General features: G+C 45.4%; 2 protein-coding genes across 2 annotated transcripts; one reads left to right on the top strand and one right to left on the bottom strand.

Annotated features, from left to right (window-relative positions):
• Nucleotides 1-25,694: 25,694 nt before the first annotated feature.
• Nucleotides 25,695-26,816, bottom strand: LOC147957233 (uncharacterized). The gene has a single exon (XM_087531614.1). The coding sequence runs from the start codon at nt 26,814-26,816 to the stop codon at nt 25,695-25,697; it is 1,122 nt and encodes a 373-aa protein (XP_087387740.1).
• A 19,890-nt stretch (nt 26,817-46,706) lies between these two features.
• LOC147957234 (uncharacterized) lies at nt 46,707-47,594 on the top strand. Its single transcript, XM_087535657.1, has one exon. It carries the CDS (start codon nt 46,816-46,818, stop codon nt 47,470-47,472), a length of 657 nt encoding a protein of 218 aa, XP_087391783.1. The 5' UTR covers nt 46,707-46,815; the 3' UTR covers nt 47,473-47,594.
• Nucleotides 47,595-72,089: the final 24,495 nt, after the last annotated feature.

Below are 72,089 nucleotides of genomic sequence, written 5' to 3' on the forward strand. Positions count from 1 at the left end.
AAGGAATGTCATAATCCCATCTTACCTTCACTGCCGTCTGGATGTGTTTTGCTTCCATATCTTTCTTCTGCACTATCTCAGTATACATGAGATGCGGAATGAGAGTTGAAGTTAGGTTTGGATGACGAACCAACAGATTTCTACTCACACAATTATGTGGGACGGCATCGGTTACAACCCAGTAGATGTTATACTTCAGCACATGCCCGCGCACCTTGCTAGGACAATCTGTTTCAACACACTTCACGGTATAGTTTGTTGGACCTGATATGTGTGTCCGAAAAACCCTCTACGTAGACATAGCCCACTTTATCACCGCATACTTCAGTTTTTTCTTTGTATCAAACATAGCCCCCTATCTGGACTTGGTTCGGATTATACTGCCATGGACTCTCATGGCCATCGTTGACCGTAAGGCCGGTGGATATGTCGTGATCCCATGCAGAAGGAATCGGTACCTCCATATCATCCTCAAAATTTTCTGAATCCAGATCCTCCGCGAATCCATCCTTGTCCACTTCCTCCATCACCATCTGCATATCCTCCCCTTCCTCATCCCCATCAGGAAAACCAGAACCAACTAATATTATCGACTGGCTACTCTACCCAGTATCATGACCACAAACATTCTGTGGCACGTAGTTTGACTCTTTCTCGGGTTGGCTAGCATCCACATCTGGTGGTTCTGACCCAGATAAATAAATCTCGTTAGCCACTTGACTGCCCGGGCCGGGTTCATACCCCTGTGGAGTTGTACGGTATTCTCCTCCTTCGACACAGGTTGCACTAGGGCATATGGGTTGATTCTTCGGTCTCGGCAACGACTTAACATGGTCAACCAATGCTGGCTCCTATCTATCGGCGTCAAGTCCCACCTGACATTTTACAGAATTTGGTCCGCAATGCATGAATACTGATGGAACATACTTTGGGATGCAGCCCAAAACTAGTAGTCAATCAGTACTTCAAATGTCTAATATCCAGTCTGTCCGGGTCTAGAAGTGTCATCACGCAATTTTTATACTCGCTAAGATCAACCACCAACTCATTATATCGAAGACTACCAGGGCCATAGTAAATAGTCAAATTTACTGATTCAGACATTTTCACCTGTCAGAAATTTCCATCTTCTCATTAATCAATAAAATGACACCATAGACAAATTAAGACTAACTAAACAAAACTCTAAAACTTAGATAAAAAATATGACGACCTGGTTATACCTTCGACGGAGATCTCTCCTGCTTCTTGCTCCTCTATTCAATACAGCGGCACCGGCCACGTCACGGAGTACTTGCACCACCGGACAACACCACCGCACCTCCTCCTCACCACCACCTCCTCCCCAGCCGCACCTCCTCCTCACCACCACCTCCTCCCCAATCGCACCTTCTCCACGCCACCACCCCTTGCCCAGCTGCACCTGCTCCACCCCACCATGGCTCCTCCAAACTTAAGCACAAATAACTACCCCACAACAAAAAAATGACCGTAGGTTGTCGAGGATTGCTACGATCTATTGATTCTGCCGCTTGGATGATGGGTGGAACAGGGAGGAGGTCGACGCGGTGGTGGCGAGTACGGGGAGAGAGAGAGAGAGAGAGAGAGAGAGATGAGGAGCTCGCGAGACAGAGATGCTTCGGCCTTATCCACATGTCTTCGTTCGCATGGTGGCCGAAGACCTTTTCGATCGCGCGCGGGCCGAAGACAGCCTTCTTCGGTCGCTGCTGGGCCGACGGGCCCCTCTTCGGTCAGCAAGCCACCAACAACGCCTCTTCGGCCCAGCTAGGCCTCTCTTTGGCCAACAGGTGGCCGACGAGCCCATTTCGGCCAACCTATGGCCCAAAACAATGTCTTCGGCCTTCTAGTGGCCGACGGGGTCATACTTCTGTGAAGTATGCGTTCAGTCCTATAGTTTTCAAATTTTCTATAAAAAACATGTTAGTTTCATAAAAAGATCGTTGAAGCTCATGAAAATAGGATCGAGTTGATCAACTCATCGAGTGTGTCATCTAGGCGAGGGAATCAGGTGTAGCAATCATTAGAAAGTGGGCTATACCTCTCAATCATCTATTTAACAACAAAGAGAAGTTGGCGTTGTTAAGCAACGCATGTTTGCCTAGTCGTGACAGGTTGATTACTTGGACTCCAAGGGCAGTCGGACATAGATAGGCTAGGTTGTTGGCATATGGTTTATCTATGTAATTAACAACTCTCTCTATATCTCTCTATCTTGTTATGCCTTGGCATAAAAGTTGTAATCCTAACCATGTATGTGATCTGGTGAGTTGCGCCCCAGTATATTAACACGAAGCTGTCGACCAGAAATAGGTACAACGTTAACGCTAGTTTTCACATGGTGTCAGCCTAACTCTTCCACATCGCATCTGCTATCCCCATCCACTCCCGCTTCCGCCATGGCCGTGTCCTCCAGCGACGCGCACGCTGGCCATTCTGGTCAGATCACCGAGAAGCTGACCCGCACCAACTACATCCTCTGGCGGACTCAGATCACATCGAAGCTCCATGGTGCGGGCTTCTTCAGCTAAGTCGACGGCTCCATGCCCGAGCCGACCAAACTCGTCGCCACCAAGAACAAGGACGGGAAGGAGGAAGCTTCACTAAATCCCCTTCATCCGATCTGGATCCGTGAGGATCAGCAGGTACATGGATACACTATGGGAAATAGCTAATTTGCCGTCAGCGGGTGTCCTTGCCGTCAGCTTTTCGTCAGGCAGACGGCAAAGAAAGGGTTTGCTGTTATCAGTAGACGGCAAAGAAAACCTAACGGCAAAATAGACTTTGCCGTCTGAAAAAAATAGATAGACGGCAAAGAGTTCGCTTTGCCGTCTGCCAACAAAAGCATAGACGGCAAATATTCTTTGCCGTCTGTATTTGTTTTGGCACACGACAAAGAATCTTTGCCGTTGATAACCCACAAGTATAGGGGATCGCAACAGTTTTCGAGGGTAGAGTATTCAACCCAAATTTAATGATTCAACACAAGGGGAGCCAAAGAATATTTTCAAGTACTACCAGCTGAGTTGTCAATTCAACCACACCTGGAAACTTAGTATCTGCAGCAAAGTGTTTAGTAGCAAAGTAATATGATAGTGGTGGTAACGGTAACAAAAGACTAGTGCGAGCAATAGTAAATATTTTTGTTATTTTATAGTGATTGTAACAGTAGCAACGGGAAAGTAAATAAGCGAGAACCAGTATATGGAAAACTCGTAGGCACCAGATCAGTGATGGATAATTATGCCGGATGCGGTTCATCATGTAACAGTCATAACATTGGGTGACACAGAACTAGCTCCAATTCATCAATGTAATGTAGGCATGTATTCCGAATATAGTCATACGTGCTTATGGAAAAGAACTTGCATGACATCTTTTGTCCTACCCTCCCGTGGCAGCGGGGTCCTAGTGGAAACTAAGGGATATTAAGGCTTCCTTTTAATAGAGAACCGGAACAAAGCATTAGCACATAGTAAATACATGAACTCCTCAAACTATGGTGATCACCGAGAAGTATCCCGATTATTGTCACTTCGGGGTTGTCGGATCATAACACATAATAGGTGACTATAGACTTGCAAGATAGGATCAAGAACACACATATATTCATGAAAACATAATAGGTTCAGATCTGAAATCATGGCACTCAGGGCCTAGTGACAAGCATTAAGCATAGAAAAGTCATACAAACATCAATCTCAGAACATAGTGGATACTAGGAATCAATCCCTAACAAAACTAACTCGATTACATGATAAATCTCATCCAACCCATCGCCGTCCAGCAAGCCTACGATGGAATTACTCACGCACGTCGGTGAGCATCATGAAATTGGTGATGGAGGATGGTTGATGATGACGACGGCGACGAATCCCCCTCTCCGGAGCCCCAAACAGACTCCAGATCAGCCCTCCCGAGAGGTTTTAGGGCTTGGCGGCGGCTCCGTATCGTAAAACGCGATGATTTCTTCTCTCTGATTTTTTTCTCTACGAAAGCAAATATATAGAGTTGGAGTTGGCATCGGAGGGTGTCCAGGGGGCCCACGAGGTAGGGGGGCGCGCCCTAGGGGGGGCCCCACCCTCGTGGACAGGGTGTGGGCCCCTGGTCTTCATCTTTGGCGAAGATTTTTTATTATTTTTTATAAGACATCCCGTGGAGTTTCGGGTCATTCCGAGAACTTTTGTTTTCTGCACATAAAACAACATCATGGCAATTCTGCTGAAAACAGTGTCAGTCCGGGTTCGTTCCATTGAAATCATACAAGTTAGAGTCCAAAACAAGGGCAAAAGTGTTTGGAAAAGTAGATACGATGGAGACGTATCAGCCGTCTGTGTTTGTTTTGGTAAACGGGAAGTGAGATCTTTGCCGTCTGTCTTTCTTTTTTAGACGGCAAAGAGAAAGCACACCACACGTATCAATGACACGGATCGATGACTTGGCTAAATCTCACACGCACATCCCACGACCATCGGAGGCACGCCCGCACCCACCCACTGGCCCACAACGCACGCGCCCCGACGACCCAACCTGCCCCCACCCACGACTGTACCTGCTACCACCCACAACTCCCATCTCCTCTCTCCTTCTCCCCCGAGCTCCCTCTCTCTCGTACGCATCTCTCTCTCTCTCTCTCTCTCTCTCTCTCTCTCTCTTAGTCTCTCAGGAACCTGTTGCTCGTGCTCCCAATCTAGAGCACCCCGGTGCCCGTGACTCGACCTCCACCCACTTCGCCCCCAGCCCCGGCGGCCTCGGCCCCACGCCCCTGCAGGCCTCCTCGCCCCGGAGGCCCCGCACGCAGGCGTCTGCGCCCCGTCGCCCCCCGGCGCCGCCAGGCCCGGCCCTGGCTCCGTCGCCCCCGCAGGCCTCTACCGTCCCCGCGCTGTTCGGATTCGCTTTTGCAGGCCTCCGCCGGCCCCTGCCCAGCCCGTCCCCGCCCCTCGCCTCGCTGGACCCGACCTCGTCCCCTGTCGGCCACGCGCGCGGCGCATCGTGCCTCAACGGCCTCCGCAGTCCATGCTGCACCGGACACCGCTGGCTGCGCCGTGCCGCGCCGGCCACCGCTGGCCGCACCGTGCCGCGCCGGCCACCCACTGTTAGTCGTGCCGGCAATGGCGTGGCTCCGCCGTGCCGCGCGTGCACCCGCTGCAATATTTTTTTTGTTTGACCCCCTCCGTAATCTCTCTGTAATGAAACCTATTTTATGTAAGAGGATTGTAAGACTACTAAACCGCGGCATAAACGAACGAATATCAGAAAAAAAAACCTCGCAAGTGATGATTTTGTCTAAGCGTTTGACCGTCTGGCATCTGCAATTGGACTGTTTGTACAGTATTTTATAAATAAAAAATATATGCTATGCCGTCTGTGATCTCTCTAGCTCACGGCAAAGATGCATTTTTGGCCGACAACAAAGACGATTTTCTTCTCCGTCTGTTATTTTTTTGGCTGATGGCAAAGACAGATTGGCTGACGGCAAAATCTTTGCCGTTTGCCCCATAAAAAGCTGACGGCAAAGTACTCTTTGCCGACTTAGCTTTGCCGTCTGACTTTTCCGTCAGCTTGCAGACTGCAAACTCTTTGTCGTCTGTTTTTTGGGCATTGCCGTCTGTAGGGCATAGACGGCAAATTACTTGATTCCTGTAGTGATACCTCCAGAATAACCACTCCAAGGAGGCACTTGTGCAGGTCACGACGATCAAACCATGCGCAAGATCTCTGGACATCACTATCGAACATGTTTTCATCACAGTACCTATCCCGCATCAACAACATCTGTGTCGTCCTCGCCAATGTGCAAAAGGGGATGCAGCCCGTGGCAAGCTTCTTCGGGCACATGCGCTCACTTTCAGATGAGCTCGCGGCGGCCGGCAAGCCACTCGGAGATGGTGAACTGGTCTCCGACATCATCGCCGGCCTCGACATGAAGTACCAGCCCCTCGTCTCCGCGCTCGATTCCCGCACCATGCCAGTCTCGCTCGACGATCTGTTCGCTATGATCAGCAACTTCGACTAGAGAGTTGCCCTCTACCAAGGGGGCCACCCTGGCGGTGGCTTCAAGTCCTCCGCTAATGCGGCCATGCGCGGTCGTGGTGGTGGATCTCGCTACCGGGGGCGCGACAAGGGCAGGCATACGGGCGGCTCCAACACCGGCAATAGCAACCACCGCGACAACAATGGCGGTAGCGGACGGCCCTCATCCAACAACAATCAGGGCCGCCGCACCAGCTCCTCCAACCGGTTGCACCCAGATGCCATCCGGCGCCAGATCTACGGCAAACCTGGCCGCTCGGCCAAGGATTGCTGGTATAGATTCGACGATGATGATGACTCCTATCAAGATGAGAAAGTGGATGGCATTGCTGACGGGTCGTATGGCGTGGACACGAACTGGTACGTGGATAGTGGTGCCACAAACCACATCACTGGTGAACTCGAGAAGGTGACCATGCAGGAGAAGTACCACGGCCAAGACCACAGCCACACTGCCAACGGAGAAGGTATGAAGATTTGTCATGTTCGTCACTCAAGTATTAGAACCCCTCATCGAAAAATTCATCTTCGAAATTTTTTGCATGTCCCTAGTGCATCCAAAAATCTTCTCTCTGTTTGTCGCATTGCCATTGATAACCAGGTCTTCCTTGAGTTTCACCCTTTCTTACTATTGACCAAGCATCAGGTAATGACGAAGATACTGTATCGAGCTAGATGCATTCGTGGGCCTTATCGTTTGATTCCGGAGCTTCGAAGATTCAATAAACAAGTTTGTAGTTCCACCAAGTTGTCCTGTACATGGAGGCACGATCGATTAGAACATGCAGCTTTTTCTTTAGTTGAACAAGTGCTTAGTAAACAATTTGTGATTTGTGCCAAAGAGCAAAAAGTCATCAGTTGCCTTGTCCAATTTCTACTAGTGTTTCTACTGAACCATTGCAACTTATTTTTTCTGATGTGTGGGGGCCATCCCCGTCCTCTGTTGGTAGACATATGTAATATGTAAGCATCATAGATGCCTACAGCAAATACTCGTGGATCTATCTTCTCAAGAAATGATCCGAAATATTCCAAGTTTTTTGTAATCTTCAAGCACTCATTGAATGAAAGTTTGATAGTAAAATCATTGCCTTTCAATCTGATTGGGGGGTGGTGAGTATGAGAAGCTCAATTCATTCTTTCAAGAACTTGGCATCTCTTATCATGTGTCTTGGCCTCTGGCTCATCAAGAAAATGGGTCAGCAGAACGCAAACATCATCACATTGTAGAAGTTAGTCTAGCCCTTCTTGCTGGCGCCTCCACGCCCTTAAAGTTTTGGGATGAGGCTTTTCTCACTGCCATTCACATCATTAATATGCTTCCCAGCCGTGTCATCAACAATGAAACACCCACAGAAAAAGCTCCTTCATACCAAACCAGACTACATTTCTCTCCGTGTGTTTGGATGCACTTGTTGGCCTGATCATAGACCATACAACAACCGCAAGCTTATGTTTCGATCTAAGCAGTGTGTTTTCATTGGCTACAGTGCTATGCACAAAGGTTTCAAAAGCCTAGATGTGTCTGATGTGGCTTGAAGCTACGTCGGTATTTCCCCAAAGAGGAAGGGATGATGAAGCACAACGGCGGTAGGTATTTCCCTCAGTTATGAGGCCAAGGTTATCGAACCAGTAGGAGAACCAAGCAACACAACGTAAACAGCCCCTACACACAGATATCAAATCCTCTCAACCCGACGTGTAAAAGGGGTTGTCAATCCCTTCCGGGTAGCGGCGCCCCAAGATGGGCAAACAGACGTGCATAAAATTGTAGTAGATTGATAGATCAAACGCCAAACAAAATAAATAAAAATAAATTTCAGCAAGGTATTTTCGTATTTTTGGTTTAATAGATCTGAAAATAAATGCAAAAGAAAAGTAGATCGCAAAGGCAAATACGTGAGAAAGAGACCTGGGGGCCATAGGTTTCACTAGTGGCTTCTCTCGAGAAAAATAGCAAACGGTGGGTAAACAATTATTGCTGGGCAATTGATAGAACTTCAAATAATCATGATGATATCCACACAATGATCATTATATAGGCATCACGTCCAAGATTAGTTGACCGACTCCTGCCTGGATCAACTACTATTACTCCACACATGGACCGCTATCCAGCATGCATCTAGTGTATTAAGTTCATGGAGAAACGGAGTAATGCAATAAGAACGATGACATGATGTAGACAAGATCTATCTATGTCGAGATAGATGTCGGTGTCAAAACCGGCGGATCTCGGGTAGGGGGTCCCGAACTGTGCGTCTAAGGCGGATGGTAACAGGAGGCGGGGGAGACAATGTTTACCCAGGTTTGGGCCCTCTCCATGGAGGTAATACCCTGCTTCCTGCTTGATTGATCTTGATGATATGAGTATTACAAGAGTTGATCTACCATGAGATCGTAGAGGCTAAACCCTAGAAGCTAGCCTATGATTATGATCGTTGTTGTCCTATGGACTAAACCCTCCGGTTTATATGGACAACGAAGGGGGCTAGGGTTACACAGAGTCGGTTACAAGGGAGGAGATCTACATATCCGAATTGCCAAGCCTGCCTTCCACGCAAAGGAGAGTCCCACCCGGATACGGGACGAAGTCTTCAATCTTGTATCTTCATAGTCCAACAGTCCGGCCAAGGTATATAGTCCAGCTGTCCGAGGACCCCCTAATCCAGGACTCCCTCAGTAGCCCCTGAACCATTCTTCAATGATGATGAGTCCGGCGCGTAGATTGTCTTCGGCATTGCAAGGCGGGTTCCTCCTCTGAATACTCCATAGAAGATTTTGAACACAATGATCGTGTCCAGCTCTGCAAAACAAATTCCACATACCACCATAGAGAGTATAATATTCCACGAATCTAATCTGCTGACAAATTTCATAGTGTGATATCACGCCACGGCCCGGTCATTATTCGAACCGTTTTTCTCAACCAACTACTGCACATATTGCGAGGCGGTTCTCTTGGCACGTCTTGCCGAAGTAGAGATTGTGTCCCCTTATCACGGGATTCTCATCATTACGGGTGTGGGTAACCCAACTGCACCATCAATCATAGTGCCTGGGGAATAAACGAGTTTACCAGGCAATTGGGGAGGCGCAGAATTCCCGCTACCTTTATAAGGGGATAATGGCTCCCTTTTGCACCCATGCTTTCTTCTTCCTGATCCCTTCCCCTTCGCTCGAGCTCCAGTGCCTGAGCGTTCGTCTTCTCCGCCCACAAAGGTCTTACGAAAATGTCTGGATCCGGAGCAGGAGGCAAGTGGATGGCCTCTACCGTCCGGGAGAATGATATCAAAAAGCTTCGGGAGGCCGGGTATCCGGCCAAGAAAATCAGCCACCGTCTCCCGACGACGGGACAGATCGTTCCTACTCCGGAACCCCACGAGAGGGTTGTATTCCTCCCTCATTTTGTCCGCGGGCTAGGGTTTCCCCTCCACCCGTTCGTTCGCTGCATCATGTATTATTATGGGATCGATTTTCACGATCTATCCCCCAATTGCTTTCTCAACATCTCCACATTCATCGTCGTGTGTGAGGCCTTTCTCCGCATCTCGCCACACTTCGGCTTATGGCTGAAGATCTTTAATGTGAAGCCCAGGGTAGTGAGCGGCGAGCACGCCGAGTGCGGGGGCGCTATGGTGAGCAAGATGCCCAACGTCACATGGCCAACAGGTACTTCTAATGATTCCGTCAAAGAGTGGCAACAGCAGTGGTTTTACAGAGCCGCGCGGTAGGGTATGGGCCGCTACTCCCGAGTTCCGATCCGGAGCCCCTCTGCGGCTTACGTCCTGGCCTAAGAAGGGCCTGAACTGGTCTTCGTCCGACGAACTGTCGGTGCTCCAGACGCGCATTAAGGATATGGAAGACAAGAATATCGAGCTTGTCAATGTAGTCTAGGTGATGTTAGTTCACTGGATCACGCCTTGTCAACATTGGACTTGCAATTTATGGGAATTTGATCTGGCCAAGCACCAAACCCTACGAGAGCTCTTTGGCTCCTCGCGCAAAGACATCTGGAAGGTGCTTTTCAAGTCCGAAAAATCATGGCCGGACTCGGCCGAGGACCACGGGTACCAACTGTCCCGCCCTGCAAGCTCGGTAAGTCATTATACGTTTTATCCGCATAACCCAAGGGAAATGCTTAATGTGTTTTCCACAACTCTCCTAGGGCTGGACGAAGAAGGCGGGGCGGATTCACTGTCTGGCCCCGCTGCCCGAAGAACTGGCCGGCCAACTTCTTACGAAGATGCTGGTCCTGGCGCCTTACAAGGCGCCGAAGAAGAAGGCCGAGAAGGAGGCCAAAAAGACCCGGGGTGGCCTTCGTCGCCGCGGCACTTCGGACACAATATCCGAAGGCTCCAATGCCCGTTCTGCCTCCGAAGAGGACGAGGACGAGGAGGAATACGAATCCCCAGTGGGGGAAGAAAGAAGAGGACGGCCTCCATACACTTGGAGGCCGAGTCGCCTAAAAGGGGGAAAACTCCTCTTCCGGAAGAGTCCACTGCCACCGCCGACAGCAGCCCGGAGTGGGATCCCAAGACCCAGCCCCTGGTGAACTCGTGAGTATATAAAATCCGAACACATTTCTGCGCCCAGACTCATCATGGCATAATATTTTAACCTGAGCCATATTTTTTGTAGTCCGGCGAGGTCCCGCACCGAACAATCCTCGTCAGAGGATTTGCTAAGCTCGGATGCTATGGAGAGCGGGACGCCCCCGAAGGCCCCTTCCCCCAAATATGTGAATAACACCGAGGCTTCGTCCCAGAAGGACCCCGGCCAAGGAGGGGGGAGATCGTGAAGGCGGCGCCTGGAGGTCAAACTTCAGGGGGCGGAGACATGGGGGAGAAGATTCCCATGGGAGTCGACGACGGGAGCCATCTTGAATTCGGCCCCCAGCCGGACGCAGTTCCAGAGACCAATACGGCTACCCTCGGCTGGAGGGGGCGTGCCTATTCCACCGGCAACCTCTGTCCAACCAGAGGTGCCGGAAGCTTTGTTGGCGGGGCTGAAGAGCGCCTCCATCGTCGATGAACACCGTGTCCTTATGGGTGCGGTGATTGAGAAGATTCAGTCTGCTGAGAGTGGACTGAATGAAGCCTGTATCAGCCTTATAAGAGGCTTTGAGGTATATTTTATGAGGTTTCGAAGAGTGTCATAGTATGGATAGTAGCCCCTGATACACTGCTCGGTGAAAGAAAGAACCGGACAGAGGATCGAATTTAAGTTCGCAGGAAGACTCACTTGATGACATCTATCTCTCTTCTTTTATAAGCAGGCGTCTGTACCGGCTGCTGCCTCTCATACTGCAGAGGTCTCCGGACTGAATCAAATTTTGGAGCGGGCCAAAAAAGAACTTGGCCAGTTGAAAAGGTAGTTGGAAGATAAACAAGGTATGCGCAAGCCTTGTTCACGTTGAGTGCGAGCGAATTTCCAGTATGATAAAATATGTTTCATGATTTGCGCCAGGGGCGATGACTGAAGTCGAGGCTCTGAAGAAGGCTGTTGCCGAGGCCGAGGAAAAGGCAGCCGCAGAGCAGGCTCTTCGTGAGAAGCACGAGGCCAGGGTTATTGAAGCTGAGCAAGAGCTTCAAGAGGCCGTGAAGAAATGCGAGACCTTGGAGTAGAGTTTAACGGAGAAAGAATCCGAACTCACCAGGCGCTCATCAGGCCGCGCGCGATGCCCGGGGGGAAACCCAAGGCGCCCTGCAGGAGATCCAAGAGGCGAGGAAGATCGCGGCGGGTAAGGCTTTTTTCCATGTAAAGCAAGTATTTGTGGAGAAAATCATGTTTCTAATTTTGAGCTCGGATTTCTCCATGGGTATTTACGGAACTTCCCCACAGCATATCGGATGCCGCCCAATTCTACCGAGCCGAAGAAAGGAACACTGCGGATAAGCTCTTCTGGTCGCAGTATCTGGCACCGAATTATCCGGTGCCTTTTGCTGATCAACTGAAACAGCTGATCGAACTGCATAGGGCGACCGAACTAGCCATGAAGGATTTGATTATCCGGCTATGGCCCGCCGAGCCGATTCCAAGCAGCTACTTTGGGCTCCTGAAGCGGCTTGTGAGTGCCTGCCCTCGACTTGACGTCATCAAGCGGTTGGTCTATATAGAGGGTGCACGAATGGCCTTCGCCCGCGCAAAGGTGCACTGGGGGAAGATGGATGCTGAAAAGCTGATGACCGAGGGTCCGCCAGAGGGAAAGGAGCACCACAAGCCCGAATTGTATTATGAAAGTGTCCTGAAAGGATCCTGCCTTGCGGCGGAGCAATGCACCAAGGACATTATGTTTCCATGAATACAATCATGTCGTCCTTTGTAATGTTGAACAAGGTCATTTATTTATTGCCTGTTATATAAAAGTTTATCCTCCTGCACGGCCGTTTTATATATTAATCCTGAGAGTTGGCCAGTCATCGGCTTCTGCCCCCACGTAGGAAGTACGGGGGTGTTCGGGATAAACCTGATCACTCTTTATACCAGTTTTGGGTCCTTCGAAGGAGGTGTTCAGCACAACGAACCAGGCAATCGGACTATAGGACTTTATCACTCTCACTTAGCCATAGGAGCTTTAGAAAAGGAAGGTGGGCGCAGCCCTTGGTGTTCGGAAGACCGCACGAGGGGCTCTATAAGCACCTTATCGGAAGAAAAACCGATCCATCGCATGCTGCATTGGTTATGGCATTATGCGGGAGAAATCCTTAAAGATTTTACAACCTCGCCGTATCATGACAGTCAGTTTTCGGCTTTCTCTACTGAGGTGCTCGTCTGGAAGAACCGGAACACAATGCAGTAGTTCTCCCTGTGCCGCCTTAGCCGATATAGCGGAACGTAAGGCAGCAAAACATGGGAGCCGGGCAAATCCAACATTTGACCCAAGACATGATTCGGAGCTAATGCATATAATGCTATAAGTTCGGGGTGCTGAACTTACATGAAGGTGTTCGGACTTTATTGCCGTATTATGGGTAAAAAGAAGCCCCTGGCATATTTAAGGCATATCACGGTGTACGGATGCCACTTGAAAAAAGAATTTCAATAAGAAATAACATCAGATAAGCGTCATATAAATCCACATGTTGTATTTGAATAGTACGTCGATGCGTATGAGTACAGGTAATGTGATAAAAAAGAGATATGACTGTGGAACCTGCTAGTACAATCCTTATTGTTGGGGAACGTAGTAATTTCAAAAAAATTCCTACACACACGCAAGATCATGGTGATGTATAGCAACGAGAGAGGAGAGTGTTGTCTACGTACCCTTGTAGACCGAAGCGGAAGCGTTGACGCAACATAGAGGAAGTAGTCGTACGTCTTCCCGGTCCAACCGATCCAAGCACCGTTACTCCGGCACCTCCGAGTTCTTAGCACACGTTCAGCTCGATGACGCTCCCCGGGCTCCGATCCAGCAAAGCTTCGGGGATGGGTTCCGTCAGCACGACGACGTGGTGACGATCTTGATGTTCTACCATCGCAGGGCTTCGCCTAAGCGTTGCTACAATATGACCGAGGTGGAATATGGCGGAGGGGGGCACCGCACACGGCTAAGGAACGATCACGATGATCAACTTGTGTGTCTATGGGGTGCCCCCTGCCCCCGTATATAAAGGAGTGGAGGAGGGGAGGGCCGGCCCTCTCTATGGCGCGCCCTAGGGGAGTCCAACTCCCACCGGGAGTAGGATTCCCCCTTTCCTAGTCCAACTAGGAGTCCTTCCATGTATTAGGAGTAGGAGACAAGGAAGGGGAAGGGAGAAGGGAAGGAAGGAGGGGGCGCAGCCCCTCCCCGTAGTCCAATTCGGACTAGGCCTTGGGGGGGCGCGCGGCCTGCCCTAGGCAGCCCCTCTCTCTTTCCCGTATGGCCCAATAAGGCCCAATACTTCTCCCGGCGAATTCCTGTAACTCTCCGGTACTCCGAAAAATACCCGAATCACTCAGAACCTTTCCGAAGTCCGAATATAGTCTTCCAATATATCGATCTTTACGTCTCGATCATTTTGAGACTCCTCGTCATATCCCCGATCTCATCCGGGACTCCGAACTCTTTCGGTACATCAAAACTCATAAACTCATAATAAAACTGTCGTCGAAACCTTAAGCGTGCGGACCCTACGGTTCGAGAACAATGTAGACATGACCGAGACACGTCTCCGGTCAATAACAAATAGAGGGACCTGGATGCCCATATTGGTTCCTACATATTCTACGAAGATCTTTATCGGTCAGACCGCATAACAACATACGTTGTTCCCTTTGTCATCGGTATGTTACTTGCCCGAGATTCGATCGTCGGTATCTCAATACCTAGTTCAATCTCATTACCGGCAGGTCTCTTTACTCGTTCTGTAATACATCATCTCACAACTAACTCATTAGTTTCAATGCTTGCAAGGCTTATGTGATGTGCATTACCGAGAGGGCCCAGAGATACCTCTCCGACAATCGGACTGACAAATCCTAATCTCGAAATACGCCAACCCAACATGTACCTTTGGAGACACCTGTAGAGCTCCTTTATAATCACCCAGTTACGTTGTGACGTTTGGTAGCACACAAAGTGTTCCTCCGGCAAACGGGAGTTGCATAATCTCATAGTCATAGAAACATGTATAAGTCATGAAGAAAGCAATAGCAACATACTAAACGATCGGGTGCTAAGCTAATGGAATGGGTCATGTCCATCAGATCATTCAACTAATGATGTGATCCCATTAATCAAATAACAACTCTTTGTCTAGGGTTAGGAAACATAACCATCTTTGATTAATGAGCTAGTCAAGTAGAGGCATACTAGTGACACTCTGTTTGTCTATATATTCACACATGTATTATGTTTCCGGTTAATACAATTCTAGCATGAATAATAAACATTTTCATGAAATAAGGAAATAAATAATAACTTTATTATTGCCTCTAGGGCATATTTCCTTCAGTCTCCCACTTGCACTAGAGTCAATAATCTAGATCACATCACCATGTGATTAACATCGATAGTTCACATCATCATGTGATTAACACCCATAGTTCACATTGCCATGTGACCAACACCCAAAGGGTTTACTAGATTCGGTAATCTAGTTCACATCGCTATGTGATTAACACCCAAAGAGTACTAAGGTGTGATCATGTTTTGCTTGTGAGAGAATCTTAGTCAACGGGTCTGCCACATTCAGATCCGTATGTATTTTGCAAATATCTAGGTCAACAATGCTCTGCATGGAGCTACTTTAGCTAATTGCTCCCACTTTCAATATGTATCTAGATTGAGACTTAGAGTCATCTAGATTAGTGTCAAAAACTTGCATCGACGTAACCCTTTACGATGAACCTTTTTTTCACCTCCATAATCGAGAAACATATCCTTTATTCCACTAAGGATAATTTTGACCGCTGTCCAATGATCTACTCCTAGATCACTATTGTACTCCCTCGCTTAACACAGTGTAGGGTATACAATAGATCTGGTATACAGCATGGCATACTTTATAGAATCTATGGCTGAGGCATAGGGAATGACTTTCATTCTCTTTCTATCTTCTGCCATGGTCGGGCTTTGAGTCTTACTCAATTTCACACCTTGTAACACAGGCAAGAACTCTTTCTTTGACTGTTCTATTTTGAACTACTTCAAAATCTTGTCAAGGTATGTACTCATTGAAAAACTTATCAAGCGTCTTGATCTATCTTTATAGATCTTGATGCTCAATATGTAAGCAGCTTCACCAAGGTCTTTCTTTAAAAAACTTCTTTCAAACTCTCCTTTATGCTTTGCAGAATAATTCTACATTATTTCTAATCAACAATATGTCATTCACATATACTTATCAGAAATGTTGTAGTGCTCCCACTCACTTTCTTGTAGATACAGGCTTCACCGCAAGTCTGTATAAAACTATATGCTTTGATCAACTCATCAAAGCGTATATTCCAACTCCGAGATGCTTGCACCAGTCCATAGATGGATCGCTGGAGCTTGCACATTTTGTTAACACTTTTAGGATCGACAAAACCTTCTGGTTGCATCATATACAACTCTTCTTAAATAAATCCATTAAGGAATGCAGTTTTGTTTATCCATTTGCCAGATTTCATAAAATGCGGCAATTGCTAACATGATTCGGACAGACTTAAGCATAGATACGAGTGAGAAACTCTCATCGTAGTCAACACTTTGAACTTTGCCAAAAAGCTTTTTCGACAAGTCTAGCTTTGTAGATAGTAACACTACTATCATCGTCCGTCTTCCTCTTGAAGATCCATTTATTCTCAATTGCTTGCCGATCATCGGGCAAGTCAACCAAAGTCCACACTTTGTTCTCATACATGGATCCCATCTCAGATTTCATGGCCTCAAACCATTTCGTGGAATCTGGGCTCACCATCGCTTCTTCATAGTTCGTAGGTTCATCATGATCTAGTAGCATGACTTCCAGAATAGGATTACCGTACCACTCTGGTGCGGATCTCACTCTGGTTTACCTACGAGATTCGGTAGTAACTTGATCTGAAGTTTTATGATCATCATCATTAACTTCCTCACTAATTGTGTTTTATAGGTGTTTGTCATGCTCAGAGTGAGAAATATTGTTGAGCACATTAGCTATCCATCAATAAATTTTATGACCTAATCTTGGAGTCTGCGCCGTGCCGGAACCTTTATTTCCCTTTCTCTAGAGAGGGGTTGCTACGTATGTGTGCTCTGCTCCATTGTCCCCAGCTAAACTTGGCATGCACACACAATACTGAATATCAGTTCTTGTGGGAGATGGTGCATTTGGATCTTGTACAAAATAACAGAGCCATGCTCCAATTATAACCTCACACACATCTGCATTTTGAGGAATGAGTGAAATTCTTGGATATCCAAGATCCCGCCTCCAGCCCCCTTTCATCGGCCTTCGATTGCAAATGAGGTGGCTCCCCTGATTCTTGCAAGAGAGTAGTGTAGTGCTATCCTTCCTCTGCAAAGACTTCTCCACTTTTGATCCTTGCTAGGTTGTAAAACTTTTCCCTACTACAATGAATGGCAGAGCTTTGGCTTGTTTGGCAAATTAACTCCAAACTAAAATAGCATGTCATGTCCTACGAAGAAGCTAGAGTCTTGTTCTACGCTAGTCGGGGAACATTTGTAGTTTGCATTCGTGGTAAGAGGAGGGTGTGGAAAACACAAATATTCATTTCTGCACTCGAGCTCATGTGATCTGGGTGAACAGTAAAAACAAATACTTTATTTTTTCTAAAAAAACTTTGTTTTTTGGCATGGAAGAAATTTAGTGCATCAGGTTTGTGCCAATTTTCAATGCGTTCAGACATCTAAGTAGCTCTCAAAAAAATCATTCCAAACAGTGGATGAACAGTAACCTTTTTTCAGACTCTAATTTTGTTATTTAGAGCTACTCAGATACCTGAACACGTTGAAAATTGACACAAACATCACACACTCAAACATGATCCATGCAAAAAAATCAGATTTTTTGGAATTTATAGCAATGCAAAAAATATTTATAGAATAAACATAATTTGTTAAGAGACACTGAATAAAATGAAAAAAAAGTCCAGAACATAAAATGGCCCACTAAATCCCATTAGACACATAGCCCACCAGAGAAAAACCGAAAAACAAAACATTATTTTTTGGGCCAGGACTACCTCGGCCGTTGTCCATTGTCAGAGTTGGCCTGTTTAGCTCCGGAAGTCCTGACCGCGTCTCTGCTCCAGCGCCAGCCGTTGTATCCGATCGAACGGCTCCAGACGCCTCCCAGAGGAACAATAAAAAAGCAGCTGGTCCCCAAAACCTCTCCCCAACTTGGAAGTGCGCCGGTCCGGCGACCCCATCCATGGCGGCGGGGTGGCTGCATTCGGCGAAGAAGCGTGTGAAGGACCAAGGCATGCGGCCTCCACCGTCGACCATGGCTGCCGGCGAGATGCGCATGGTGTCCAGTGATGAGGCTGGGGAGGCAAGCAGCGATCAGTCTCCTGATGTTCGGAATTCTCCTGGTCTTTGTCTTAGTCGGCCTGCTGATTCCTCAATTTAGCCTGCAGCTGCAGGTTCCTTTTTTTTAAAGGGAAATATATTAATATCAAGTTGATATCAATTACACCCAGTCTCTGCACCGACAAGATGCCTAAAAACATCAAGGTGTCCGGAAACTATCGCAATTGAAATCGGAAAATATGGTGACAAATTACAGGTGGAAAATACTGCTCCCAAAATAAAACTATGGGTTTGGTATGCCACCGCGTGTCCTTTTGCTGACAAACTGTAATTGGAAAGCAAACCGATGAGAATTGAAACTGTAATGGCATATATAGCCGGCACATTATTTCATCAAACTCAAATTTTGCGGAAAATGGATGACAGCAGATGCAATCATCATTCTTCGTTTAGAAATAAGCACAGACGTAGTGGCAGCAAGAATTTGAGAGCATTTAATCATCTTCAAGAAAAGAGAGTACTAGAAACAGAGCAAGTATGTATTCTCATCAGGTTGATTTTGTACTACCGGAATGCTCAACTCCACACCGCCGACTCCACGGAGTCAAAAGGTTCGCTGCCACTCCGGAGTGGAGAGAATTCAAACAGATTCTTAGATTTGCGGGACTTGAATAACTACGTATGCAGTCCTTGTTCTTTGATCACAAACAAGCGCAAGCCTAGTGGCAGCAACAAACAGAGAGGAACAAACCATCTCTGGAAAACAGAGTACTAGAAGACAAAGTAAGTCGGTATTCAAAATTGCAGATTTTCATCTGGCCAGTAACTGCATCTTGTAAACTCCTGAATTCTCAAAACGGCAGTGCAGCTTGCTACTCCCCTCCGTTACATTGAAGCTCCAAGATCAAGGTGTTCTTGTTAGAGTTGTGTCGAATATTGTGTACTGCGTAAGTTACAGTTGAACTTATAGTTGTATTGTGTTTACATAGGATACGGAATCGTGTCCTAGGCCTCTCATATATAGTAGGGGTAGACACACGACGTACCCTATGCCAACATAATAGCACCGGAACGCAGGGAAAGCCGGCGGCATGTGCCGTCATCCAGGGCGACCGGGTGCGGTATTGTAGCGGTGTCATGGGGAGGAGCGCCCATAGTCAGGCCCCGGGGATGTAACCATATCGGTGAACCTCGTTAACAAATCTCGGTGTCGTGCTCGTGTGATTGCTTGGTCCTCGGATGATTTAACGGTAATGCCTCGGATTTATTCTAACAAGTGATATCATGAGCTAGGTTGTTCGGAGGCTGATTGTTGATCCAGAGGAGGAAGAATATCAACAGAATCTGCATGATGCGGTCGTGATACGGGACGATGGACGTCGGCGAGTTGCGAGCTAAAGCAGAGTTGGTCGTGTTGTAATCTTCAAGCAACGATCGGAACATGCGTGTGCTTGTGGCAGCATCAGGCGAGATGTGATCGGATCGATCGGGCGAGCGTACTGCAGTGGCGGAGACAGATTAATCGGGGCATGTGCTAGCAAGCGGCGGCGGCGCACGAGGCCTAGCGGCTAGCTGGGAGCACAGTCCAAGTAGTGCGTGGCACTTGAATCCAAGTCTCGGGCGTGCAGGCTTGAAAGATGCTGGAAGTTACAAGGCGTGTCGGATTTGTTTTGAAACAAAAAAGAGGGACCGAGTCCCAAGAGGAGACGTGATCTCTGCGCAGCTGCAGCCGTGCACGCGCACGTCGAAAGTAGCAGTGGCTGTAGGGAGACAAGGCACACAACAGATCAAATAGGTGAAGAAAATCCATTGATACGTATACATTGGCAGCAGGAGGTTTTGGCAAAGCAATTACTAGCATTGGAAGTTGTGCCTGGGAGCTAATACACTGTGAGTACAAGAATGATTTTTTGTACGAATTTGCTACTGTTGCATCTTGTGTACTCGAGCACGTGTTGGAAGCTCAGTTATTTTTTCACAATGTCAGCTGTACAAAGAATCATGACGTCATCGGGCATCGGGTTTGAGGTGAAGAAGTTCAACGGAACTGGAAGCCTTGGGTTATGGCAAAAAAGAGTGAAAGATTCGTTGGCACAGCATAGATGCTTGAAGGTGTTGCAGAAAGTCATGATAGCTATGATGGTGTTATCATGTGATGGATGGAAATTCATGGAATGATCTGGGAGCCTGGTCGGACTAGATAGTCTGAAGGATCGACGATGGTGGTGGGATCGGCGATGACGACATAGGAGCGTGATGCTGATGGTGACCGACTTCTAGGGCGTGGAAACACGTGGCGCAGGCCCGAGGGCTTGTGCGGCTTCGACAAGACTATGGCGCGGGATTGATTCAAGACGGTGCACACTTGAGAGCTTGAAGTCGACGGGGCGCGAGGGTGGACTGATCATCTACCATGGAGTCATGTCAAAGGTGGAGCTGGATTGAGGGCTACAGTGTAAGGATCCAGAGAATCAAAACCTATTCAGCGGGGAAAAGCGAGGGACACGTAATTCGGACTGGAGCCCATTGGTCTGATGAAAGCGTGAAACTCGTCATCGGTCGGTGATGACCGATGGTACTCTGCAGTGGGGTTGAGTGGTGTGGGTTCGCGACCCTTAAGACTCGAGCGGGACAACGGAGGCTCGACGTGGTAATAGCGGCGTGCGGTATGCATGGGACATGGAGACGGGCCAGGGCTCTGGTGGTCATACATGTGGTGAGACAACTACGAATTTGACTCGGGATGGTTACAAGCAATGGTGAAATTCCTTCAAATTTCAGACAGACGGTCAAGAAAGGAGCGGTGATGTTAAGTTCATGTAACTCTTATGTGTGACACCCAATATGTGAGTTGTTCACTTTCGCGCAGGTCAGTGATCATTGTGTGATGGCATTGGACTAATACTCTGGAAGTTGGGAGCGCAGACAAGAGTAATGTGGAACTTAACTTTGCTCAAGTGTTGACTGTGGTCAAGGAAAAGCGGGGGACTACAAGTTGCAGGTGGAGTCACATGGAGTCTTTGAAGTAGCAGCGGTGCTCACGGGATAAGCTCAAGTCCAATGTACATGGAAGTTTGACGCATTGTCGAATTCAGGGTGGTGAAGAATATTCGTCAAGGTGGAGTTTGTTAGAGTTGTGTCGAATATTGTGTACTGCGTAGGTTACAGTTGGACTTGTAGTTGTATTGTGTTTACATAGGATACGGAGTCGTGTCCTAGTAGGACACTTGTATCCTAGGCCTCGCATATATAGTGGGGGTAGACACACGACGTAACCTATGCCAACATAATAGCACTGGAACGCAGGGGAAGCCGGCGGCATGTGCCGACGTCCAGGGCGACCGGGTGCGGTATTGTAGCGGTGTCATGGGGAGGAGCGCCCATAGTCAGGCCTCGAGGATGTAGCCATATCGGTGAACCTCGTTAACAAATCTCGGTGTCGTGCTCGTGTGATTGCTTGGTCCTTGAATGATCAACGATAATGCAACTCTAACAGTTCTTCCATTCACAGAGGCCACCAGCCAGCAGGGAATTTGGAGGGCTGAACGTACATATATGCAGCTTCATTAGTAGCAGCATCTTGTGTGGCCTAGTCCTTTGCATTTTCCACGTCTTCTCCCCATCTGAGATCAAATACAGAGCATTAATTAGTACATTTCATCAGCAAATGCACGCTCGCAAACTGAAAACGGTGCCAGGAACTGTAAGAATATGGAAAATCTAACATGCCGACAACAAAAAGGAGTTTTTATTGACAAAAACAACAACAAAAAGGAGCTGTATATGAAGTTATGAACTAACCAGTTATCAGGTGATCACAGTCCACACTTCAGAACATTCCTCAAGTAGGGTTATACCTTCGGCAGAAAATCAGGTAGTGTGCCGCCATAAGTCGCATTAATTGCATCATGAGTTTGATCACGCCACGCTCCAGCTTGTCCCAGATTTGCGGAATTCTAATTTCCTGTAAAGCATGGCAACAAAGGGATGCTTCAAATCAAATCATAGAAAACAAGAGGAGCCCTATTGGTAATGGATGTTGAGAGTCTAAGACAGCAAACTGATATGATAAAGAACTGCTCCGGTTTTGAGACGTTGTGGTTTAGTTTTCAAAAACAAAGTGCGATGTTTTTATTTTTGTATGAAGATTATTGAATTCTGAATAATGTATTAGGGCCTCAAAGGGCTGTTTATATAAGATACAAAACTTGGGGGCCAAGGATAGTAGAGATAGATTACAATTTGAACTACCAAATATACAAACCGAATATATACTCTAATACCCCCCCGCAGTGTCAACATCAGGTGTAACGATGTTGAGACTGGAGCGAATGCCAGTGAATGCTGCAGTGGGGAGCCCCTTGGTGAAAATATCAGCAAATTGCGCAGTGGTAGGAACATGAAGCACACGGACCTCGCCAAGAGCCACTTTTTCACGAACAAAATGAATATCAATCTCGATGTGCTTGGTGCGTCGATGCTGAACAGGATTGGACGCCATGTAGACTGCAGAACTATTTTCGCAATAAACAATAGTTGCACGCTCGATTGGTCGATGGAGCTCAACCAAAAGCTGACGGAGCCACACCGCCTCGGCCACAGAATGAGCAACAGACCTGTATTCAGCTTCTGCAGACGATCTGAAAACTGTAACCTGCCTTTTAGAAGACCAAGAAACAAGATTGTCACCCAAATAAACACAAAAGCCAGATGTAGATCGTCGAGTATCTGGACAACCCGCCCAGTCTGCATCAGAATAAACTGTCACGCTTGTTGGAGAGGAAGAATTAAGAAGAAGACCATGATCAATAGTGCCTTTGAGATACCGAAGTATTCTTTTGACATGAGAATAATGAGGAACACGAGGATCATGCATATATAAGCACGCTTGTTGAACAGAATAAGATATATAAGGACGAGTGAGTGTGGCATATTGGAGAGCACCAGTGATACTGCGATATAGAGTAGGATCAGAAAAAGGTTCACCGTCGGCCGACAACTTGGTACCAACGTCGACCGGCGTACGACATGGTTGACAGTCAGTCATCCCTGCACGAGAGAGCAAGTCAAGAATGTACTGGCGTTGAGAGAGAAAGAGTGTAGATGAAGTGCGGGAGACAGTGATCCCAAGAAAGTGATGAAGAGGACCGAGATCAGTCATGGAAAATTCACGATTAAGAGAAGATATAATGTGTTGCAAAAAGGAATCAGAAGAGGCAGTGAGAATTATGTCGTCAACATATAAGAGAAGATAGGCAGTATGGGAGGAGGAACGAAAAATGAAGAGAGATGAATCAGATTTAGACGCGGTAAAACCTAATGTGTGAATAAAGGTGGTGAAGCAATGAAACCAAGCACGAGGAGCTTGTTTAAGACCGTACAGAGATTTGTGAAGAAGACAAACAAAATCAGGAGAAGAGGAATTCTCAAAACCCGAAGGTTGTTGACAATAGACAGTTTCATTGAGAGTGCCATGGAGGAAGGCATTTTTAACATCTAACTGATGGATCGGCCAAGAGGAGGAGACAGCGAGACTGAGAACAACACGAATGGTACTAGGTTTTACAACTAGAGAAAAAGTCTAATCAAAATCAACACCGTGTTGCTGAGAAAACCCACGACAAACCCAATGAGCTTTATAACTAGCAAGAGTACCATCAGCATGAAATTTGTGACGGAAAACCCATTTGCCGGAAACAACATTGACACCGGGTGGTTTGGGAACGAGAGTCCAGGTGTTATTTTGCTGAAGAGTATGAAACTCATCACGCATAGCAGAGTGCCAAAGAGGATCGAGAAGAGCATGTTTATAAGATGTAGGAATAGGGGAGATAGTGGGAACGGCCGTGAGGTTAAGACGTCGTGTAGGGAGGTGAAAGCCACGCTTACCACGAGTGCACATGACATGATCATTGGCCGGAGGTATTATAGGAACGGCATTAGATGGAAGAGGCGGTGTGGAGGAAGAAGAGGAAGAAGGAGAAGCAACAATAGGGGAGATAGGCGTGGGAGGAGAGGAAGCTGCTGTCAAGGGAGGAGTGGGGGGCGCGGAAGGCTGTGGTGAAGGAGTGGGCGGTGCGGAAGGCTGCTGTGGAGGCATGGAAGACTGCTGCGGTGGTGGTTGTTGCTCCAGGACAATAGAGGTAGGAGCTAGACGAGGGAGGAGAGGAGATGAAGAACGAACAGAGGAAGGTTGGGTTGTAGGTGATGTTTGTGTGGCAGCGTAGGGAAAAGTGTGTTCGTCAAAGACGACGTGACGGGAAATAATGACACGACCGGATGAGGGATCAAAGCAGCGAGAGCCCTTATGATCATCGGAAAGACCAAGATAAATGCAGGGTAAAGAGCGAGGTTCTAGTTTATGAGAAGTGGTAGAAGTGATGTTGGGAAAACAGAGACAACCAAAAACGCGAAGGGAAAGATAGTCAGGATGGGAAAGAAAGAGGGATTGAAAGGGAGTGTAGAGAGGACATGTTTTGGTTGGTCTAATATTGAGAAGAAGTGTGGCAGTGCGTAATGCTTCAACCCAAAAACGGGGAGGAAGAGAAGCTTGAATAAGCAAGGTGCGAAGAATATCATTGATGGAACGAAGAGAGCGTTCTGCTTTGCCATTTTGAGGAGATGTATAGGGACAAGAAAAGCGAAGAAGTATGCCGTGAGAAAGAAAGAAAGTGCGATTGCGAGTATTATCAAATTCTCGTCCATTGTCACATTGAATAAAGCGTATTGGAAGACCAAAGTGGGTTAGAACATATTGACGAAAATTGAGAAAAATTGGGTGTACATCGGACTTGGCTCGGAGAGGAAAGGTCCAAACATAATGGGAATAATCATCAAGAATTACAAGATAGTATTTGTAACCAGAAACACTAGGAATTGGAGAGGTCCATAGATCACAATGTAACAATTCAAAAGGAAAAGTACTAATAGTAGAGGATGTACCAAAAGGTAGTCTAACATGTTTGCCACATTGACAGGCATTACAAAGAGAGGAATCATGAGGGACACTAGAACTAGGGATACAAAATTCCTGTAACAATGATGATAGTGTAGCTTTATTAGGATGACCAAGCCGACGATGCCATAGATGAACTGATGCAAGCATGGCGTGAGGAGTGGAAGTGGGGGCGCCATGAAGAGGATAAAGATCGCCGGTGCTATTGTATCGAGCTAGAACCTCCCCCGTTGTCAGATCCTTCACAGATAAACCAAAGGGGTCAAAGGCCACAATAACTTGATTATCGATGGTAAACTGACGAACGGAGATAAGATTGGTAATTAAAGATGGGACTACAAGAATATTACGTAAAAGAAAATTGTTAGAAGAATAGGGGATGTAAGAATCACCGGTGCAAGAGACAGGAATAGTGGAACCATCACCGATGGTAATGGAAGAAAAAGAAGAAGGGAAACAAGCTGACAAAAAATTCATAGTTGAAGACATATGCGTAGATGCACCAGAATCGAAAATCCAATCCGTACCTTCGTTGTTGAGGGTGAAATTGTTCATGGCGGCGATGAAAGCAGCCTGATCCCAGCTTGGCGATGTTGTCGTAGGAGAGGGAGCAGGCATGTGCATTGGTGCATGCTGCCCGTATGCGTACGGTGACGGAGCCGAAGGAGCACCGGGCGCATAGGGAACCAGGGCGTAGCCGGGCGGAAGCACGGGGGCGCCGGGCGTGGTCGGTGTAGTAGTGGCGGTCTAGACGTGAGCCGGCGGTCGCGGTCCGAGCAGACCAGGGGAGCCGGTGGCAGGACGATGGCCCGGGCTCCAGGCGCCCGTGTATGCTGGAGGAGCGCCGTAAGGAGACGGAGCAAACCAAGGCATGGGCCATGCCTGAACCAGCCCGGTCCAGGGATCTTGCTGCTGGTGCCATGCCGGTGGAGTAGGTGCCGGTGTAGACGATGATGATGATGACGCCGAGGAGCTGGCGGAGCGAGGCTGGGGCGGCCGGTAGACGGGATTCTTCCCGCGGTAGTTAGGGCTCGGGCGCCAGCCTGGAGGTGGCTGGACAGGGGCCGGCGACGGAGTGGATGGAGCGGGCGCCGAAGACTTGGTGGTGGCGTGAAACACTTGCGGACGAGTGGCCTTGCGAGCTTGGCTCTGAGCCTCGAGCTGAAGGAGAGAGCGGACCTCGCCGAAAGACGGGTAGGGCCGCAACATGGGGATGAAGGCCACCTGTTTCTCGAACTGCTCACCAAGACCGACGAGAAGAGCGTTTATAAGAACGCGGTCGTCGACGTGATCACCAAGTTGCCGGAGTTCATCAATAATCGACTTGATCCGCTGGCAAAAGACGGTGACCGGGGAGTCTCCTTGGGTGATGGTGCGGAGCTCGGTGTGGAGAGCGTTGATGCGGGCGTCGGAGTTGTCTTGAAACAACTGTTGAAGGGCGGCCCAAAGATCGGCTGCAGTGGCGTCGTCGTTGGAGACAAGATTGAAAAACTCGGTGGAGATCCGAGTATAAATCCATTGGATGATCGTGAGATCGTCCTTCACCCAATGAGGATTGGCAGGCTGCGGCACAGAGGATGGATGAATATGGTGGCGTAGACCGCAGCGACCAAGGTGGATGTGGAAGAGATGGCGCCAATGGTAGTAATTGTGGGCAGCCAGACCAAGCGAGATGGGTATGAATGGCGCAACATCGGCAATTGTATCTGCTAGAGAGATTGGTGGCGGCGTAAGGGCGTATTGGTGGTGGGTAAGGGAACTAGGGTTGAAGGAGGAAGAGGAGGCAGATGGCAATCTGGCGGCGTGGAACTCGGCTGCGGTAAAGAGAGGCCGCGCCGGAAGAGGTGGAGGGGCCGGCGGAGAGGCCATGTGGAGGAGATAACCTAGGCGACAGATACCAGGAAGATTATTGAATTCTGAATAATGTATTAGGGCCTCAAAGGGCTGTTTATATAAGATACAAAACTTAGGGGCCAAGGATAGTAGAGATAGATTACAATTTGAACTACCAAATATACAAACCGAATATATACTCTAATATTGTACAGTATCAGAATAAATAAAAAGCTGAAAGCAAAATCAAAGCCGAAAACCATGGATATAAAGAAATAACATTCACCTACAGGCTGCAGCCAATGTCATCTTTGCTGTAAAAGACAACAAAAGGAGAGATGAATTGAAATGTGTGTATAGCTCTTACCTACTGCATGAACAAAAGAGACATTAGCAGCTGACCTGCGACATTGGCGGTGTAGGAACATCATGTTGTACCTTAGAATCACTTTATGGCATAGAGTCCACCAGCAGCGAACTTGAAAGTTGAACACGATGACCAATTGCCTCATAGCAATGCTGCTTAATTGATAGCGTTGTCTTTTTTTGTATAGTCCATTGCATTTTCCTCCCCGACTGCAATACATATACAGAGCATGCATAACGTCATTTTATAGCGAATATGTTATGTGTGATAGCCTAAAACAACATGAGAAATCATGCTGAACGACGTATAATAATACTAGGGATAAGTATGTTTTACGTCCCTCAACTCTTTCGAAAGTATACAAATGGTCCTTCAACTCCAAAACCATCAAAACTTAGTCTCTCAACTTTCAAAACCGAATAAGTTTAGTCCCTCATACCGCTTTCACGTGATTTTTTCTGACATGAAGTGGTTTTGACTAAAACAAGATACATCATACAGGCTAGGCTGCCACGTCAGCGTGCAAATGTGCAGGGTCCCACTTGTCAGTGTCAAGAAAGCATAATAGCTTATTATAAAAATAAAATTTATACACAGGTTTCGAACCTGAGACCATAAGCAAGATAACGCACTAGCTAACCACTCCACCACACATGCTATTTGGCAAACAAAGAACTATTCTTTATTTATAGTACTTAGCAGATACTCCTATTAAACATGTTCACAATAACGGTGATATTAATTCATCTAAAAGCGATTCTTTTTCTTATTTTTTTGCAGTTTCAGTTCTCTACATATATGTTAATTCTTTTCAGGACTCATATAGCTAACTCATCTGCGTACCCAGCAGGAGATTCGGTGTTAGAGTGTAACAATATATAAAAATATTAATAAAGTCGAATTATATTCCTAGCTGTTATCATGCCGGGTGCGTTTCCATAAATAATATATAAAGTAAATCTGTACATTCGCTGTCAGAGTTTACTTGGCTGGGTGGTTAGTGCGCGCGCACTCTAAGAGATAGATCATCAGTTCGATTCAAGTCACCGCACTGGCAGGTACTAAACTTGTCCGGTTTTAAAAGTTGGGAGACTAAAGTTTGCTGGTTTTTGAGTTGAGGGACTAAACTTGTTCGGTTTTAAAAGTCACCGCACTGGAAGGTTTTTTTTTTGCGTGCCATTCTATTATTTATTTATTTCTCAGTTCTAGTTTCGGTCACTGACAGGTTGGTCCCACTCAGTTTCAATCAAAAACCACTCCACGTCAGCAAAATACATCCAAAAGCGGTATGAGGGACTAAACTTGTCCGGTTTTAAAAGTTGGGGGACTAAAGATTGCTGGTTTTTGAGTTGAGGGACGATTTCTATATTTTCGAAAGAGTTAAGGGATGAAAAATATACTTATCCCATGATACTAACTACAGAGAAAGAAAAGGAGTTGTTGCTTGCTTAACCGACCAGCTATCACACTTCGGAGCGGACTGTCGAGTGTTGAGCATGTTAACTATCTCCTGGATCAGAGAGAAATCCCGTGCCTACCAACTTCGCTTGATATTATTCAGTACCCATTGGCATCACAGGATGGCCGTGAAGCTCCCAGCTCACTTCCCATCAAGCAGAGTTGCTCCGGATGCTCCTAGATTTTAGGATTTCTGTTATTTTTACTCTGAAGAGCGAACACTGAAAGATCTGTTTATCTACCTTTTTACAAAAAAACAAAAAATATCATCTCTTGCATACGTTGAGTGCGTTTTTTTTTGCGTGCCATTCTATTATTTATTTATTTCTCAGTTCTAGTTTCGGTCACTGACAGGTTGGTCCCACTCAGTTTCAATCAAAAACCACTCCACGTCAGCAAAATACATCCAAAAGCGGTATGAGGGACTAAACTTGTCCGGTTTTAAAAGTTGGGGGACTAAAGTTTGCTGGTTTTTGAGTTGAGGGACCATTTCTATACTTTCGAAAAAGTTAAGGGATGAAAAATATACTTATCCCATGATACTAACTACAGAGAAAGAAAAGGAGTTGTTGCTTGCTTAACTGACCAGCTATCACACTTCGGAGCGGACTGTCGAGTGTTGAGCATGTTAACTATCTCCTGGATCAGAAAGAAATCCCATGCCTACCAACTTCGCTTGATATTATTCAGTACCCATTGGCATCACAGGATGGCCGTGAAGCTCCCAGCTCACTTCCCATCAAGCAGAGTTGCTCCGGATGCTCCTAGATTTTAGGATTTCTGTTATTTTTACTCTGAAGAGCGAACACTGAAAGATCTGTTTATCTACCTTTTTACAAAAAAACAAAAAATATCATCTCTTGCATACGTTGAGTGCGTTTTTTTTGCGTGCCATTCTATTATTTATTTATTTCTCAGTTCTAGTTTCGGTCACTGACAGGTTGGTCCCACTCAGTTTCAATCAAAAACCACTCCACGTCAGCAAAATACATCCAAAAGCGGTATGAGGGACTAAACTTGTCCGGTTTTAAAAGTTGGGGGACTAAAGTTTGCTGGTTTTTGAGTTGAGGGACCATTTCTATACTTTCGAAAAAGTTAAGGGATGAAAAATATACTTATCCCATGATACTAACTACAGAGAAAGAAAAGGAGTTGTTGCTTGCTTAACTGACCAGCTATCACACTTCGGAGCGGACTGTCGAGTGTTGAGCATGTTAACTATCTCCTGGATCAGAAAGAAATCCCATGCCTACCAACTTCGCTTGATATTATTCAGTACCCATTGGCATCACAGGATGGCCGTGAAGCTCCCAGCTCACTTCCCATCAAGCAGAGTTGCTCCGGATGCTCCTAGATTTTAGGATTTCTGTTATTTTTACTCTGAAGAGCGAACACTGAAAGATCTGTTTATCTACCTTTTTACAAAAAAAACAAAAAATATCATCTCTTGCATACGTTGAGTGAGATAAACAGTTTGTGTGCAGGAAAGAAAATCTGACAAATATCACCACAAATCAGATGGAATCAAACAAAATCAAAGGAGGTTTGAGCTGTACCAACATGGCATCAGAAGACAGCGGCGGCGATCAGATATTTAGAAGCAACGGGAAGGGAAACAATGGGCTATACATATCATCCCTAGTAGCACCTCCTGTTGGAGAGAGATAAACATCGTCAGATACCCAAACGGAACTATCAATGGATCATATGGCTGGAAATAAACAGACAGAAATTTTACCTGTACGGGAACCAACAATGGATCTGAACAACCAACCATCAAGCATCATCGTCGTGAGAATTGCAGGACCAGAAATCGTCTTCCACCAAAGCAGAGCCTTCGACGCAGAGCCTTATGTCAGCGTCTTGGCTTCTACACCACCATCAACAACAACAACAAAAGGACATCATCAGTTCAGTGTTCAGTTGATATACTTGGTAACTCCACTGCGGCTACTGAACGAAAGAGAAATTAGGTACCTGCGAGGAGCTCACACCCGCTGCTGCAGGTTTGGGATGGAGAGATGGTACCTCGCCCTCTGTTGCTTCTTCCCCTTGTCCTACAGTAATAGATCCTTGGACGACAGAGAGTCCGTCCACTCGTGACGGTTGGTGCTGTTTCCAGCGACTTCGAGGCGACTCGCCAGCGTTCCTGGTCGGCAGCTTTGCCGCTCATCCCTCGATCCAAATCCACCAAATACTCCAGATTTGAGCTTTCCCTTCCTCAATCTCCTCCGTTGTGAGTGTGTTTTACTCATCCAATCCAAGGTTGATCTCGTTCAGAGTTCTTTGCGGGAGGTAAAAAATCCGGCCCGTAAGATCCACAAATCGCAGCCTAGGCGGAGCCATCAGAATCCTAAGGAAAACCACACCGATAGCTCTCGGGTGGTCCTAGGGTGCGCGGCGCCGGCTGTGGCCGACGGCGGCTGGCGGGGCGGCCTTGGCTCAGAGTGGAAGGGGAGGCAGCGGTGGTCAGAGGCGTCTGGCAGGGCAGCGGTGGTCAGAGGCGTCTGGCAGGGCAGCGTTGTCCAAGAGGCAAGAGCTGCAGGGCGCAGCCAACATGGGCGACGGAAAGGCTGCTGCGATGGACAGTGTGGAAGGAAAATTGAGGAATCTGAAGCTCTCAGATGCAGAAAAGAAAAGCATCAAGATTGGGAAGAAATATGCTTGTTCCCCTGAGGTGAGTACGTTTCAGGCGGTGGGTAAACTTCTGTCTGAAAAACCGGCAAAAGCAGAGTATTTGGGTAAACTTCTGTCAGGGCGACCCACTTTCCCCATACTTATTTCTAATTTGCGCGGAAGGGTTCTCTGCCATGCTGCATAATGCTGAAATGAGAGGGTCAATTAGAGGAATCAAAATATGCAGAAGAGCTCCTAGTGTAAGTCACCTTCTCTTTGCAGATGATTCTTTGCTGCTAATGGAGGCTAATGCAAGCAGTGCGCAAGAAGTTGAACGCATAATTAACATATATGGGAGCTGCTCAGGACAAATAATAAATAAGGACAAGTCTTCCATTTTGTTCAGTAAAAATACAAGGCCTTGGCAGAAGGAAGAAATGAAGAGCAGTCTGAACATTACGTCGGAAGGCCTCTCATCAAAATATTTAGGTCTTCCAACGTATGTGGGCAAAGCAAAAGTAAAGATATTTGAATACGTGAAGGAAAGATTATGGAGAAGGATTCAAGGTTGGAAGGAGAAACTATTTTCGAAGGCAGGGAAAGAAATACTCATAAAGGCCGTAGCACAAGGTATTCCTGTTTACACCATGGCGTGCTTTGATCTCACTAAAGGCCTATGTGAAGAACTAAGCACCATGATTAATAGGTATTGCTGGAGCCAGATGGATAAGGAAAATAAAGTGCATTGGATCAGCTGGGAGAGATTAACTAGGTCAAAAAGAAGTGGAGGCTTGGGGTTTAGGGACTTACATGCATTCAATCTGGCCATGCTAGCAAAGCAAGCATGGAGACTGCTCCAAAATCCCACTTCATTATGCGCCCAGGTGCTCTCAGCAAGATACTACCTAGAGTGTTCAATAATACAAACAAGGCCAATAAGTGGCATCTCCTATGTATGGCGAAGCATTCTAAAAGGCGTTGAACTGCTGAAGAAGGGAATCATATGGAGAGTAGGTAGCAGTAAGAACATTGATATATGGTCAGACCCATGGATTCCAAGAGGCAGCACCAGAAGGGTCATCACCCAAAAGGGTAAGAACTTGGTAACTAAAGTCAGTGAGCTAATTAATCCAATCACGAACAAGTGGGACGAAGAATTAGTGAAGCAGATGTTCATTCCGAAAGATGCAAGAATTATACTTCAGATCCCAGTCCAAGACCATATTGAGGACTTCATGGCATGGCACTATGATAAAAAAGGGTATATTTTCAGTTAAATCTGCATACCAAGTTGCAATTGACTGTGCTGCCCGGGAGTCTAGCTCGGGACTAACCTCTACTTCAAGTGCAGCTGAAGGAGAGGACGAATTTGATTGGCGAAAACTATGGTCGATGCCCCTCCCAAACATGGTGCTTCATTTCCTGTGGCGTCTAGCTACAAATAGCTTACCGCTTCGGACAAAACTAAAAAGCAGAGGTATAAAAGTTGACACTCGGTGCCCTATGTGCCTTAGATTGGATGAGGATGGGGGGCACTGTTTTCTAAAGTGCAAGAAAGTAAAACGAGTGTGGAGAATGGCTCAACTTGAGCATGTCAGGCTGCACCTAGTTCCCCGTGGTAATGCTTTGAACTTCCTAGGAAAAATCTTTAAATTGCAAGAGGACACTAAGTTAAAAACTTGCTTATTACTTTGGTGCTGGTGGCATGAGAGAAACAGTGCAAATAAAGGGAATGACTTAAAATCATCTAGTGAGATTTGCTCTTCTATTGACTACCATTTTTTGAATGTTGTGAAGGCACATGAAGGGGAGAGGCTAGTTCAACAACCAAAACATAAATGGTCAAGAACACCTGCTGGAATTCTCAAGATCAATACAGATGGAGCTTTTCATGGCAATACCAATGATGGAGGTTGGGGCTTTGTTATTAGAAATGATAAGGGTGAAGCTCTAGCTGCAGGTGCAGGCAAACTTGAACAGATGGCTGATGCCGTTCAATCTGAAGCAATGGCGATGTTATATGCTATAAATATTGCTAACCAAATGGGCTGTGACAGAGTATTGCTAGGAACAGATTCAGTTCAGTTAAGGAAGGCTGTAGCTTCTGAAGAATATGACTTGTCTACACTAGGGTCCATTGTTAGAGAGATTAAGTATCAGCTACATGTAGGGTTTGCTGATGTATGTGTTGTAAATTGCCCTCGAGCATGTAATCTGGTGGCACATGGCTTAGTGTCGTTTGGTGCTAGGTTAAATTCTGATGAGTGTGTCACTTGGCTGGGGGATCTCCCGGAGTTTGTACTAGACTCTGTAGCTGGCGATCTGTTCGGCAATGATGGGTAAGAGGAATGCAAGTGTGTTCCATTTCAAAAAAAAAAATCCTTGGACGACCTCCCCCAGGTCGTGGATGCTCCAGTCCATCTCCAGTCGCAGGACAGGACGGTTGGGACGCGTCCAGCTCATCTTGCAGGGCACCAAGCCTTGCCACTTTACCACCCCCTCCAAGCAGTGCCCTCCTCGAATCTCGCCTCTCTCAGTTCCGTACTAGCATCAAAATCAAGTTCTCTCAGGTTCTGGAATGCTCCCTCTCCGAAGACTAGCTTATCACCAACATAAGCATTGTGACGAAGAGACGGACGCGGATTTTTAAAGCTCAGGTTTCTGGACACCCCTTATCCTTACCCTCTAACATTGCTTTGAGATCCGTGCTAGACAACTAACTTGGTACATCAGATTTGCTCTTTCTTGTTTCTTCAAAATAAAACAACATATGAACTTCAAACTTTGCAAGACACCAAAACGTTCTAACTAGAATGTGAGAAAAAACTTTCAATTTTTTTGGTGAAACATAAATATACGAAATTAGATTTTTTGTATTAAACATGTACCTTTTAGTATTTATATTGCATGAAAAATTCTGAAAGTTTTTTCTCACATTCTAGTAAGAATGTTTTATTGAGCTGCCAAGTTTGAAGTTCATATGTTGTTCTATATGGGAGAAACAAAAAAGACAAATGTACTCGCATTAATCGCGATGCAAAAATGAGTGGCTAGACAAATGTACCACCATCGCCGCCATCGCTCTTACGTCGGAGGTGGTCAGCCTGAGTCTGGGTGGTTGAATCTCGAGATCCTAATCTAGTCCCGGCTGTGACTCACGGAGACATACTTGCCGATGAAAACCAAGCTGATGGCAGGCGATGGCGGCGTTCAACGTCGTGACCTTGATGAAGGCATCATCGTGTACTGTCGACCCACTTGCGCTGCTCCGAGGAAAACCTAGGATCTGGTCTTCCAGATCGAACGATGGCGACACTATGGTCACATTAGTCTCGGTCCAAACCCAGACCGTGACTAATTATCCGGACGTAAGGTCTGTTTTCCACTAGTGAAGGTCTGCATCCACTTTCCCTAGATGCAAATCAAGACTTTCCATTGAAGCAAAGGAACCAAGTGATGCGAAACCTAGTTAGGAAATTATACTAAGGAAGTCACTACTAATTTATAGAGAAAGTCATTAGTAATTGTTGGGTTCTATGCGGAATACAAATCAAAGCAAGAGGACATTTCGTGCGCAAATTTTCTTTTATGTTTGTTACAAGTGATGCACCATTGCAGTACCGACTGAGCTTAGAGCATGCCTGCAGTATGAGAACAAGGCATACCTATTTGTCCATAAAAAATGAATAAACAAGTAACGCTAAGAATTTAAGGACAAACCTTTGTAAACATCTCATAGACTCTAGAATTTTCTAAATATGTACACAGAGTATGGGCAATCATCTATCCGGGAAGCCTCTATGAAGATAATTGTTAGACCATGTGAATTACAGATGTTGGACGAGATATATTTAAGAATTGTAGAATGCAAACAATAATTCATCTGAGTGGCATAAGTTACTTTGTAGAGGATTGTGATTTTATACTTTTTATTCTTTTTCTCAAATCCATCTATGATGTTATGATGTAAAACTGGGTTTCCATGGGGAAAATATATATAATAAATAACTAATATAAATTTTATTGGAAAAAAATGAATAAAAGATCATACAAGTATATTATCCATCTTGATATAAAATTTATATGGTAAGGAGAATTTTACCTTCATATTTACCAATAATATTATATGAGTCATTAAAGTGTAATACAAAGAAATACGTGTGAAGACAGTATATTGATATAATAAGTTATAAATAAATAAAAAATATGATCATTGTTTAATATCTACATATACTTAAGCTCCCGAATAATAAGGAAATGAAGTTTTTAGATAAAGTTCTGTATAGCTGAGGTGATACTATTCATGGAAATGCATTTGGTTTTCCTCATATTCAGTCATAGCTGAATTGGATAGCACGACTCACCAAATCCGGTTTAAAAAGAAGGGGATATAGATGATATGTAATGTGCAGTTAAATGTTTTTTTAGAAATTTGGAAATATATTTTTTATAAAATCACATCTTTGCACACAGATGAGTAGTAAGTATTAATGAGTAGATGCATTAATGTTCAATTAGTAAACAAAGAACATTAACCATTTGTGTTGTTGTTTGCTTCTATAAGGAATATGAAGTTTGAGACACCTGCTTACCAAATGGTGTGACATAATCACGTAAGCCAAAGATTATGTGAAAATTGGATAGTGATCCAATTATGCGAGGAAAAATTAAAAAACTTAGTTTGTTTGTCAATATAGCTAGGCTTATTGATTGATCATGTCATGCAATTCCTAATTGACTTCATCAGTCATTTTTATTTCTAACGGCCTGAGTTTCATATCGACCTCTTGCCAAATGTTAGTTTTTTCCACTAGACCAATAGTTGAAACAAACTGAAGCCCAAAAATTCAAAAAAATACAAAGAAAAGGATATGAAAAAGGGATATACCTCCGGCATCACCTTTCTTTACCACAACGTCCTCCTCCTTGTGCATGTCCTCGATGCTAGCAAAGTTCAAGCACACTTCCATGGTCTTATCTAGGACATGTCACCGTCCTTCCATTTGAAGTTGTGAGTGGTGACTTCGGGTGACTTGATGTATGTTCCTGTCAGAGGCCGGGAGTCTTAAACAGAGAGGAGCTAAACGTCTTTGGAAAAAAGTACTTGGAGAAAAGTAAGTGAAAATTGCAGGTGTTCTCATCAGGTTGATTAGCCATTACATTCCATGGTGTTCACCAAGAACCGGTTCCACACCTGGGCCAACAATTTCAACCTGTAAACTCCTCCTGAGATCAGGGCACTGCTGGGTTGGTACTCCCCTCAGTTACATTGAAGTCCCAAAATCAATGCACTCATATTCCATTTCTACTGCCGAAATGTCAGGACCTCTCTCAACTTCCCCTTGCACCACATCAGAGGACACCACCCCGCAGAGAACTTGAAGAGCCGAGTGTGATGGCCAATTGTGGCATAACTGTACGTATATGCAGCTTAAGTAATAGCGGGATCATGCGTGGTGTAGCCCATTACATTTTCCATGACTTCTCCCCAGTTGAAATGCATTTCATTAGTTTTATTTCATCGGCAAATGTATTATGCGTTTGCATGTTGGAAACAACGGGACAAATTGCAAGTATATGAAAACAACGGGACAAACGGGACTACAAATAAATAACTGACTAGTCATCAGCATGATCGCTTACTGGTTCACGTTTCACAGGCACTTGGATTGTCGAGGCACCCCGCAAAGCACAAACTGGCTATCTCTTGGCTGGGAAATCCCAGGCTTCAAATTACAGAATGACGTGAGATCGTTCAGTGTCTTGGCGGAGGAAGATGTTAGGATGTTTGTTCAACTCCAGGTTGAGGAGCTCCCTGCAAAAAAACTGGATTATTATACGAAATAAATGCATAATAGAAAATCAAAGCAGAAGAGCACGATGAAGCTTACAGTACAAGATAATCCGTACACGTCCAGCATATAAGGGCAATTGGACGGCCGTATGATCACCATCAACAAGTGCAAACGAGCAACAACATCTCCTGTTATAGGGAGACCAACATCTTGAGAAACCCAGACTAAATCACTAATCAAACCATGCAACTATGGTCTTCTAGTTAAGGCGCCAGACGACCTGAGCGTAAGGCAGTACAAGCCAACATGTAACAGGGGTCGATCTAGGTGCGCGAAGAACCGAAGAATGAGACGGAGAAGAGACCAATATCATTAACTATCTGGACAATCGTCTTCAGCGCAGATCATCTTTGCTGTTTTAGAAGGCAATAAAGCAAAAGAAATAGAAAAGGATTATAGGAGTCTATATAATAAGCATCATCACATGATAGGTACATGCCGCCACCGCTTCGCCTCTTTAAGTAGGACATAAACCATAACAAAACTCAAAAAGCATAAACAAGAGGTCCTCCCGCCGGCAAGGCCACAGGAGGCGAGGCCAACAGTTTGTTACATGGTAAACATTCAACTATCGTATATAGGAGACATATGTGAATGATATTCAATTTCTTATATATACTCTTAGAAAAGACAAAAAACAAAACAAAATGATCCATGCAGCAGCACCAACAAGACGCACACCTAGCATAGAGAACCCAAGAATTACATAGGGAGGTTAGGGTATAACAATCGAGGATTCCTTGCAGTCCTCAGATGAGAGAGGAGGATTTATGGGCGTTTGAAGAGCTTGGAGAGTTCTGTCCAAATTAGCAAGAAAAAGAAGGGGTTCAAGCCGACTAATAAGCCTTGTATGAAACCAAGGTAGCAATATCTCTCACTTTCCATCTTTAGTAGAAGCACACAAAGCAGATTTAACAGTTGATTTCACGTTCCACTTACTTTCTACTGTGTAAGTGAAAATGGCTACTCCAATAAGTAACAAACTATTAACTCCATCTAAAAGTTGCACATCGAGACTAAGTTATGGTGATTGCAAGTTTTATTCAGCTACCTTGACCAATTATTATCCAAAGACGCATCTTATATTTTAAAAATTGACATGGATAATTACTATTTTCTTGAACCCGGGACATTATTCTCACGTACTTGGTACAATATTCTTGAAAAGAATGCTTGATTTACTAACAATCACATGGCGATGGCTGAGTAGACTTGATAAACAATTGTTGTTGTCCAAGTCGAGGAGCTAGCACAGGATGATGTGAGAGCCGCCTGGACGATAATCATTAATTGTATCTACTGGTCTAGTAGCATCTGGCACCGTCCCAAAGATCTCAATTTCGGGTATGATGCAATGAAGCCGCTATGGTTACCCTGGTAAACATGTAAACATGACAAATCCAAAAATGCCTAACCATTAATACATTGGCAGCCTGCAAGTATTTCTTAGCTCTAACCCTCCATGTTCAACAGCATGCTCTGGGCAACACCTCAGAAGGTGCTAAATTTGTGCAGGACAAACAAAATATAGAGTTAGTAATGCCATTCAACATTATTAATTGGTTTTTAGTTCTAGAGATATATGATTATCTTAGAAAACCTTTTACTGTTGTTTCACTAACCTGTTGTTCAATATTCCAGAAGCCATAAAGACGCCGTAGTAGCCGTTGGCAGCATTGTAGCCATAACTTGTATTGCCATTTGAATACACCTTCGGACAACCGTATAATTAAATGCATGTTAGCCATAATTTATCCTCAAGTAGATAATAGTTCACCAGAAAAAAATGTGTAAGATGTAACCTACTGCAAGAACACCTTACTTGATAGGTTATACTTGCGTCCAGCGAACACCTTGTTTGATGATTAAGTAGAAACATAATCTCCAGCAGGAATCATCAACATTCCCTAAAAAACTCAATATTTCTACATATAAATAATTATCATATTACAACCTGATCAGAGAACATGAAGCAGACCATAATTGTGAAACACTGAAGATTATGTGGCCTTGTTGATTCCAGCGTGAAGGGCAAGGAGCAGAGGGGCATACCTGGTGGTTGTCGTCGGGCCATCGTCTACGACATGGCCTACCTGCAGGTCGTTTGGAGGGTGTCGTAGATGTTGCTGCAAGTTCTGGCTCCTCTGCTGCGGCTGTGGGAGCTCGGCGCGTCGCATCTATAACCAGCATTCCACTGGGAACAACTTCAAAAGTCCAAGCAAGATTTTTTTTCAGGCATGCTTTTGGAATTGGTTAACATAGAGGCCTAGGCACATATTTGATAAGACAAAAACACGGAGACAACCACTACCACTAATAATGAGTGGAAGGTGATTTAGTTTCTAAGCATAAGACTGAATCAGCTTAACTGATCATGCTTAGGGCATCTCCAGCCGCGCCCCCAACAGGCCCCCCCAGGCCACTTTTTCGGCGCCGGCGCCAAAAAACGGCCCAGTCGCGCCCCCAGGACGCCGAAAATCGCCGGTTCGGACCTTTTTTCCGCCCGGCGGTCACAGCCCGAACCCGGCGCGCTGGGGAGCCGTTGGGGGCTCCAGCGCTAGGGAAAAGCACGCCTGGCCCACACCGACAGGGGAAAAGTCAAGGTTTTCTTCCCCCGACTCGCCTCGCACCCCCCGCGCCCTCGGCCACCACTAGCTATATCCCGGCGACGGCCGCCGCCCTACTCCGCTAGATAGCCATTCCCCGCCGAAAAATAGCAGCACTTCGCCGCGGCAGCCCCTCCCACAGCAGCTGGGCGTTTCCGGCCGCCGTTTCCGGCCGTGGAGGCGCGGTTTAACGGCGGGTACACGCCCACCGAGCGCAAGGTGTTCGGCGTTTTGCCTGCCTCGGCGATGGACTCGGATGAGGAGGAAGAGCTCGCCGCGTTGCTGGAGGAGGAAGCCGCGGCCGACGTCCAGGAAGAAGAGCATCTCATGGTGCTCGCCGCCCTCGCCCAGCTGCTGGCGAGCAGTGAAAAGCCGCGGCGAGGTGGCTCGGCGCCGGGGCGGGTGAAAGCATAGAACCGGCATCGTCTGCAAGGCTACTGCATGCTTTACTCCGACTACTTCGTCGATGCTCCACTTCATGGCGAGAGAACATTTCGGCGCCGTTATCGGATGAGCCGAAAGCTCTTCCTCAGGATTGTGAATTCCATCCGGGAGTTCGACAACTACTTCAAGTGCAAGATGGATTGCACTGGCGCTCTTGGATTCACCTCCATCCAGAAGTGCACGACAGCAATGAGGATGCTTGCATATGGAGCTCCAAGTGATTCACTCGACGACTATGGGCGCATGGCCGAGTCCACCAGCATAGAGTGTTTCTACAAGTTCTGTCGGGCAGTGGTGGCAGTGTTTGGGCCACAATACTTGAGAACACCCAATGCGGAAGACACTGCTCGGATCCTAGCCCAGAATGCAGCAAGAGGATTTCCTGGGATGCTTGGAAGCATCGACTGCATGCATTGGAAATGGAAGAACTGCCCATTTGGTTGGCAGGGGATGTACAAAGGCGCCAAAGGCGGTTGCAGTGTGGTGCTTGAGGCGGTAGCCACACAGGACCTCTGAATTTGGCACTCCTTCTTTGGTATGCCAGGAACTCACAATGACATCAACGTGCTGCAGTGCTCTCCTGTTTTTGCCAAGCTCGTTGAGGGCCATTCTCCTCCGGTGAACTTCGAGATCAATGGGCACCAATACAACAAGGGGTACTATCTAGCTGACGGCATCTATCCGAGATGGTCGACATTTGTGAAGACGATCTCAAACCCTGTGCCAGGAGGCAAGAACGCCTGGTTTGCGAAAGTTTAGGAGGCTTGCCGGAAGGATGTCGAGCGGGCATTTGGTGTGCTCCAATCTCGATTCGCTGTTGTTCGGTACCCCGCTCAGACATGGTCGAAAGATCAAATGTGGGAGATCATGACTTGCTGTGTCATCTTGCACAACATGATCATCGAGAGCGAGCAAGAAGACCCAGTGATTGACACTGAACCATACTACAGGGTCCTCTAGCCGAAGTTGATCACCAGCTACCGGCAGCTTGGACTGCCTATCTCAGTATGCGTCAGGAGATCCGAGACCCACAGGTGCATCATCAACTGCAGAAAGATCTGATTGAGCACCTATGGAGGCTCAAGGGGGACGCCTCGTGATGAAATACGAGTTTTTATTTGTTGAACAATATAATTTGTATTGAATTATTTGTTGTTGTAGTATTTTGTTGAAGTATTTGATTTTTCTGTGATGAAATATGTGATAAGAAATAATCGTGTTGATAATTGAACGCCGAGACACGGTGAAACCACGCCGAATATGGGCCTATTCTCGCCCATATGGGCCGTTTATTCGCCGAAATTGGGCTCCAAAGTGGGCCAATTTCGGCGCCTGGGGGCGACGACTGGGCGCAAAACCGCCCCCAGCGCCGAGTGCATCGCCGGCTCGCCCCCAGGGGGCGATTTTTATGCGTCCTGAGGGGGCCAACGGCTGGAGATGCCCTTATGCCTCTCATTTAGCAAAAACTCCCTCTGTACCATAATGAGTTGAGCTGCTAGAACGACATCTATTATGGTACAGAGGGAGTATAATTCTTGTGTATTTGGTGCCTGAAACTTGTACCAACTAAAACTACTCTCGGAAGACAGTTTTGAACATCATTTTTTAGACCAATGGATAATGATAAAGATTACAATAATTTAGATGCATATATTTGGTGCACTTAATTCATCTCAGAGAAACACACAATTCGCTGGAAAAATAATGCCAAGCCCAATAGTACTGAGCCATACCATTCAATTCCTGTTCTTGATCTCACCCTGCCGACATCTTTGCTCTTGCCGAGCTCGCCGTAGTAGTCCCTCACCAACGATCTCAAACAGTACTACCCAGGTTACCTCACCAACCAGAGAGACACTTGATCATTGTGTTCACAGATGAGTTGGATGAATGTGAAACTGAACCCAGCGGAAAAATAATGAAAATCTGAACTAAACTGACCCAAAATCAAATCTAAGCCTTTCTATGCATGGCAATGGAGATGAGTTGGATGAATCTGCAACTGAATTCAACTGCAAAACAATGAAAAGCTGACAAAACTGAACCAAAATCAAAATTGGAATAATGAAAATCTGAACTAAACTGAAGAAAAATAAAAATCAAAGCCTTTCTGTGTGTGGCAATGGAGATGAGTTGAATGAATCTGCAACTGAATTCAACTGAAAAAATTATGAAAACCTGAACAAAAAGGAGTATCGTATACAGCTACATAATTTTAATCCTGAGTGGAGCTGGTCATGCCGCATGCAGACCGTGGCGTTGTGCTGCTGTGTGCAAACCATGGAGTTTCGAGTTGCTGCCTCTATGTCCATAGCTCTGCGGGTGCCTGCAGCAGCGCGGCCATCTCCTCATCGGTGATGGCACCCAGCCGCACGAGCTCCACGTCAAACACGTCAGCCGTCCACTCCTCGCGCACCACCGACTGCACGGCAGGTCGAGCGCGCCGCCGACGCCGTCCTGCATGGATGCGTGTATCGGGGACTTGCAGGTGAGGAGCTCCAGTAGGAGCACTCCCAGGGAGTAGACATCCGCCTTCAGCGTGGGCTGCCATGTGTCCAGTGTTAGCCCAACTACAGTCTAGAGATGAACTACTGCCGGATGTCTAGCTATACTAGCACAGGAGGATACGAACTGGGTGCTACACACACACAATCGAGTTGGAACGGAGCTCACGTACTAGACTAGTAGTACTAGTGGCTGAACAATGCTTCTACACTGAACACACACATATGGAAGAGCTCTTGAGGCTGATTGTTATTGTACTGGAATGGCCTGGTTACAAGTGAAGGAGCCGGGTCCTTTTTATAGGCCGGGCTGGACGTGCACACAGCACACACACTGAAATTCCTACGTACTTGCATGTCACTTATGGGACTACTACCACGACCATGCAAAGCACCTTCCTAGCAACTGCTACGTAATTGCTTGCACAGCTAAAGTCTACTTCTAGTCAAGTTCCTCCACGTTAAGGAAACTACAGGAAATAACTAGGAAACTACTTAGTCCTTGCACGCCAAGCAAGCTGTTGGTGCTGCATGCATGCAACTGAAGACCCTGGTTGACTCAACATCCAGCACCTCCTGGGCGCGGTAGCCGCCGGCGCCTGCGATGGCGAACGTGCGCGCAGATGGGGTGGAGGCAGAAGTCGGGGAGCGCGTGCTCCCCCGTCTCCGCCGATCTCGGCCGCGCCTGTTGCTGCTGCTGCTGGCGGCGGCAGCGGTTGCTGCTAGATAATGGGATTGTCTTCGAGCCCGGTGATGGATCGCGATGAAGACGGGGAGGAAGGCCGGCGAGGTCGGGATGGCGCGGATCCGACTGCAGGAGGTCGATTCCGGCCTGATCCGGGCGAGGCGGCCTTAGTCGTTGGCCATGGCTGCTCCTGTAGAAGAAGGGGAGAGGCAGTCCTTGTTTGAGAGAGAGAAACAGAGGGGAAGGAAACGGAGAAGAGGGAGAGCAGGGAGAGTGGTGTGAGGCGTGGAGGTCCGGCGGCGCGGCAGCCGGTGGCGAGGCCGAGCGCGAAGGCGGCGGGGCGGCGAGGGGCTCCCGGATCGGCGGGAGAAAACAACAACGCAGCCGGGATATATAAAGATAGATTAGTACCACCTTGGATATGGTAAATAAATATAGATGTATTAAAGAAAAAAAACTGAAAGCATAAATTCATGAGAAGAAAAGGTATTGTGACGGTGAACCCACGGAGTCAATCCGTACTTTATTATATATAATATATTATATATATATATATATATATATATATATATATATATATATATATATATATATATATATACACTAGCAAAAGTGCCCGTGCGTTGCAACGGGAGCATACATATTTTATACTCCCTTCGTCCCATAATATAAAAACATTTTTCAATTTAACATAGATTAAAAAACGTTCTTATATTATGAGACGGAGGGAGTATCTGTCAACATGCATCGTGTAAAACATATACCTTCCAGGTCCTTATGCATGCCAATCGATATTGTTCCTTCCTTTTGCTATTGAGGGCTAGTACAAATGCACATGTTTTGCTATTATTTTATTCAAATATGATAATTAATGTTACATTTATTCAAATCTGATAATTAATGTTGCATTGATTATTGCATTTTGGTTGAATTTTGGTCATTAAAAAGCCATCTTAGCGTTCTTCGTCTGCTTGGAGAGTAATAGTGGAGTTGTGGATCATCACTCATAGCTTTTTCCTCCTTCTATTTGATTATATATAGGAAATTTTCCCATACGTTGCAACGGGACATTCTTCAATATAGAGCGAACACGGTCCATGAATCAAGATAGTTTAATTTGCCAGCTCATAATATATATCAAGCTAACATTCCACATAAAAATTTACAACAAACGACAATGATACACTCCATAGGATCTACTGGCATCCAATTCATGTTCGTGGATGGCATGGACCATGGTGCGCGTGGTCAACAACAACATGATGACGAACAATGTCTAGGAGGTTGGTGTAATCTAGATAAGTAGATGAATGAGAGTAACTGAATAATCTCTCACTGAGCATGATGTAGGCTTACGACGGTTGGTGTATATTGAATGGTGAAATTCATTCTCCGTGATAGATGGTTTGAGCTCTTCTTCGTCTGAATGGGTTTTTCCTCACTGATGCAATCTTGATGGTGCGAGATTATGTACGCCGGCGATGATATCCATGGTGAGATCTCTGGATGGATTTTTCCTGGTCGATGTAGTATTGATGACGCGAGCTTATGTTCCGGTGAGCTTCGATGCGTTAGCGATGATACCGGTGATGACACTAATAGAAAACAGGGCTATGGTCCAGGCCGGCTCAGCCCATTAGTGCCGGTTCAGTCTAGAACCGGGACTAATGTGAGCATTGGTCCTGGTTCGTGCGGCTAAGGCATTAGTCCCAGTTCACTCGGGCCCTTTAGTCCCGGTTTAAGACATGAACCGGGACTAAAGGGTGCGATGACCTTTAGTCCCGGTTCGTGCCTCAAATCGGGACTAAAGATTAGACCTTTAGTCCCGGTTTGGGGCACGAACCGGGACTAATGGGGTTGAGACCTTTAGTCCCGGTTCATGCCACGAACCGGTACTAAAGGTTCCATTTTCAAACTCTACCCCCCCTCCGGTGGATCGCCTTTTCAGTTTTAAAAAAAATAAAAGAAAATAATGGAAATGTCAAGAAAAGAAAATAAGTTTCTCATGTGATATGTGGTCTAGTTGTTGGGAAAATTTGCAAATGTGAATTTTGACTTTATTTGCAAAATCTCTCTGAAATTTGTAAAAATGGACATAACTTTTGCATACTAACTCGGATGAAAAAGTTTTTTATATGAAAAATCATCTACTCGAAAAGTTACTTCCGAATTGCCCTCCCTGCCTGGAGGATCCGGAGACGCCTGTGAGATAAATAAAGAGCGCCCGACCATATAGTTTGATCCGTTCCGGCATGTTTGAATTGAATTCTGCCAGTGTTTGCCCACCTTACTGTCATCTGGGGAATCGTCTGCTGTTGTAAGTCGTAACCGTTGGTTGGTTGTTGTGGCAAGTCTGTATCTTTGTGCTTTGGAATCTCAGATTTGATGGTGTACATGGGAATTCTGGTCCAGCGAAAAGTTCATTCTAGTCCCCTGATTGCCAAATCCTTGACTACCTCTTTGGTTTGCAGGCAGTTCTTTTACAATTTGTTACCAAGTGTTTCCTGTGAAATCCATGCAGTACATTTCAGGAGGCAGACTTTTTATTTTTGCAGGGATTTTGGAGTCGGGCCTTTTCTATTTTCTGGAGTCAGACTTGGGCAGATCCATGTTACAAATACTCCTCGGTTACTGTTTTTCCCATGAAACGAGAACAAGAGCTAATCAACAAATATTGAAGAGATAACAACAGTGTGTCTAAATCAATCTTCAATCTTATACTCAATGCTAGATACATCCATTTCCATTTAAGCGACAACCAATTCCAGACGGAGGAAGTACAAATCAAATGACAAACGAACACTGAAGAATGAACAACGTTGTTTCTAAACCGATCTCAAAGCAAAACGGCAACCTCTAGCAGTTGAGATCTGGAAGAAAATTGTTTTTATCAAGATGAAAAGGTGATACGCATTGATTAGTATCTTAGGTGTCCAAGATGAAGAGGTGTTGCTTCAATAAATCTATGGAAGTTCGGTCTGTATTAATACATGGAGATATGAAAATGAGCACCTATCATATCTGTGAATAGAAAAGGCATTAATACGAGGATATCCAAAATGAGAACCAACATATTTGTGCATACCTAAACAATAGTCATTCTGATACCTATGTTCAAACTGTATACTGCATTTATGAATCACCAACACATCCGCGCAAGCAAAAGCATAAGACCAACATTGATCATTTCGAAATCCTTATCAAGCTGTGTTGCATTAGCATACAACTAGCACTAATATCAGGAGATCCGAAGTGAGCATCAAAATATCTACATATCTCTGCACTAAATATACACTAATCCTTTGGATATCCACTGCCAAACTGGATACTTGCATTCACGAACCCCCACTATACCTGATTTGTATAAATACCTATGCATATATCACCTCAATCCATCCAACCATCCAACCATCCATCCATTTCTGCCTTAGGCATCGGTCTCTATCCACTTATCCCCACCACACCCAGCCAATTCAAGGCTTCTCGCAGGCCTTGCGGCAATGGCAACATCACATATGACCACCACCGTCTTCTCTGCCATGGTCATCATTCTTCTTTCCTCGGCCATGGCCGCTCAGAGCAGCGGCGATGTCGGTGGCAAGAAGCCCAAGCCTACTGACTTCATGCTGGAAGCGTGCAAGAATGCCGCGAACTGGTCCAAGAGCTACAACGAAGGTTACAACTACGTGACCGCGGAATTTTGCATCTCGACCCTCCTCTCCGACAACCGGAGCGCCGACGCCAAGGACCGTCGCGACTTGGCGCTCATACCCGTCGACATCCTCAAGGAGCGTGTTGTCACCGCCGGTGGCAACGTCAAGAAGATGCTGCACAGCACCAAGAACAGCACGTCGACGACAGCACGCCATCTCAGAACCTGCGAGCTGGACTACACGGCCACCGCGGGCATCCTCAACTTCTGCGACGCCTTGATGAGGGACTACCAGGGTGACAGGAGAAGCGAGGACGAAGACAACGACGGGCCCCTAAACTTCGAGCTGCCTGAATGTGTGGACGAGGCGAACGAGGCCTGGGGCTACTGCGGGCTTGCTCTTCTTCATATACCGGGGGCGGAGGCGCTGGTCAAGGAAGGCGATGAACTACAGATGCTGATGAATCTCAGCATTGCCTTGCTATCACCATACAGACTGGACTGATTCATGACATACTTTTTTCTGCCAGAAAAAAACATACAGTATTAATGTTGCAACGTCAATTCTACTTCCATTTGGAAGAATAGGAATAATGCTTCATCATATATATAGAGTATTTTTTTTTCGATCAGAGGGGCCACGCGGCCCCCATTTTCATTACGAAAATGGAGTCACAGCATACGAATCAAGTTTCATACAGACTTAAACTTTTTTCGATGCCTAACATATGCATCATGAAAAAAAACTACTCCTACATCTTGAGGCACTTCAACTGCACCTACAGGATGCTACAACATCTTGAAGCTCATCAACAAAAAGCTTCATTTTTGCATCATGTGAAATAACTCACTACAACCTGAGATACCAAACTCTGTACCTACAGGGTGTTATAGCAAAAGAACAAGAGAGATCATCGCAAATGCTACATCTATCACCACTTGATCAACAGAGCCTCCGTACAGCAGGCCCCCAGCCGTAAGCACGCTTGAAGACGTCCCTCGCTATCTCGGCCAACCTCTTGGTCACTTCCTTAAGAGTTTTTTGCACTCCTCTTTTCTGTAGCACACCCCACGAATCCAACACGGAACATAAGGAGAAGATAATATCAGTAGGATCTTTAGATAGAGAACTTTGAAAGCAAGATTTATTTCTTGTTTTCCAGACCGACCATAATAAAGCAGCCGTACCAATAGCTATAACCACTCTATCTTTCCGAGTATACTTAGGAAGCCAATTCTGGCAAAAGTCAAAGAATGACAGGGGTGTTTGGGGATTTCCCAAAGCACTCCCAACTATATTCCAAAGAAACCGAGCAAAAGAGCAAGTGAAAAACAGATGGTCAATACGTTCATTGGCATCACAAAATTCACATTTGTTGGTGCCTTTCCAGCCTTTTTTACACAAATTGTCCTTGGTCAGGATCCTCCCTTTGATAACTAACCAAATAAAAGCCTTAATTTTTAAAGGTACCTTCAGTTTCCACAGAAACTTAAAAGGGAACACTACTCTCCTAGCAATAATATATTGATAAAGAGATTTAACAGAGAACTGGCCAGAGCTGGTCAAAAGCCATTTGACTTTGTCAGGTTTCTCACTCAGAACAACCTGACCGCACATATCTAGAAGTTTATTCCACATATCCAATGTCTCCCCATATAAACATCTCCTAAATCTAATGCAGTTAAAATCTTGTTCAAATGCTTTAGCAACCGTAATGTTTTGATGGAAAGTAAGTTTCTACAAGTGAGGAAAAAGTTGACAGAGAGGCTTGTTGTGGATCCAAGCATCTTCCCAAAACCTAGTTTTACACCCACCTCCAACAATTCTCTGACAGCATTTGTAAAAGATATCTTTAACACTCATGATACCATTCCAGAAATGAGAGTTGGTAGGAGATGACTCACATTGAGACAAAGTTTTCCTCTTCAAATACTTTGCTCTAATCATCTCCTGCCAATCCCCATCTTCATTGTCAAGTCTACATAGCCATTTACATAAAATACTAACATTCTTGATATCCAGATTAGTAACACCCAACCCCCCTTGGTCTCTAGGTTGACAGACATCAAGCCAGTTAACTAAATGAAACTTCCTAACCCCCTCTTTCTCTTGCCAAAGCACCCGAGCTCGAAAGAAGTCGATTCTTTTGCCTACTCCCTTTGGTAGACGGAAAAAGTTAAGTAAATGACTAATGACGTTACTCAAGCAAGTTTCAATACGGATAAGCCTACCACCCATAGATAAATGAGCCCCCTGCCACGCAGCAGCTCCTTTCTCTACTTTTTCTTCCGCTGGCTTCCGGCCAGCATTACAAAGCTTTTTATAATGCAGGGGAAGACCTAAATACTTAAAAGGAAGGTAACAGGATTTTTATAACGCCGGCTTCCACCCATAGAGTACTTTTTATAACGCTGGCTTCCACCCATAGAGTATTTATGTCCATTGATTAATTTCCAATCTTTTTTCTGAAACAAGATTTGACAAAAGCCATGGCGTTCCATGCAAATCCAAAAAGCTAACAAAAGGTAACAGGATTTTTCTTTAATGATTTCAGACAACTGGAACATAGACATCCTCAAGAAGTTCACCATAATCACTGCAATTATCAAAGCAGTATGACACAAAACTTTGTCGATCTGTTACTCCCTCCTGTAGGAGAGAAGGATTAGGAGGAATGATTCACCACACTTTTATTAAGCTCTCGGCTGGGTCTTATGTACAGATTACAGGGCCAGCCAGGGAGATCATGGGGTGATCCACTACCTGGATTGAACCGGGACTAAAGGGTCGGGGCATTAGTACCGACACTTTAGTCCCGGTTCAGAAAAATGGTGTACGTTTTTTCTTTAGTTGCATGTTGTACAAATTGGTGAGGCCATTTTTCACTTTCTTTTTCATCCATGTAAGAAATAGATGTGTATAACTAGCAAATATGCCCGTGCGTTGCAACGAAAAAAAAGATACATCAAGGTAGCCCAGTAGCAAATATGCCCATGCGTTGTAATGAAAAAAAACGATACATCGTACCACAATAAGCATGGTCTAAACCGCGTGAGGGCGTCAAGGTAGCCCAGCCGGAGACACCGTGCCGGCATCCAGGGGAACACAACTCCTGAAAACCTGAGCAGATAGAGTTAGTCACAAGGCCGCATACAGCGAAGGCGAGAGGATTCTCCGTAAAATAAAATGACGGATTTACACCGGTGGAGAGCTTTGTGGGGGACGAACGGCGTCGGTCGGGAATGTTGGTCGACATCAGGGTTTACTCAGAGAGAGGCAAAGAGAGACAGCGGCGTAAGAAGAAATTTGAGATAGAAAGAGCATGCATGTTGTGGATGTGAAATGCTTGTGTTTGTGCCATGCTCAAATAATGCAAAATAGCCATTAGCAAAATAATACGTGTGTTGCAAAGGAATAAAAAAAATAGAGATTAGTCATAGTTATTGCTCCGCGAGTTTTCTACCGCTTCGCCTGGTTGACAACGTGATGCAACTGGACATGGGTATCATAGCACAGTAATGCACACCAAGATGGTCGTCCTTGGCATCGTCGTTCTTGGATGTCCCGACATCTGGGCTCCTCGGCCACTCCATCTACCAGTCCATATCAAGGTGAGCCGACGCCGGAACGCCATTGGAACACCTCTACTTTGCTGGATCGCATCGCCTCCTTAGGTATATTGGCGTGCACTACACGACAATAGCCGTGTGTGCCATCTCCTAGCTACTCGGACGTGCACTACACGACAATAGCATACTCATCCTACTTGATGCCAGAAATATACAGTCTAGCCCTCTCTTTTTTGTACTTCTATAGCAATAAAAATATCGGAATTCCTTTTACCCACATCTTCAAGTTCATCATCTTCTGTCTTGCTTTGCTCAACCAACAGTACATTCACACACAAAAAAGATGGGACACACTCCTAGAAGAATACCATGTTCAGATGCAGCTTCACCAAATTTTGAAAGAATATCACGTCACAGTTTTCATGATGGACTAATGCAAGGGGTAGACCAATGGGAGGGAGGGCTTCTGGATTTCCTCAACGCAATGGCTAAAGGACAACAACGTTTGCACCATATGTACTCACATTGAAAATTTTAGCTAGTTCCTTCCTACCTCCATGTCCACTTCATCAGAACAACACCATATGTAAGAACCACCTCAAGCATCAACCATCTGAGCCAAGTGTGCATGTACGTCTTGGCTTCCTGCTCATGTTCCCATCATCCGCTATCTCATCGACCTCTACCTGGCTAACAGCTGCCGCCGGCATCCTTCGCTGGTGCTTCACGTGGCTCACCTCATCTTGCGCCTCCTGCAGCCTCTTGTGAAGGCCTCGCCAGGGCAGGCCTGTTGCGCAATGTCATCAGCCATGTTCTTCTAAGCCTTCTTGGCGTCTCGCTCGACGAGCTGAGAAAAGTGGATGGGCCGGATTGGGCCAGCCGCTACTCCTAGCCGGTGGTGTCCCTGCGGTTGGCAAATCGTATAGTCTCACCAAAAGTTCACGATGAATTGAATGGAGAAGATTGAACGTATGCTAACCCATCTGATTGTCGCGTGTACCTGCATAGGAAGAAAAATATTGCACTCGGCTTTGCTAAGTTGAGGAGACGAAAGCAATCAAGAGACGAAAGCTTTCTCTGCGTCGCCGCGTCATCACCATTGCAGCTTGGCATCTCTCCTCGACGTGGCGGCGACGGTGATGGTCACGCTCCTTTTTCTTATGCCACTCTTACACAACAGCCCCAACGTGATCCTCTCCGGCATCAACTTCACCGTCATGGCCAGGCTAATCGACGTCTGTGGTGCTGCCAAGCTGTGGAAGGTAGACAAGCTGATTTCCTGGCGTTCATCGCCGCATTATTCGGCGTGCTCCTCGTTTCCATCAAGATCTGTCTGCCGTGGCTGTCGGGGTCTCGCTATTCAAGATCCTGTCCACGTGACATGGGAGAGAACAAACAGGGAAAACAACTTGGAAATTATAGTATGTAGGGAAAGAAGACTCCTATGGCGATCGGCTTGGCTCGACGGTCTGAATTCTAGATCGTTTCGTGGGAGTTCCTTTTCGTGCCCTAGTGGGTTTCCTGTTCGTGTGCCAGTTTTTTTTAAGACAATGTTCCTGCGCCAGCTATTGGCAAAAGCTTAAAGAAGAAACAACATAGGCTAAGGCCCAGGTGCCAATAGGCCCAATCAGCGTGCGGCATAAGGCACGATCGAGCGAACGTCGGGGGTGGGTTGATCGTTATAAATTTCAGGGACTTTTTCATAAAAATTCATGACGGTGAACCCGACGGACTCAATCCGTGCTTTATTATTAGGGAAAGATAGCACAAATGCCCGTGCGTTGCAACGGGGGAAATAGTTTATATTCAAGTTTATTTATAACAATATATGCAAAAATACATTCATTGTTCATGCAAATTTTTTCAATTTTTTTCAAGATCCAAAATTATCAAAATAGGACATGCTCCGTGCATTGCAACGGAAAAAAAAGATTGACATGCTTCACTGCAAAGCAAACGTCAATTACCATTAGTCAGGCTGGACAGATAGAGGATAAGTTTGATGATAACAAAAATGATGAATCCATTACCAATAGGATTCCTTGGGACTCTAGTTCGAAACTTGGGACATGAATCCTAGTAAACTAATCAGATGACAACCTTATCTTTTAGATTACCATAATACTAATAAAATTATCATACACATGGGCACTGACATTAAAAAGTAAAAATGTGGTATACTTTGTCGGACGTCCAGGCATGCTTGGTGTGGTAACCGTGATGTCCCGTCGTATAGATATTATAACTTTCTGTTTTGCTTAGTCTGTTGCACCTTAATTCACAGCTAGACTGGCTAGACGTAATTTCCTCTTTTTCTGGCTTTAATGAACGTGCAAGCATATATGTTTTTGCCAGGTGTTCCCTAACCAGTGTATATATGTTAGTCCAACATTGTCTAATCCCTATCCATATATGTATGATGTTTGTTTTCTTTTTAGTTTCGCCTCCTCGTGGATACTATGAGTTCGTGAGGGACAAAAACAGAATATTTTTTTGCGAACAAGACAAAAACAGAGTTAAATTCAACCTTAAAATAAAAAATGTAGCATCAAATTTTGTAAGAGAATAAATATATTGTGCACGCTAACACGTCTCGGAGATTCCCTTTTTTTTTTTTAGGATCGTCTCGGAGATTCCCTAAAAAAAATAAGTCTTGGAGATATTTGGTGACACCCTCGCTAGCTAACGCGTCTCAGTGTTGAAAGGAGGAAAACTCAACATGGGTGCACGTGGGCTGATTTTCTCTTTTGAGAGCCACGTTGGCTAGGTAGTAGTTGAAATCAGCGGCCTCGCTGGCGCTCCACGCTTTTAAAATTTCAATCGCCTTTCCCTCTTTGATCCTCCCGGGTACCGAATGTGATGCATGGCATCTTTCCTTATCATATCTGACCCCTCGCTGCTTTTATTGGCTTGTTGATTCCGGAAACATCAAATGTATATAAGTTGCTAGGATTTAGTATGAATGGGCAAGGTGGGACTATTAATTAGAATCTCAAAAAATTTCCTTTGCTGCAGTCGTGATGGAGGGCAGGGCAGTTCGTGAAGTACCGGCCTGTAACAAAACGTTTGGCCCATTGACTGTGACGCCCAACTGGGCTGCTGCGCACAGAATTTTAGACGCCAGCTGTTAATTAGTACCATTAATGTAAATTTAGTACCGCATCGGTTAATTTTCAAAACATAAATGTAAAAGCGTAATATGATTGGGCGGAAGCGTATTGTGACGGTGAACCTACGGAGTCAATCCGTACTTTATTATTATTATTATATATATATATATAATTAGGGATAGATTATTATTATTATTATTATTATTGAAAATACTAACGCCCATACGTGTGGGCGTTACCCAACTCGCCCACACGCCTGGATCGTCGTTCACTGTCTTTTGCACGAATCTTGACACGAAAAGGTGAATTTGGTGTGCCACGTAGGACGGGGCTGGTGTGTGGGCGTTGGAGAGTTTGTCCACACGCCCGCACCACGCTGTTTGCCAGCTACGTTGTGTGGGCGAACTGCTTTTCGCCCACACAACCACCAACTAGGTCATGCGCGTGTGGGCGAACTGCTTTTCGCCCACACGACACTCCTACCTTGTGGATGGCAACTGCAGTTACACGAACGTGGCAACTCGTTACACACACATGACAACTGTGATTCTTTACTACACGGCAACTACAGTTACGCGAACGTGGCAACTCGGTACACACATGGCAACTGTGATTTTTTGCTATACGGCAACTGTAGTTGCGCGTACGTGGCAACTAGATAAACACACATGGCAACTGTGATTAACAATACATGGCAACTATGGTTGGACCACATGTGGCAACTAGGTAAACACACATGGCAACTACTGTTTTGACCATTTGTGGCAAGTAGTTAATCACACACGGCAACTACGGTTTGATTACACGCGGTAACTACCATAAATTAGACATGGCAACTATAGTTAACCAAAACAGATAGAGTTACCATGCTTTTACAACTACACTTGCCATCCCGGATAACTACATCTGCCAACCAGGGTGGCAACTAAATCGTCATCCCGCGGGGTACCTAACGTAGCTGCGTCAGGACGTGTGGGCATTTTTGCTTCGTGCCACACGCACGGGGTGGAGATGAGTAGTACTTGTTGGGCGTGTGGCACGAAGTAGCCGCGCCCACACGTGTGGGCAATTCTAATGCCCGCCCACACACAGCTCGTGTGGGCTGCCTCCTGCTCACGCCACACATGGTGTGTGGGCGCATGTCGTATATGCCACACGTGTGGCAGTTATCGGCGTCCATTATTATTAGGGATAGATTAGGGATAGATAGATAAAGAGAGTGGCACTATTCTAATCCTAAAATCAGAATAGTTATTTGGATCACGGAGCGCCCTATAAGGGCCCGGCGGGACGTTACTGAGATCGGGCGAGCAAACAGAAAAAGCCCAAAGCCCCGACCTTGCTCCGGCGCCGCACACCTTGCTCCGGCGTGCCTCTCGCCCCCCGCCTCCTTCCGGCGCGACGCCTGCCCCGCTTCCTTCCGGGCGCGCCGCCGCCCCGGGTCCCGAAGCGCCTCCTGCCACAGCCGGCCCCGCCTCCTCCGGCGCGAGGCCGCCATCCCCACCTCCTCCTGGCGAGCGCGGCGGCGCCCCTCCCTCTGCTGGATCCTCCAGCCCCAACAGCCTCGGCGAGCGCGACGGCGCCTCTCCCTCTGCTGGATCCTCAAGCCCCAACGTCGCGCACTGCCACCCACCACCAGGATCCCGCCTCCGGGTCTGGCTGCCGCCCCGCCCATGGCCCTTTGGTCCGGCTGCTGCGCTGCCTCCGGCCTGATCCGGTCGCTGTGCCCCCAGGACTCGTCCTGACGTCGCCTGCTGCAACCAAGCTCCGTCGCGTGACCCGGCCGATCCCCCGATGCCGCCGGTATGTGATTATAAGACACGCCATCGTTGCAATCCAATGTCGCCGGCGCTGTTAGACCGGAGTTGGAAGGCAGTGTTGATGTTTCTGAGCAGTACAATGCTGCCCGTGCGGCCAATGTGCCGTCCGCTATGGCGCCGCGGCCTGCCCTCCGGAGCGACCACCATCATAGCCTTCTCCCTCCGCACGAGAAGTCCATCGCCTCGCTCGTGGGCAGTCCGCGCGGGCAGCCATCTCTCATCGATTTGTCTCATGGTCATCCAGCACAGCACTTGCGTTTCAAGGCCGGCTACCTGATGAATCCATGTTGAGCATGCAGTGATGTATCCTGCATGAAGTTGTAGCAGGTTGACGTTGTTTCCTCTCTGGGAAGACATGGCACTGTTCGTGTGTGCTGTACGTGCATACGAGCATATCTAGCTCTATTTTTTGCGAGTGTGTAATGTGTTAGTTGATGTGTTTCGTTGATTTAGTCAACTATGTTTGCAAAATTTGTTTTTTCATAACTTGGTATGCATCAGTTTCTGAGATATGTGTTCAAGTGTACAACAATTTCCTCCTACAGAGGATAATGCTTGGCGTGAGAAACGCAATTGTTGTTGATCCAGCAAGATATGTGTGCGTGTGTGATTATGCATCGTTTTTTGTTTAGTTCACATGGGGATCACATGAGAAGTCCAACTATTAAAAAGAACAGAGTTCAAATATAGTAAAATGTGAAGGAACAGAGTTCATAGTGCATACAAGCATATGAAGCTATGTTTTCTTTGTTACTAGTACTATTCACTGTTCAATATTTCAATGTGAAGGAATTGTCACTGGAAGTATTTGATATACGTGCCAGTGTGGCTGTTTTGCTAGTCTAGAAACTCGTTGAGGAAAGTGGGCGTAGTTTTCTTGTCTAGAGATGGCCAAGACTTGGGCGTGGTTCACGGCCTGGTTTCGCTTCACAAGCAACTCTGCTCCCGCTTCACACGTAATCTCTACAACTGATGCTACTCTGAACATACACGTACAGCTCATGTAAATAAATGAGAAGTCCAACTATTAAAAAGAACACACTTCGGATATAACAAAATGAGTAAAATTAATGTAAACTAAAAAATGAGAAAAATGTGATGAACCAAAAATTTAAAAACTCAGATTTTTGTCGTTCCTAAAGAATAAAATGAAGAAGATCAAATTAAAATAAAAGGAGCAAGTAAAAAAGTTTAAAAATAGAAATTTCTTGTTTATTAATAAACTAGAAGTTCAAACTAAAATAACAAAGTGGTTTGATGTTAATTAAAAAAATCTAGTATTTTACCTTTTTAAGAAACTCAAATATCTGTTATTATTAAAGTATCAACCACGAAGTTCAAAAATTGGATAAAAAAGTCAGATTTGATGTATATCTAAAAATCAAAAACAATTATTTACTGAAAAAAAATAAAAATGTGAAGTTCAATTTGAAATAACATAGAAGTTCGAAGAATATAAAAAACTCTGATTTGTTGCAAGAAGTTCACGTGCAACCCCATGCACGGTTCAGAATTTATATTGCGGGACATCCGACCTCCAATTACATGTTTTCAAACGACAAAAAAAATGGTGTTCAACCTTCAATTGTTTGTAATTCGACATATACACAAAAATCTAATACAAGTTCATAGTTAAAACAACGAGAAGTTCAAGTACTGCAAGGAATGCATTTCAGGTGAAAATAAAAGATTAGAAAAATAAAAACTTAAAAGGTTTGTTGAAAGAAGTTCAAGTGCTCTGTCCGGAGATGTTAAAAAATTCTTGCGAGAGAGGTGCACCATGTATTTCCAAGTTCGATTTTTTCGGTATAAAAATCGAATACAATTCTTTACTCAAAATGTAAAAAGGTGAAGTTCAAATTGAAATAACAGAGAAGTTCGGAGTTTATTAAAACCTAGGATTTACCTGTTTAAAAAATAAAAAAACACAACGCCATTTTTTGCACTTTTAAAAACAACTCATAAATGAAAAAATGGTTGCTAGAAGTTCACGTGCTCGGCGAGGAAAAGTTCGAAAAATTCTTGTGAGAGATGTTCACCGTGTATTTAGATGTCCAAAATACATTAAAAATATGTTGTTTTTTGTGTTCTAAAATATTTCTCTCAAACCAGAGAGAAGTTCAAAGTGATAACAATCGGAAGTTCACGTACTACATGGTGTGTATTTCATATAAGAAAAAACAATAAAGTGAAACAGAGTGATGTTCAAACATACATGTTCCAGAAGTTCAACTACTTTACGCAGTGCAAGAAACAGCACATCAAAAAACAGCACGTCAAAAACAGAGTGAAGTTTAAACAGACATGCCCTAGAAGTTAAACTACTTCACGCAGTGCAAAAAACAGCACGTCAAAAAATAACACGTCAAAAACAGTGTGAAGTTCAAATAGACATGCCCGAGAAGTTCAACTACTTCACGCAGTGCATTTACATTCGCGATGAAGGCAGAAATTATGATCTCGTCATTTTGTAATTTACTTCAAAATGGTAGAAATATCATTTGTGTAAGTTCAAGTCCTCGGTCGGAGAAAGTTAAAAAAATTATTGTGAGAGAGGTTTGTACAAAAGGAATATCATTTGTGTGACATTGACGATTGTATGAGGAAATTACAAATGAAAATACGTCATAGAAGTTCAACGTGAAAACAGCAGGAAGTTCAACTACTACACTCAATGAATGTCAGATAAAAACTTTTAAAACCATCGCGAGTATGAAAAAAATGATTAACACGAGAAAGTTGCATGTTTGCAGCAGCTTTCCATCGGTATATCACTCGCTGAATTCCGGGGAGTGGATGGAGAACTACGAGTAGTGGATGGAGATCTGCGAGCAAAAAAAGCACGTTAAAAATAGAGTGAAGTTACAGTAGACATGCTGAGAAGTTCATGTTCTTCACGCGGTGCATTTTCGAAGAATCTGTTTCGCGATAGAGGCCGAACGAATGATCCCGCCGTTTTCGCAATTACTTGAAAATAGCTAGGAATCAGAGAAAACCATCAACATGAAAAAGTTTTGCATTTTTTGTAGCTTTTCAATAGTATATTATTTGCCCCATTCCGATAAAGTTTATAGAAATTACGGCGAAAATAATTTTTTAGACATTTTCAAAATTGACTTAAAACCATAAGGAATTGAGAGAAACAATATATACCAAAAAGTTTCGCATTTCCTCAAGCTTTCCAACACATTATAATTTTCTGCATTCAGACGTACTATTAAAAAATTAGCTCGAAAATACAAACTCGGTTGAACTTGTACCGTTTTCTAAATTACTCTTAAACCGATAAAAATTAGAATAAACTTTAAACATCAAAGAGTAGCGCATTTTCATAAGCTTTCCAACGCCATATCATTTGCCTCAACTGGATTAGCCGTTTAAAAATGACATCGAAAATACAAACTCGGCTGTTCGGTTTGTAAAATTTTATGATTTTCCAAATTACTCTTTAACCATAGGCAATAAGAGAAAACTTTCAACATGTGGAAGGAGCGGTTTTGCAGCAGCTTTCCAACGCCATATTATTTGCCTCATTTTGATTAACTGTTTAGAAATGCGGCCGAAAATACGATTCACGTTTTTTGTGTGACGAAAAAACGGTTTTCAAAACTGCTCTTAAACCGTTTGCATTTTGCCAAAACTTTAACTTGGGTCATGATACTGCTGTCCATAGCTTTCCAATGGTATATCGCAAGCCCCATTTTGACAATGTTGCGGGAAGTTTAAACTAGCACTAAGGGAAGTTCAGGTCGAACAACTTAGGCAGTAAAATTGCAACAGAGACATGTTTCATCACGACCCAAGAGCAAATCCGTCAATGAGCGATATTCTTATTTAAAACGGGCATTTAGTTGCTAAAAACCGTGTCCACATTACACTTACATCACAAACAACGCGAATGATTAGAAAAAATCATGGTAGAAGCCACGGTTGAGAAGATAGCCCGAAGGTCGGGTTCCTACAGAGGGAAGTTCAGGCGTGTAACTCAGGAAGTTCTGGTTGTGATCAGAATATTATTATGATCCCGTGATCAGAATAATGTTTACGTATACTACATACTACACGTACATACTCCCGATTTCGACGGATACAACATACAACATACAAAACGCAGGTGGTAGTAACTACCACTGCTTGTAGGAAACATTTGTCATATATATATAGGGAGTGGTTTATGGGGGCGGTAGCGGGTAATAGTATTTTTCTTTGGGATCTATGACGTGGTTGAGAAAAAATTCCGTTATTTCCTCTTGAAGTGCTCGTATGCGCTCTATTGGTAGGAGCTGGTCCCGCACGTCTTTGAACTGTTAAGAAGGAGATCAATATGCATGTGTATTAGTTGTGTGACTAGATATCGATAATCATGTAAAATTTGTGAATAGTGTTCTGGCAAACGTACCCATTGCTGTCTATCAGATTTGCTCCTTTGGGACGCCATCATGCGAATGTTCTCGCAAACGTAGTATGCACACACTTCAGTCCCCGACGCCTTTCTTCATGGCCTTTACGAGAATAGAATTTAATAAGATAATTATTAATCAAGCATGATAATTAATTAATGGTATTGAAACAAGAATTAAAGAGATGGTAGCTAGCTAGTACTACTTAATTACTTACCTTGGGTCGATACCAAAACAGCTTTTGTCGCCATTTGCCTGGAGTCACCTTGATGAACTTCGCCCAAGCCCTGCCCGCCGGCAAAGAAAATTAATATAGGGGTTATTAAATAGTTGATATCAGGAAATGACGAACTAAATAGGCCAAGATATAGTTAAATAATGATTGAAATTACCTGTCGACTATCCCCTTCAAGATGGTGAAGTCACTTTATTTTTTAAGTAGTGAGTCCAGTACTTCAACTTTTCCTTCTTCAACTCTAATGACTAAAAAGATCCAGTGGTAACTGCATGCGCACACGTTTGCATGTCTTAATTAAGCGGGCATGTGCATAACACTAATCAACTACCCTAAACCCTATACACTTAATTATTAACATCTAGCTAGCTAGTAAGCAAAAACAAAATTTGTAGTACAAGACAGTGTGACTCACAGGAAGTTGTAAGGAAGTAGTATATCTTCATTGGTATTGAGGCTCTTCAAGAACTCTAGCATTTTATTCTCTACATCTGCTTTATACCATTCCAATTTCCATGTGTGTTCATTAATGGTATTTGGGTCAATGAACCCAATGCCATAGCGTCCAGCTTTTTCATTTCATACATCTTCATCCTGCATAATACCATAAAAAATAATATAATGAGGATAATTACAAGTAATGATCGATCAATGAGCACTAAAGCTAGCTGCTTGATACTTAAATTGCAGAAAGAAATTACTTACACACAATAGCAACTGACGAGAGATTTGTCAAGTGCATCTTGATTGAATAACTGAAATAGTTCTGAATACTCAACGGACAGAGCTAGCTTATGGAAGTAATGCTCTTCCTTGACTTTCACCATGAGGGACTCTCGATTGGAACTCTTGGTAATTTTCATGTACCAATCATGCAATTCATACATTCTCGTTGGTCGGTTCTTGACCTCCTCGGGCTCGACCAAAGGTTGGCCGTGGACATATTTCCATTTTATTTCCTCCTCTCTAAGTGGAGACATGGGCTCGATCTCGAGGAGTTGTCCAACAGTGATACCAAGCATTTCAGTGTGCCTTATATGCTCCTCGGTTATTACCAGCTGATTGCCAGCCTGGGGAACGGTTTGCCCACATGGGGCGCCGGTACTCTCATGTGTTGGCACAACAAGCGGGGGGATTGATTGCGCCGCCTGTTCTCCCAGCTGGGGAACGGTTTTCCCGCATTTTTTGCCAGCTGCTTGGCTCGAGCTCGAGCTCGACTCCTTCTATAATCGTGCTCGATGTGCCTTCCTGATTTGGCGCTCATAGTCTGAGTCAACAGACTTGGGAGCTGGTGGTCTAGCCATACGAATAAAGTGGTCAATCTTTTCCTCAGTCACTTTCTCCCTTGGCGGCGTTGCCGGTTTCGGTCCAAAATGGGCGTCCACTTGGGCCTTCACTATGGTTGCGTTTTGCTCCTTGGTCATGTCGTAAGACCTCTGAGGAAGAGGAGCGAGGCTTGGACCATATTTATATCGCTTGCCTCCGCCTGTACCTCCTGTACTACGTTGACTCGTACCGCTACGCACCATAGCTGCGGCGGCTCTCTTTCGTGATTTGCTGAGGCGGCGGAGATGGCTGACGTGGCTGAGTTGGAGAAGGAGGAGTGGCCTGACGCTGTGCCGAACTTGAAGCAGGAGGAGTGGTCTGACGCTGTGCCGGACTTGAAGCAGCAGGAGTGGCCTGACGCTGTGCCAGACTTGGAGGAGGAGGAGTGGCCTGACGCGTTGGTGGACTTGGAGGAGCGGGAGTCTGCTGACGCGGTGGCGGACTTCAAGGAGGAGTCGGCTGACGCGGTGTCAGTGGCCTTCGAAAGATGATGCAATCCTTTCTCCATAGGATGATACGATGTTTGGCATCTCCCAGTGTGTGCTCCTCGTGACCTCCAGGAATGTCAAGCTCTAGCCCCGAATATTGGTCCACCACCTCATCAACCACGACACGAGCATAGCCGGCTGGAATCGGGTTGCAATGGAAGGTCACATCGAGGGAATTTGTGTAAGCAATGGCGTCCGCCACCTTCATGGAGATGTTCTTCATTTTGAAGTGTAGCTCACAGTTAGTGCTCTCCATGATGTCATCCACAGGGTATCTATCCAGCAGTGCATCGCTGGGGGCGGAACCAGCGCTGCTTCTCGGCATGGATGGGACAGCGTTATCCAATGCTGGATCATCCGCTAGTTGCTGCCGCTGCTGAGACCCCCTTTCCTGGCTAAGTGAGTCGATCTGCTGCTGTTGCCGCTGGAATTTGAGTGCCAAGTCTGCGTGCGCTGATTCTAGGCCTTGAAGGCATTCTGCTTCCTGCTTCCTCTGCTCCTCCTCCAGCTTCCTCTTCTTCTCCTCCTCCATCTTCCTTCTCGCACGGCTTCTGTAGTCGGCGTTCCAGTCCGAAAAGCCCTCATACCACGGAACAATGCCCTTGCCTCGTGTTCTTCCCGGGTGTTCAGGATTTCCCAGGGCGCGCGTAAGCTCGTCATTCTCTCTGTTGGGCGTGAACACCCCCTTTCGAGCATCTTCTATTGCTTGAAGTAACTTATCTTCGGCTCCTTTTAGACTTGCCTTCTTCGAAACCAGGCCTGTCTTCGGGTCCAACGCCCCCCATGCGCATAGAACCAAGTTCTGCACCTGGGGGCCAGCTCCTAGTAACTGGAGTGACCTCTGCATCCAGCATCTCTTACTCAGACTTATCCCACTTAGGCATTGCCACCGCGTAGCCACCTGGTCCCAGCCTATGGAACTGCTCCTTTTTTGCGGCATTGGCCTTGTTTTTTCTCGACGTTCCTTAGATAATTCCGATTCCTTGAATTTCACGAAAGCGGGTCAGTGTTCTCTTTGCTTCTCTCGTGTTCCCTTGAATTCTGGAGTCTTCTTTCCTCCTTCGACGTACTTGGCCCATATAATTTTCTTGTGGGTGTTGAATGCAATTGTCATCTTCCTAAGAGCAGCGTCCTTGACTTTCTCCACATCTGCATCAGTGAAATGATCTGGTAGGGTGAAATGTTCCATGAGAGATTCCCAAAGCGTTTTTTTGCTCTGTCGTCGACCCAAGTAAGATCTGGACGTTTCTTTGTTGGCTCTTTCCATTCTTGAATGGAGATCGAGAGTTGGTCCCTCACAAGAACTCCACACTGACTAGTGAACTTGTTCGCAATGTTCTTAGGCGTGCTTGTTCGACATTAGTTTTGATGGCATCGATGTTGTACTTTACATCCTCCTTCAACTTTTTGCCCGGGCCTCGCACTGTCATGCTGCCAGTAGAAGCAGATTTTCTCGATCCGGAGGGCTGAAAGAAGAAAGATCGATTCGTTAATATATCTTCAAATAAAAAAACATGTGATGATCACAAGATGCCTGCTTATGTAAATATACCTCGCCGGTCTCTGTTATTTCAAAATCAACATTGTCGGCGTCATCATAATCATAATCATAGTTCATGACTTCATCAATTCGGTCGTCGCGATCGAATATCATATCATCACCCTCCCCGGTATTGTTCAGATATTGGGAGCCGTCATCTTCTTCATTCTGATCATCTGGCCCGCGAGGGCTGCGTATGATCTCGAACAGGGTCTCTTCTCCCTCTCTGCCGGTATTGTCCGCCATAGCTTTTATTTAACTAATCCAGAAGAAATATAAAATAATTTAGTATTCAAATTACAATGCATGGATGCAATCAATAAGGAAAAACTGAATCATAGTACGTAATATGCATTGTCTCGAATAATATATAATCGCGAATACATCGTCTCGAATAATATATAATCTCGAATACATCGTCTTGAATATTATATATCGAATACATCACTAGCTAGCTAGCTAGCTAATAAAGATCGAATACTACAGAAGAATCTAGGCCACTTGCGGTTCCTGAGGTGCGGCCAGTGGACACCCAAAGAGAAGGAACCATCACAGGATCATAGCTCCGATCATCTCCCCAAAGAACCTGCCAGGTATTGGAGAACCTGACGTCCATAGCAGCCATGTAGGGACGGACGTGCTCGTCCTCCTCCCTGACACGGCGACGCACCACCTCCGGCGGGGCCAGCTCCCTCTGCACCGAATGTGGCCCACGCGAACGCCACCAAAGGAGATCAGGGTCGACGACGGGACCCGGAGCCGGAATCCTCACCAAGCGGCGCGCCCCTGAAGGTAGCACCTCCCAGTGCCAGCCCGGCGGAGTCTAGTCCCGGACATGGGACCTCTGAAGCAGGACGTCTTCGCGAACGGGTCGACGGTGAGGATGCGGGCCGGGCATCGTCGAAAAAAATACTATATGCAAATGTAACATTTTTTAAATTATTGGATTGTGATTTCTTATATACAAATTCTAAATTTCTATAACAAAGATTATAAGAAACTAAAAAAAACATCGATCATGGTCTAACAATTTGAAATTAATCTAATTCATCTAGCTAAAACTAACATTTCTAAAATTTCTAACATTTCTATATAACTAACATTTCTAAAACATTTCTAACATTTGTATAAAAAACAGAAAAATAGACAAAACGGAAAAAAACTTTTGACATTATATATATATTTCCCTAAGAATAAAGCGGCTATTGCTTGTGCCCGCTGGCTCACCGTCGTAATACGCCTTCCACGCGTCGTAATACGCTACCTGTCATCGTTCCACCGAGGCCCCTGTCAACTTGCAAAAAAATAGCTCATGTCGTCGTCCGTTTCCCACACGAAGTAGTCCGTCTCCAATACAAACAAGTCCAATCTGGCGCTGCTTTCCCTCCTCACCCCTCTCTTCGGATCTCCATAATCCCACATTGCTACTTTAGAGTTAATTTCATCGGTTCATATATGTGCGCATTGGCGATCTAACAAGAGGCAACAAAAATCAAGTGAGCAACGAACTCGGAGAGGTGTGCAGCGAAGGAATCAAACCTCTTCTTCGAGGGGAAGAAATTGGGATGCCGCCGACCGAGCGAAGGTATGAATCTATGATGTTTACTATCTTACTTGCTAAACATCAAGTAGAGTAGGCTTCATCTTAGTAAACTACAAAACAGTATGAATCTATGATGTTTACTGTCTTACTTGCTACAGCGTCTAAGATATTAATTCCTTTGATCAAGGTTAATAGTTACCTATATATTGTTGTTCTTTCTTTAGATCATCTGAAAAAGATATTGGTAAATCATGTCTCTTTGCACGTATCATCCGATATTTTTTGGCCGTTTCCGGTCCGAATCCGCTCCGCCTTCGCTCCGAATCCATAGTCCGATATAATCCGCATTCGAATCCGCATCCGGTCATTATTCCCTCCGCTCCGAATCCGGCAAAAAAATATGGTAAAGGATATGGTAAAAGCATTATCCGATCAGATCCGTTTACATCCCTAGCGGATAGGGATAAGGTTGGGTTAGGGTGGCCATGGTGGACGCGAACCGAGGTGAAGCAGCTGGACAGAGGAGGTTCGGGGTGGCAGCACCTCAGCCGCTCTGCGGTGGTGCCATGGCCTCCTGGCCGGATATTGGCGGAGGCCGGACGGGCTGCTGCACAGATGGAAACGAGGCCAAATCCTAAAGAGAGAGAGAGAGAGAGAGAGCAAATCTGAGGAAGATAAAGAAAAAAAGGGCGTGGGGTCGGGGTCGGGGTACTGCACGAGCAACAACACGAGAGCGAGCGGTCGGTGCTGGAGTGACCATGGCCTCGAGCGCGCACACACTGCCGGGCCCTCCATGGCCGCTGGCGGCGGGCGGCAGCAAATTTGGCCTTGCCACGGTCGGGGAAGAGGAAGGAAGCCAGAGAGATGCCCAGGCGGCGTCGTCGTGGGTGCAGCTGGAGAGCACGGGTGGTCGTCCTGGCTTGGGAGTGGGAGCACGACCGGGCGTTGGTGGAGGAAGGGAAACCTGGGTCGGGGTGACGCAGAGCAGAGCCCGCTCATGGTCGGTTGAATGGAGAAGAGGGCAGCGCTTGGGGTGGTGAGGAAGATTGCGAGGCGGTGCTGGGATGAGATGAGGAATCTCGGGCGACCTTGGGAAGATGGAGGCGGAGCACACACTGGGTGGGCAATGAGGAATCTGTGCTTTTTTTTAGCAACTGTTGTTCGACTAGAGGCTGCTAGATGGTGCTATTCGTTTTTTTAGGCAAGATGGTGCTGTTCGCGCTAGCAGTAAATACATCTTTTTTTTCCTATTTATATACGGGTGAGCACCGATTGCAAATTTTTTTTTTGATCATAAGCACCGATTGCAATTACTTGCTGTTTTTCGCTGTTACTGCCATATTTTTTTTGGGTTATATAGTTTCTGCTTTCTTGAGGGGAGTTACTGCCATGGTTAATGTGCATGCCTACCACATGGCACGAGTACTTTTCTTAAGCGGGGGAGTACATTATTATTATATATAATTGAAATATATGTGAGTGAAATATTGGAAATAAATACATAATTTTTTAAGGAGAAGATATTTGGGTCTTATTGAGATGTATTGACCATCACGATATTTACTATGGTTGTCATCGGTACCATTGGTGAGATAGAGATGGAGGAATGAAAAGACAACGATGCGCTTTGGCTACAACAACCATGTCCTCCCGTGCCCCATCTCCATGTGTCTACTCCTCTCCACTATACCATCTCTCTCGCAGCTCTGCATGCCTCAATCCTGATTCCCATCGAGCCCTGATGATGTTGTCCAGGGTAGTGGCCGCGTTGGCGATGAGGGTAACACCAACGTGTGTCCTTTACTTCCTCATGGTGGTACACTTCTTTATTCCCAAGCCTGATCTATGATGTGTACGCTTGTTAACCATGTCACAACTGGGACCTCAAGTATGGTGGCAACAATAGGTAAATAGGCTTATTAGATTGTCCATCACAAAAAAAGTGTATTCAAGGAGTTATCTGCAACACATATGTCTAAGGGTATTTTGGACGAGCTATATATTAACAACTTTATTGATGCTTTAACTTTTCAGAAGTTGTTATGCTTGGCTAGATGCTCTCTTTATTCGGGTTAATTCTTTTTCCCCGCAAAAAAAAAATTCTTTTTATTTTTTCATAATCATGATGAGAAACCATAGGATATATGGTCTGGATATTCCATTGATTGAAACTGAACATAATATCAGTACAATTCCCACGCCTGTCCTAGACTACATTGCACATTAAATTATTTCCAACAACAAATTTTTCGGTCTTTCTCTCGCCTGTATATATGAAAATGAACTTTACTGGTATTTTTCTACCAGCAGTGGAGAATAATCTATTTAGGCATTGGTCATACTAAAATTTAACACATTAGTCATTCTCCACATGGGGTGAGCCTAAATTATTATCTCTTCTTTTTTCTTCACTTCAATTAATAATAATACTAATGCTTGCTGAATTTGCTACCTGAAATGTGGAGTAAGACTCCAAACCGGGTTGCAATGCAGTTGGCATGCCTCAGGGGCTGCCCTCACGCCCACCTCGACTGTGCAATAAAGTAGCTGAGGTCATTGTCTTAGGATTGACCACGTTCAAATGTGTTGTGATCATGCGGACACCGCTCGGGAAGGACGGTGAGGGTGTTGAAATAGAGGGTGGGGCCTATGGACGGCAAGGGTGTTGAGCAATGCTTAGTCGGTAGGCCCTTGAGGTATTTGTCTTCTCACGTTGCAACGCACGGGCATATTTGCTAGTTATAACTAACATTTCTATATACTATTTGACATTAATCTAATCTAATTAATTAATTCATCTAAAACTTTGTATGAAAAACAGAAAAACAGAAAAATTGTGTGTGTGCGTGTAGTGTGTGTGTGTGCGCGCGCGCGAGCGCGTGAAGTGTGTGTGCGCGCGCACGTGCGTGTGTGCAGTAGCTACGGCCGGCGCTGGCGGCGCGGTGGCTTAGATCGATTGGAGGGAGGAGATGGGCCAGGGGAGGGGATCATAGCGCGCGCGGGCGAGGTCGAGGCAACGGCGACGGCGAGGCGAGGTCGATCCAAAGCGATGGCGATGGCGAGGCGAGGGGATGGCGACGGGCCGGTGCGGCGATGGGGACGTGCCGGCGACGGGGGCGGCGCGGAGTCGACGGGGACGGCGCGATAGGGGCGGCGACGACGCGGGACGGGGCGGCGACAGAGAGAAGTGGGAGATGAGAAACTGAATTTTTTTGAAGTGTTTCTTATATAGGAGGCACCTTTAGTACCGTTTGGAGCCACCACCCGGTACTAAAGGACTGTTTTGGCCTGGCCAAGCGGCGGGAAGGGCATGCCTTTTGTACCGGGCGGTGGCTCCAACCGGTACTAAAGACTCCCCTTTAGTACCGGTCTTTAGTACCGGTTGGAACCATGACCCGGTACTAAAGGGGGTGCGCTGCCAGGCGAGGGACGCAGAAGTTTAGTCCCACCTCGCTAGCCGAGGGGCGCTCGCACCTACTTATAAGACCCGCCGTCGCTGCTGTCTCAAGCTCCTCTCTAAAGCTGGCCTTCTGGGCCTACCTCTGGTGCGATGCCCTGTTGGGCCTACTGGTCTAGCAGGCCTGCATCCTGGCCCAAGTAGAATATGTGTTTCTAGTCGTAAGCAGGCCGCTGTGGCCCACTAGGTGTGCTTTTTTATTTAGTTTTTTTCTTTTATTTCTTTTCTACTTTATTTATTTTGTTTTATTTATTTATTAGTTGTTTTTTGCTGCATTTAGATTTTCTTTGTGAATTGCTTTAGGTACAAAAAATTACAAACTTTCTGTTAGTGCCGGTGTTTTTCAATTTCAGGGTCATTTAGCTGAAACAAATTAGTAAATGCATGAAAGAATTTGTTTGCACATAAAATTTCTTCGCGTTTCAAATGCCAAAACACATAACTACCCTAACTATTACAGAGATTCCCTCCTGGGTGTGAAACACAGAAGAAAGTGATGATAGTGAAGTCGATCACATCCCAGATCTTTGGGTGTGAAACTTTTTTCTTCGTGTGTGTTGATGACCCACAAGTGTAGGGGATATATCGTAGTCCTTTCGATAAGTAAGAGTGTCGAACCCAACAAGGAGCAGAAGGAAATGACAAGCGGTTTTCAGTAAGGTATTCTCCGCAAGCACTAAAATTATAGGTAATAGATAGTTTTGTGATAAGGTAAATGGTAACGAGCAACAAATAATAAAAGTAAATAAGGTGCAGCAAGGTGGCCCAATCCTTTTTGTAGCAAAGGACAAGCCTGGACAATTTCTTATATAAAGGAAAACGCTCCCGAGGACACATGGGAATTATCGTCAAGCTAGTTTTCATCACGCTCATATGATTCGCGTTCGGTACTTTGATGATTTGATATGTGGGTGGACCGGTGCTTGGGTGCTGCCGTTACTTGGACAAGCATCCCACTTATGATTAAATCCTATTGCAAGCATCCGCAACTACAAAAGAAGTATTAAGGTAAACCTAACCATAGCATGAAACATATGGATCCAAATCGGCTCCTTACAAAGCAACGCATAAACTAGGGTTTAAGCTTCTGTCACTCTAGCAACCTATCATCTACTTATTACTTCCCAATGCCTTCCCCTAGGCCCAAATAATGGTGAAGTGCCATGTAGTCGACGTTCACATGACACCACTAGAGGAGAGACAACATAGATCTCATCAAAATATCGAACGAATACCAAATTCACATGACTACTAATAGCAAGACTTCTCCCATGTCCTCGGGAACAAACGTAACTACTCACAAATCATATTCATGTTCATAATCAGAGGGGTATTAATATGCATATAGGATCTGAACATATAATCTTCCACCAAGTAAACCAACTAGCATCAACTACAAGGAGTAATCAACACTACTAGCAACCTACAGGTACCAATCTCAGACTTACAGACAAGAATTGGATACAAGAGATGAACTAGGGTTTGAGAGGAGATGGTGCTGGTGACACTAGTGCAGAACAGGGCAATAGCACCGGTTCGTAAGGCCCTTTAGTGCCGGTTTCGGAACCGGCACTAACATTTCGGCACTAAAGCCCCCCCCCCCTTTAGTACCGGTTCAGCACGAACCGGTGCTAAAGGGCAACCATGTGGCACGAGCCAGCTCCGGGGGCCGGGAGCCCTTTAGTACCGGTTGGTAACACCAACCGGTACTAAAATGTTTGGGGGATTTTTGGTTTTATGATTTCTTTTTCATTTAATTTTGTGTTTTCCATTTTAATTCTTTTTCGTTTGCTGGTATTTTACGGTACTACACATTGTACACGTTATGCATATATATATATATATATATATAAATAGAATTTCTAGTAGAACCAATCATATATATATATATATATCATCAATGTCTCACAAACCACCATATTAATTTACACATACACACATGTATAGCTATATACAATTTCTCCTACATATGCATGTTGCCTTCGGAGCCAGTGGCATTAGCCTAATTGGTGCCTTCGGAGCACGATGACAATTGGAAGTGGTTCATGATATGTTCGATGGGGGCGGTAGCGGGTAATAGTATTCTCCCTTCGGAGTTATGACCTGGTCGAGCAAAAATCCCGCTATTTCCTCTTGAAGTGCTTCTACGCGCTCCGTTTCTAGGAGCTTGTCCCGCACCTCTTTGAACTGTCAAGAAGGAGATCAATATGCATGTGTATTAGTTGTGTGACTAGATATCGATAATGGTGTAAAAATTGTGAATAGTGTTCTGACAAGCGTACCCATTCCTGTCTTTGAGATCTGCTCCTTTCGGACGCCATCATGCGAATGTTCTCGCAAACGCAGTATGCACACAGATTAGTCCCCTGCGCCTGCTTCAGGGCCTTTATTACGAGAATGGAATTTAATTTGATCAGATAATAATTAATCAAGCATGATAATTAAAGAGATGGCAGCTAGCTAGCTAGCTAGTACTACTTAATTACTTACCTTGGATCGAAACCATTTCAGCTGTGGTTTTCATTCGCCTTCCGTGACGCTGATGAACCTTGCCCAAGCCCTGCCCGCCGACAAAGAAAATGAATAAAGGGTTTATTAAATAGTTCATATCATGAAATGACGAACTAAATAGGCCGAGATATATAGTTAATAATGATTGAAATTACCTGTTGACTATCCCATACAAGATGTTGTAGTCACTATTTGCTTTGAGTAGCGAGTCCAGTATTTCAACTGTTCCGGCGTCAACTTTAATGATACACAAGATCCAGTGAAATCTGCATGCACACACGTTTGCATGTCTTAATTAAGCGGGCATATGTAAGCAAAAACATGTAGCTAGCTAGTAGGCAAAAACAGAGAATTTGTAGTACAAGAAAGTGTGACTCACTCGAAGTTGTAAGGAAGTAGTATATCTTCATTGTATTTGAGGCGCTTCAAGAACTCTAGCATGCTGTCCTCTACCTGCTTTTCATAATACTTGCTCATTTTCCATGTGTATTGATTAACGGTGTTTGGGTCAATGAACCCAATGCCACAGCGTCCACCTTTTCTCATTTCATACATCTTCATCCTGCATAATACCACAGAAAAGAATATAGTGAGGATAATTACAGGTAATGATTGATCAAAAGGATCACTGCAGCTAGCTTGAGACTTAAATTACAGAAAGAAATCACTTACAGACAATAGCAACTGACGATAGATTTGTCGAGTGCGTCTTGATTGTATAACTGAAACAGTTCAGAATACTCAACGGCCACAGCTTTCTCATGGTAGTAATGATCCTTCTTGACATACACCATGAGGGACTCTCGATCGGATCTCTTGGTAATGTCCATGTACCATTGATGCAATTCATACATTCTCGTTGGGAGCTTCTTGACATCTTCTGGCTTGACCAAAGGTTGGCCCCGGACATATTTCCGTTTTATTTCCTCCTCTGTAATCACAGGCATGTCCTCGATCTCGAGGAGTTGTCCAACAGTGATCTTGAGTTCTTCAGCCTGCATTATATGCTCCTGGGTTATTACCACATCGCCCACCTCGGGAACGTAAACTGTTTGGCCATAATAATATTGGGCGCGCGTACTGTCACGTGTTGTCGGCACAACAAGCGGGGGGGGGGGGGGG

Source organism: Triticum urartu, chromosome 7A, assembly GCF_056163025.1.
Source record: "Triticum urartu cultivar PI428250 chromosome 7A, HENAU_Tu73, whole genome shotgun sequence".
NCBI lineage: Eukaryota > Viridiplantae > Streptophyta > Magnoliopsida > Poales > Poaceae > Triticum > Triticum urartu.

Coding starts and splice junctions, on each gene's coding strand:
- LOC147957233 (XM_087531614.1), bottom strand. CDS start 26,816: ATGGCCTCTCCGCCGGCCCCTCCACCTCTTCCGGCGCGGCCTCTCTTT.
- LOC147957234 (XM_087535657.1), top strand. CDS start 46,816: ATGGCAACATCACATATGACCACCACCGTCTTCTCTGCCATGGTCATC.